Below are 72,089 nucleotides of genomic sequence, written 5' to 3'. Positions count from 1 at the left end.
GAAGATAGGAGGCACTTTTTTACACAGAGAATTGTGAGGGTCTAGAAACATCACCCCAGTAATGTTGTTGAAGCTGACACCCTGGTATCCTTCAAGAAGCTGCTTGATGGGATTCTGGGATCAATAAGCTACTAACAACCAAACAAGCAAGATGGGCTGAATGGCCTCCTCTCCTTTGTAAACTTTCTTATGTTCTTATGTTCTTATGTGTGTGGTGCCCTGCGATGGACTGGTGTCCCGTCTCGCCTTAAGCCCTGTGTATGCCGATTTAGGCTCTGTGTCACCGCGGCCCTGTAAAGGAGTAAGCGGTTAATGATAATGGATGGATGGATGGACAGATGGATAATGACACTGGAGTTTGAACAGAATGTTAAGGTTCTGTACATTCCAGATGTGCAAGGGTGTTACCACATGAATGTGTTGTGCAACTACATGGAAGACTATTGAATTAGCCAAAAACTGAGATACCTTCGGGCATTTCATTTCATTTCATGTGGATTAAAAGCTGAGAGGAGGGGTTGTATTAGAATCACCATTTGTATTTCAACTAAGGGTGGTAAAAATAGTGAACTAATGTGGAAAATATATATGTTATTGCAAAGTGTACTATAAATATACTGTATACTGTATAATATTGTTACTACAGCACTGCCTTCTGTTTCCAAAATAGCAAGCACCTTAATTATCGTTGTCACAAGCATGATGAATGGGAGTTCAAACCTGAGTACTCAAAGAGCATCAGTATGCTTGAAACAGGACTCAAATAGCCGGGTGTTTAAATGTTTTTTACTCTCAAGCTTCCATATCATAACTAAGACGCTACAACAGAAAATGATCTACAAAGTGAATCTAAACAAGAGATATACATTAGTCTAGTGATGTTTCATACCCATACCTACTGGCTCTGCTGTCTCTAAATACACAGTAATTAGAATACCAACCATGCATCCATTGTTAAAGCATAGCCAATTCTAATAAAGCACAGTCAGTAGTTAAGCATGGTTAAGCCCAGAGACATGATAAATCATTAAAAACATGGCAAACCATTGTAGCATGCTGTTTATCTGAAGGGGGTATACAGGTTATGCACTCATTAATTATCCAGTCAAAACAAATTACTTGAGACACTGCTGTACCCCATTTACTAATATCCATATCTAAAGCTGAAAAATCATTCAAATGCCTGTGCATCCCATAAAAATAAGTAATGAGTGAGAGCAGGCCCATCAGCCCATCTGTGCTGGACTGGATTCCCATAGCTGATTGATCCAAAACTACAATGCAGCAGCATGGCTTGGTAACCCATTCCACACACTCACCACTCAGTGTGAAAAAGGCTATGACTTTGAATATAGATCAACCCACCCTGGGAAGGTATGTTGACATTACTGGCTTGAGCTGTTGACTGTCATCAAACCAGCACTGATCTAGATTGCTTGCGTTATTTACAGGGGTAAACCTATAAGGTTTAGGTACATTAACCTACAGAATATTGAAACATGTCAGGCAGGATACCTGCTGTAGTGTTTATAGACGTGTGTATTGGCAGTGCGGCTGTAGCTAGTTCGTAAAGGGGTTTGGTTGGTATAGCAATACATCAAGCAGCCTGTAAGCGCACTGTTGCGTTAATAATTGGTGGTAAGTGTGGTATGCACGTGTGATAAGTGTTGGGGCGGCGGGCAGAGATTGTGTTGGAATTCTGTCAGTCAGTGAAGATTAGCAAGATTAGATAGAATCAATTATTAATACCAGCAGAGAGGCTTGGGAGGGCTCTGATGAAGAACAGACCTGTCCTAGCATCTCAAAAAGTTAGGGCTGTTCTTGCCTCACAATGTATTAGGGCTTCACTGTAAAAGCTACCTAATGGAAGCTTTATTACTCCCTGCCTGACAAAGCGGCAGACCCTAGCTCATTACAATATAATATTTGTTACTTCTTGAAACCTGACTCTGTTGGTCTTGACCCATATTACTGTTAAGTTCATGTTTGGGATTCCAAATAAAGAGGCACACTAATGTAAAGTACAACAAATATGTCTTTATTACCGTAAAAATACGAAAACGAAGCTGAGCAATGCACCTTTACATCTCAGAGTATACGAAATATTGGTATTCACAAAGCTTTTTCATAATAAAATAATGTTTCATATTCATGACGCTAGTTTAGAATGCTGATGGCTGGCTTCTTTAAAAACAGTTTCGATTGAATATCACACCTTATATTAATATAAAGCTTGCAAGGTTTTCAGGCAGGGAATCTATAGTATCATTAATACAAGTGCCTAGTACATTCATTGGTCAATCTACAAGCCAATTACCGGCAAGTTCCCATCAACCTATAAGGCATATAAAGCTACTTTCCAAACTCAGTCCTGCTGTGCTTTCGAATGACCACCTCCACCCCAACCACCTCCACCTCACTCCCAGCCTCGTCCGGAGGGGGGGAGTATACGATGCTCCTCTGCCTCATATTTTAACACGTCGCATAGAATTATTATTTTATTCTTTGTTTTTTAGCAGGCAGCACTGGGATGCTCTGAAGGATGAGGCTCTGCTCCAACTCTTTGTAGTCTACTTATTTTTATTCACCCATTGTTGGGGTCAATGTTTTGGGAAATGTGTAAGATTTTGTATTCTAATAAAGGTAGTTATGTAATGCAAGATTGTCCTGACTTTGTGAATAGGGCCAGTGGCATGGCTCCTGCTGTTCTAAGATTTCACATTCCTGCTCTGTACTCTATACAGATCCCAAAAGATTCCTGCTTTCAAATGTTTAAACTCAGCCTTTACCAAGAGTCACTGTAATACAAGTCTGAGCAGCGAGTGAAAGTACTCTTCAGAATCCTGGGCCAGTAATATTAATTAGACAGACTCAAACTCAGGTACAGCCATCAGGTCAATTAGACTGTGGTCAGTGAGCCCGTGCTGTGAACAGACTACAGACAGTGCAGTACATAACAGTTTATTTTTCAATACCCCTTTAACAAAAATATTTCCTGCCGGTAAAATGTCCTTTGGAACATACTCACTCTATACCCATTTACTATGACACCAATAAACATAAAACTGCCCTTGTGGTGATTATATACAGCACAGTGCTCTAGCATTGTGGAATGCTAATCTCTGAACCCATGCAATATGGCTAACAGCAAGTTACATTGAGTATGGAATGGTCTTATCCTGTATTATTTAGATAAACCTGATGTTCAGGGTCTATACTGAGTATTGAATAGTCTTATCCTGTATTATTTAGATAAACCTGATGTTCAGGGTATATACTGAGTATTGAATAGTCTTATCCTGTATTATTTAGATAAACCTGATGTTCAGGGTCTATATTGAGTATGGAATGGTCTTATCCTGTATTATTTAGATAAACCTGATGTTCAGGGTCTATACTGAGTATGGAATGGTCTTATCCTGTATTATTTAGATAAACCTGATGTTCAGGGTCTATACTGAGTATTGAATAGTCTTATCCTGTATTATTTAGATAAACCTGATGTTCAGGGTCTATATTGAGTATTGAATAGTCTTATCCTGTATTATTTAGATAAACCTGATGTTCAGGGTCTATATTGAGTATGGAATGGTCTTATCCTGTATTATTTAGATAAACCTGATGTTCAGGGTCTGTACTGAGTATTGAATAGTCTTATCCTGTATTATTTAGATAAACCTGATGTTCAGGGTCTATATTGAGTATGGAATGGTCTTATCCTGTATTATTTAGATAAACCTGATGTTCAGGGTCTGTACTGAGTATTGAATAGTCTTATCCTGTATTATTTAGATAAACCTGACGTTCAGGGTCTATACTGAGTATGGAATGGTCTTATCCTGTATTATTTAGATAAACCTGACGTTCAGGGTCTATACTGAGTATGGAATGGTCTTATCCTGTATTATTTAGATAAACCTATTATAAGCCAATAGCTGGAAAGTTTGCAACCCTATTGGCTAATAATCGGCCCTTAATCTCTCTGGTCACCACAATCAGACTGCACCACCAGTGCTTGTCAGAGTTATTTCATAAACAACCTTGAAAATGGTGAAAACTGTTCAACCCGTATCTTATGACTAAACACTGTACACATAACCATTAAAAAATGTGTTTATACATGATATGGATAACTTGCTTTATTTTCTGTTGCGCAAACATGAAGCTATGCCAAAAATACACTGGTTACCACTGTCAATTTTTTTTTTTTTTTTTTGGAATGACCTATAAGGTAATTCCTAAGTATGTATCCAGGCTGACCTATTGCAAACAGTTTCCTGTTGTAATGTGTAAATATGAGTCACAGAATGTATAGCAAGAGTAAATAACTCCCCCTCATTAATCCTTTAATGCTAGTAGCAGTGGCATTTCTAAACTGACTTTATTATTATAGGTAACGTGCCCACGCAATACTTGCAGCTGCATGCAGTTCTAATTCAATTATTTTACACTAGCTGCCACCAGAAAACCTCAGGAATGTTACATTACACAAATCCAGGAGATTTTCTTCCATTCATTCACATTGATTTGTATTTTTGCATGAGAAAACAACTGCTTTCTAGTAGCCTGCATGCTATTAAGATTTCATGTATACATTTGAAATGATAATACAAAACCGGTTAAAGGAATTAAAAAAATGAATTCCCATTGTGAAGCAGTATGTTTAAAATACAGAAAACAATCATTTGACAAAAAAATGTACAATGTGCTCTTAGGATCACTAGAATATCTTGCCCACCCAAGTGCTCAAGAGAAGGGCCAGCTGTACTTTTTAAACAATAACAAACAGATCACAACAAAGGTTATATTTTGAAAGTCTCTTTTTGATTCCTTCCTTGAGGGAGTAAGAAACCTCCCAAGCCCTGCTTTATTAAAGACACAATTGTAAATTACATGGCAGTGATACTAACATGTCTAGGCTCAGCGCCATTTCTGAATTACGGAGTACCCCAGCTCAACATGTATCCTCACAATTAGTGTTCCAAAATGGGTGCCCACCCCAAGACCTCAGTGCTGTTTTGGGACACTGCAGCCCACAACTAGCCCTTTTTGCCACTTATTACCCCCCATTAGATGAATTCTGGATTGGCTAATCTGCACCAGAAGCACACAGTATCCCCAATAGTTGGAAAATACCCAAATGCCATAAACAATAAAATGACTTTATTAACCTGATGAAGATGGTGAAAGGTGTAAAGTGATTGAACTGACTTGTACTTGTAGGATTGAAATATGGCAACATTTTGAAAATTGACCTTATAAGCTCTGCTTCTTTATTAAAATTATACAACTATCTGATTTAGGACTTTTGTGTTTGACAGCAGGTTTCTAACTGCAGCTAAGCCTCTTGGAAGTAAGATGTTGACGTCTATAAAACAGGACAGGCAGCACATCTGCAGCAGATGTTTAGTGATTGGGGGGCATGTCAACTGAAGGCCTCGCCTTTGCTCATTTTAGGCTTCATCAGTGGATGAGATTTGATTAGGAAGATATATACTTAATTATGTTCACGAAGGATCTTTGTAGCTCAGCTCACAAGTACAATTACCACCATGTCATGGTTCGACTGCTTAATATAACTGCAGTTCAAGATGGTGGCAGAGTTGTTTAATTATTGTGTTGTATGTGAGCAGTCAAAGACAAATGCTATAAAGGCATACTTAATGCCTGATTTAAAATGTAGTTTTGGAGCAATAGTACTCAGAATGATTTTAAACCTAGACTGCACTTAACCTACTTGTTAACTTTTCTGTGGAAAAGTTATTAGTTACACGGATATCCTTCCTAGAAACCAAGCCCAAACAGTATATAGTAAGTAAACAGGACTGTTCCCGTGTTTGTGACAGCCAATTATGATTGTATCATAGCTACCGCCCAAACCAAAAGTTTACACCTGCAAGACATGCTACAACCAGATGAAACCAGGTGATTTTTCAACAAGGGGGAATGAGGTGTTCCTGTTTTCAATAGGCAGGGTAATTGGATGGATGGAATCACCATGTTTTCAGGAGACCAATCACATGTCTGGTACTGATAATCTCCTGATTTTGGAGAACGCCTCTTTTGGTGTGAAATTTAATACTACCAAGAATAGTAAGCTTGATTTTTTTTTTTTTTAAAGCAATACAAGGGTACAAGCTTATTTTCTTTTAGCATTTAACCACAGCAAAATCAATGTATGCTAATTATATACCATAGTTTTTTTTATGTACCCTTTCCCCTCTTTTCTGTTCATATGTGCTTTAGCCTAGATTAAGTTGTGTGTCTATATATTAGCAAGCACCAGTAGAACCATCTAAAAGTACAGCAGTGTATTTCAAGCAAAACAGAAGGAAACTGAATCCAAAGTGGCAGATCACTAAATACCATTGGCTCTTGCTTTATAGAGACACATTGGCTGATCTACCTTATGTTACATATATCTTCAGCAGGCAACCAGAACTGAAAAGCACCTCAATACAGAATTATATAAAAAGAAACAGCAATAAGAACAAAAAGCAGTCATTCACTGAAGTTTTCTGTTTTTGTCAAGTCTAACTGCATAACTGAATTATGTTTTAATTATTTTCTTGTTTGTTTATGTTTTCTATATCTTGGTTTCAAATGTGTTATATATATATATATATATATATATATATATATATATATATATATATATATATATATATATATATATATATATATATATATATATATACAAGATAAGCTCCAACTAAGATTTACAGTAAACTAATGTGATCCACCTGCGTTTCCATCCATTTACGTTTCCTTCCATATGATGATGTAGATATCCTTCTGCCTGGTGTTGATGGCTGAAGTGTAATGCTGGCTCCAGGGATCATCTTATTTTGAATACCTGGCGCATCAGCACATATAACGGCTGTGATGCTGGCTCCAGGGATCAACCACAGTGCAGTCTCCCCAGCGCATCAGCATGACAACCGTCTGGATTGAGCTGAGTAGGGTACATCTCTGGGGTCTTCAAGTGGGCACCTTCCATCCTTGGTGTTTTTTGTCGACTAGCCCACGACACCTCAAGAGGGCTCAAGGGTGACTCTGGCATCCCAGAATCAACCCCCTCCGTCCCCCACTCAGCTCAGCCCAGCTGACTTACCTGTGCATTAACATTGCTTTCTTTCTATTGTGCTTGAAATCCCCAAACAGAATCTTTCCGTCTCAACCACAGCCAGTTGCTGCTCCTCTCTGCTGCTTCAGATAAGTTCTTCACTGTGCGGCACAACTCTTGACCACTGAATCCGATGTCTCTGAGAAACCAGGTTGTAGAGTGTGCCACAAATCCTCGACAACCCACCTCCACTGGGTAAACCCAGACTCTCCATCCACGCTGTTCCGCTTCAGCTTCTAGTTGAGCAAACCAAAGTTTCTCTCATATGCCACATCCACAGCATCCTCCCATGGCACTGTTAACTCTACCAGGTTTATGTGGTTATGTGGTGATGGGAGAACATCATATGTTGACCTGATGAGGAAACTGATCCTGCTCTGTTCCATTATCCATCGGTCTCGCCAGCTGATCTTGCGTTGTTCCACACTTTCCCACCTCATCCATTCTCCCTGCTTGGTCTGGGAAACTGCCTTTATGCACCTCATCCTCTCCTCATGCTTTTGCACCTCGTTGACTACCAGCTTCCTCCGTTGAGCTGGGGCTGCCTTGTGCCATGTTGGAGGATCTGAACTGAGACTAAGACCTCCTCTTCCATGCTGAACTTGCCCCATGATATCACCGATTCGAAGGGCAGCCATTTCCTAACGTATGAACTGATTAAAGCTTCCAGCTTCTCTACTGTTGTCCAGAAAACCTCGTACACAGTGGCCACAGCAGCCTTGGCAGCAGACCAATCTGAAAGCACCAGAGTTTATATATACAAAGGTAGGTGGTCGATGCATTTCAGGGTGATCTCCCCAGTACTGTAAAATGCCCTAAAAATCCAGCTGTGGTTTATCCCAACAGCGTATCGGTTGATCAAATCAACCCAAAGTCAAGTCCACAAATGTTTTGGGTAGTGCCTTCATCAGTGTGCTGTGGGATGCCTACAGCTGTGGGATGTGCACAAAAATGTAGTCCTTTAATGCAAGTTTATCAGTTCATGGTTGTTTCAACAGGAAATGCATGTGAAAAGATCAGTACACAAATAAATGACATGCCTGCGACAGAACCATGTCTGGACAGGTTAATAGAATAGGAAGGGATTTTCCACTGACACACATATAATCCCTTGTAGGCAATTATTTCTTTCTCTAACAAAAAGAGGGAAGATAAAAAGTAAATGTCACTGTAACCTGGCCTGTTTGACTTCAGTGTACAATTACAAACACTTCGCCTTTTCCACCTTCTTATTTGACATTTTAAAGACATGCTTTCAAATTAGTAAGACAGAATTGGCGTGTAAACCGGAAAGTTGAAGAATAAATATGCTAAAAACACACCCTTCTCTCAAGTAGCCTATTACAGTATTTAGCAGATCCTGATAATGTGATAAAAAAACCCTAATCATATGGAAAGCATGTGACATAAAGTTAGCTATACAGTTGAATTATGATATAAAGAGATAGTATAGGATGCTGTTTAAGCTGATTTGTCACAGCAGCCAGAAAGCCTACTCACGACAGACAATGAAACCGCTCTGCAGTTAATATGAGCTTGTAGAGTACAGCACCCTATGGACACTAACAAAAGTCAAGATCGACCACCAGATGGTAGTGTCTTCATCATGAGACAACTGTTGCTATGACAACATTTGGATACCTTTCCGCTGAGGAATGTAGAGATATTCAGTCAGCACTCGGATATCCGTTACCCAGATCAGTCATGTTTTACTGCTCTTGTATTAAGAATAAAATCAATCCTCATTATATATATGTAACAAATGAATGCACTGACCCGTCACACTCGATTTCTGACTTTTCTGTCACCAGTTATCTGATACAAAGCCCATCTCTTCAGTATTACAATGTACATTGTTTATCCGTCACATCCCACTTTAAAAAAAAAAAAAATTTATCACGTGCCAAATCTGTCTTTATTGTGCAGTTACACAACGCTTCCTCCAATTTCACATGACGAAAATGCAGCAAAAACAAAGCAAACAAGACAAGCTACAGTAATGTAAAAGTTAATCATTAAACAGTTTTAGATACTGTGATGCATTTAAAAAAAAATCTGTTATCTTTAGTTGTTTTTGTGCATTTTTGTTTGCAAGTGAACTGTGACATTAGGGCCTTAATCGAGAACTATATATAATACTGACTTTGGTTACTATTTTAATGTTTTATTAATTTTTTGCTAAATTGCAGTGCCTTTTACATTTTACACAGTTCTGTGCATCTGTAACATTTTGATTTCATTTTGCTGTTGGGTCATTAATGTGGAATTTTGCATACGGATTTAAAGGTATGCACTGTATTACAGTCCACCTGTCCACAGTGGTCTCTTTTGGCAAGTGATATTTTCAGAATCATATCGTTCTGAATTAAAATACTTTTTCTGTTGAAAATATAATACTGTACCAATAAAACCAACTACAGTACATCTACTACTTATTTTAAAACAACAGTACATCTACTACTTATTTTAAAACACAGTTGTTTACTGTTGTTTTTTGGAACAGGAAAGGCAAACAGGGCACATTCACAGCAGGAATGATGACATCACTAAATCGTGTTCCAATTACTATGAGTGTGTTGATGCTCAGCAGCCAGGTTAGCAACACTCACCAAAAAATCAGACAATAGGGAAGTATTCGACCCACACATCACACATAACAGAGTCTATTTCGATTCATTTCATTAGGCTGTATTTTTTATCGTACACATTATTATTATTATTATTATTATTATTATTATTATTATTATTATTATTATTATTATTATTTATTTCTTAGCAGACGCCCTTGTCCAGGGCGATTTACAGTCGTAAACAAAAATACATATCAAGAACATATATATACACACACACACACACACACACACACACACACACACACACACCATGGGTGGAAATTAGACTCCCATTGCATAGCGGTTTGATCCATTCCTGGTTTTACTATGGGTTTAATAACACACACCTGAGCTTGTTACCCATACACATAGTATTGTTAATAATTCAGTTAATACGTTCTAGGGTAAACTAGTAGGATTAATATAAATTTAAACAGCAGCAGTATTAAGATTCAATATTAAAATGTACTTTACTTTGTTTACCCAGATTAAGCAGATCACTACATCCTCTTTATAAGGACTTTATATTTTAACCATTGCCCTGATAACACTTTAGATCACAATATGTAAAACCAATGCTTTATTTGATGATTTTATTTTTCTTTTCTTAAACCAACGGTAAGTTGTTGTTTTTTTATTCCCCCCCCCCCCAGTTCTCACTTGAAGAAAACAATCCAGAGGCCTTCCAGCTGTGAAATAGACATTCGAATACCTGATTGCAATATTTCACACATTTATATAGAAGAATGTGATTGATGTGTACTGAAGACAAGTTAATGTGTGCATTCCGAAACAGCAGTGCTCTCCAGCAAGGTGGGTACAGACACGCAAGTTATGTTCTCACTTATAAACATTGAACTGAACAGGATAAGAATGTGCTGTTATAAAACATGTCCTGAATAAGAGGAGGCCCTAGGGCTGCCAAAAAAAATCTCAAAAAAGAGATGCTTAGGGCTTATAAAAGCACTTTAACTTAACACTTTATACATTTAAGTTAATTAACAATAGAATTGTGTAGAGTTATTCCACATTCCATCGTGGCATTGCTAGGATTTTGTTACTGTGTAGTAAATTCAGAAAAGGGGTGTAGTTCAGTTTCAGCCCTTTGATTCATCCATTACTTTAAACATGCACCACGAACTGTGAAGAGACTCTACAAAGCATTTATTTGTATTTATTTTATTATTATAAATAATCAAATCAAATCAAGTTGTGGCTTCTTCACGGTGATAACTATTTCCAGAGCACTGCACAATTATAGCAAACCCTGTAGTTCATGTCAAGTATTTCAATTGGTAACGTAGAAGGAAACATGTGAAAATCTCATTATCCACAAACGAAAAGCAAAAAACAAAAACCAGACCCCAAAAACCATGAGGTTCCTCTTCAAGCTCAGGTTCATTCACCTTCCATTATACTTGCAGTAGAACATTTGTAACCATTGGCAAGTTACCATGCCTACTTCTAGCCTCAGTCCGTACCAGCTACAGAATTAGGTACAGACAGCATGCCAATGGGTAGAGATTAAAATTCCTAAAAGCATGTTTTTAACATCTACCAGATCTGGTAACACCTGGAAATTGTTTTTAAAAATCAGGGTTTGAATCTTAGTTCCCCGTCTCGCGGTCTTCAGTATAGCCAAGAAGAAGAAGACAGACCCCAGTAGGGTTATATTATCAAATCAAATAATATCAAATCTTAAAGCATTATCTCTCATTAGCTCTCAGCCAGCATTATGACAAAATACCTTTTTTCCCCAATTAATTAACTAGTAAAAAGAAAAACACATTTTTCTTAGGGCTAGAAGGAAAACAATGGGTGAATTCAGTAGCAGTTTATAAGGCCTGTCAACTGTGATAAATGAAAATTGCTTAATTTGCGCTTGGGTAAGTATTGCAAAACATGTTAAGTATCCTTGTGCATCAAGCTGTTTTTTTTTTTTTTTTTATATCACTGGAGAACAGCAAGCGATTTAAAAAAGAAGCTTCAACTACGATACTGTACATGTCTGTTATTACACTCTTAGAGCTGCCGAAGGTACAAAGTATTCAAAGTCATATGCTGTAGATGAATCTTGTTGTAACAGCTCTCTTTTTGAAATTGGATACCAGCCTTGATAAAAAATCAACCACAGAGCCCTCCTTTGAAGCATGTTTCTAAAAGGCATAAAACAATGTATACATTATAAAACTAGCAATAAAGAAACAACTGTCAGAACGACAGGTGAACTGCTCCTGTCTGTAACAAAGATTTTTATTGCTATTTTTATTATATTGAAACAGTTTTAATTCCTAACAGAATAAAGGGGGCATTATTCCTGATTGTTGCGATGTATGAGTGTGTTACTGTTGCCTCTGGAACCAAGTAAAAAAAACAAAAACAAATGAGAACCTTCAACTGTTGAAACCATGACTAGACTTGTAAATCAGCTCTGCCACCTTGTGGCTTCTGCATATACTGCAACTACAATAAGCACATTTTGTCAATGGAAAAAGTTGTGTTCATTTATCTCTTTGTATAAACATTGACTTTGGCTGTCCTGATTTTTAAATGGCAATAAATGAGATTTTCACTTTGAATTGATGTATCTTATAGATAGTGAAACATGACTATATTTATTTTATTTCAATTATAATGAACCAAAATGATTGCTCCGTACAAGCACCTTGGGCAGTGGTTTTCAAGCTGGGGTACGCAGGCTCACGTCAGGGTTTACGTGAGCTCTTGTCAGGGGGTACGTGAGAAAAATCCTGTCAGGCAGTGCATTTTTTTTTCCACGTTGTAGTACTTTGTGACTTAGCAATCGAATCAACAATGTTGAATCTCCTTTCAAATAGAAGCACAGCTGTACTGGTGTACGTTTCGTTTTAATATCGAAGATGACCAACAACTGACCATTTATGTCAGAGCTGCCGATAGACCCCTCCGGGGAGTGACGTCCTCAGTCCTGCCTACCGAGGGATTAACCCCTTCTCTGCTGAGGTCCATGTAACGCCCTGTGCTACTGGCATTTTTTAAATTTGGGACTCTCCTGGCTTACATCAAAATTACTCTATGTTCTTTTTCAGGTACCCCTGGCAAACTATATATATATGTTTTTTGTCAGACTCTGAAGTTTCTATTGGTGCCAAGTTTTTGTGATTTATTTGGACATGTGACCAAAAAATACAGCTATTATTGTAAACAAAATGCAACTTTCATAAAATGTATTATACCTGCACCACATTTAGTCCCTAAAATGCTAATGTTTGGTGTAAGAATGTAGAAACATTTAAGATGTGCCTGTGCCTATGTGGAAATCTTTTCATTGGTTTTGGGGGGTTTAGATACTCTAGACAGATAGCAGGCCACTTTTAATTTGCCACTTTGAAAAACGCAGCCCATGGTCTATTGTACCCACCCTGATTTCAAATGGCCACTACTCCATCAAAGAATAAGATAAGTATATATAATTATGTCAGGCGTTTATAGGTCCTAGTCTGAGACTAGGTCACTTTGAACTTTCTAATGTTGCTACATGACAACAAGTGACTTTTATTACCTTTTGTTACATTTGTTACCGGTCATGGTGGTTTGTTCTGGGGTTTAGTCGTTCTAGTACTCATGTACTGTGTGGTACTTTTCAAAACACTCCTCCAGAGGCCTGGCTGAGAGGGACAGTGCGGACAGCAGTACCGTGTATCCCTCCACATGCCCTTGTGGGAACATACACTGCACTGATTTGTGGCCTTGCTTTACTCCCAGATGGTGGCAGCATTCAAATAAAATGATGTTCAGTAAGTCTAGCCACTGTCTCTAATCTTACTGTTTCTGGCATTTCTTGGCTGGCACATATGAGGCTGGAGATGACAGAAGTCTGAAAGGCTAGAAAAGTAAGCTGTTTTCTGGAGCCGTACAGTACACAACATGGCTGTTGTATAACTAAATCTGGACATGGCAAGGTTTTTTTATACCATGCCATGGTCTTCCTTGCAGCATTGTACGGTTCCTTCAAACTTATTTTCTCAAGTATTTTCATGACAATCCCCTGGGGGGACATGTGGGACAACTTAAGACACTTCTCCATATGCTTGAGGTTGCCTGGTGGCCATCCATCCGGAAGGATACCTGGAAGCACGTCAAAGAGTGTGAAGTGTGCCAAAAGTTTAAACCAGGGAATCAAAAACCTGCTGGTTCCCTTCAATCCACCACTGTAACTGAGCCCGGGGACATGTTGGGAATCGATCTCATGGGTCCCTTCCCGTGCAGCAAAAAAGGTAACACTTTTTTATTAGTCATTGTTGATTACTACTCTAAATGTGTCGAGTCATTTTCCCTCAGAGATAGTAAAACCCCAAGAATTCTGCAAATCCTGAGGAGATATTCACCCGATTGGGAACCCAACGTTATCTAGTATCCGATTGAGGGCCTCAATTTACTAGCCAGCTCCTGGTAGAGATGTGCAAAACCTGGGGGGTGTTCAGGAATCTTACAACCATCTACCATCCTCAGACAAACCTGATGGAGCGAGTGACTTGGACACTCAAGACATGATGGCCTCCTATGTCGGAAACGATCACCAAAAATGGGATCAGTGGCTACCTGAAATGAGGTTTGCCATCAATACCACTAAGCAGAAAACCACAGGTTTTACTCCAGCTGAGCTGGCAGGGGGCGCATTCTAAAGGGCCTGCTCGACTGTTTGATTTCTGTAGCACCCTGTTGTTAGTTACCGGGAGTTTTAAGAACTGGAAGGGTTAGGCAGTGGAGAAGACTTACTTTTCCAGCCATATTGGAGATGTTGCATTGGTAGTCAAGAGCCAGCAGTTTGTTGGTCTGTATGTCGTATGTGTAACTTTTTGTTTGTCAGTCGCATTTTCTTTTTGTTCCACTTGCATTGGATAGACGTGTTGACAACAGTTGCTCAGCAATATGCAGCAATACTAACATTGCGTGTTCACCTATTCTACTGTTGTTCAAACTTTTTTTCGGTTCTATTTTTTTTTGTGTTGCTACTTTGGACATTTTTTCAAACTGTTTCTGGATCAAGGAAAGATTCAACCACATGGCCTTATCGGTAGGTTACGGACAGAAGGAATCAGCACTGTGGATGTCACTGCAGATAACTGGGTGAAATCTAACCTTTTTCTTCATTTAACAGCTGCAGTGGATTACAAATGTTTGAATGGCCATTTTCTTTGGAATACTTTTGAACTGAATCAAACCCTCTTTTGGACTTGTTTTGGTTTGTTGTCTGAATGGGATTGGGACATTGCTTTGCTAGAGATATCTTTATTGTGTGGTCACCTGTTTGTTTTCTGAGCTGTGCTGCTCCCTTGCTTGTAAATTCTGGCTTTAATTATCTTTCTGTCCTGTGCTGTCAGCCAGTCCTTGGAATGTTTAATCCCACAAAATACCATACTTACTCTAGAATTAATTTACAGTAAACCCTGCATGGTAAATTATACTCTTTGTACCCTTTAAATGTTATTATTATGCTAGAACTATTTACTTGCCGACTCCTATATGTTTAATGGTTCATCTTGGGTCAGTTTAACTAAGAACGTTGTTACAAAATGACAGCACTCTGTTTTAGTAAGGAAGCAAGTACCACTATTTTTAGGCTTTTATAGTGCTCCGAAATCCTAATTTTATTCCATAACCTACCTGCGAAAAATACATAAATGTATCACGACTCAAGTACACCCCTACCGATAACAGAAGTAAACAGAGTTTCAATTACTAGATTTAAATTAATTTATAACTGAGACATTCTCACCTGAGAGATTTGTCACTATCCTACAGACACAGAGTGAAGATGTTTGGGGTTTAGATTTAAAATGGGACTGTTCAAGTAAAAAAATGAATTCACCGGTAACCATTTTTGCTTTCCAGAAAAGGGTCCTTAAGTAGGGGTCCATTGAGACAAGCGGTATGCTTTCACACATTGCAATTTAAAAAATAAATAAACTGCTTAAATAACACACATACAGTGGACTACACTGCCCACGGGCCGGGTAAGATCATGAGGACACCTTCAGGGCTGGCTTTGTCCACCAGAGGCCGGAAGCTTGCAGACATCTTCTCGCGTGTTCCTGGGGTAAGTAGCCAATTGGCTTGGTCGTGAGACTGGATGATGCCCACGATGTGGTGTTGTAGGTAATTGCTGTGGTGAGGGAAAATAATTGGATATTCTAAATTGGGGAGAAAATCGTGGGTAAAATAACTGGGCACTATAAATTAAACTGAGCCAGTAAATAAAATGATCATTTCTGCTGGAAAATGTTTAATCAGCATAAAACAGAAATCCAATTTAAAAAAAAAACAAAAAAAAGAAAGTGGACACACTTCAACAGTCTCCCAAAAGCTAAAGAATTATCTATAGCCCCCGTCACACTGGTGCTCCTACCCTAACAAACCCTGTCACACTGGCGCTGCTACCCTAACAAACAAATGATTGATCTTGAACACACGCATTGTGTACTTGCTTCTGTCACCCGGGTCAACCCTGCTTCTTCAAAAAGCATTGTGAAATCATGTAGCCAACCTGCATGACACCGCATTGTGATCTGGGTAGAGCATTCCAGTGTGAAAGGGGCTTTAGTCTTTGGATATGTGTTTATATTGGTCATTCATTGTTACATTTCTTAGATTATTTAAAATCCAACTTCACAGTAATATACATTTGTGGCGGAGTGTCCCGCCCCCATTTATTATTATTTGTATTTGTTTGCGGCGCGGATAAAAGCGCAGCGTCTTTTGTTATTGTTTTTTATATTTATATTTAAAAACCCAGTGAGGATGCATGACTGATCAGCTACTGATTATTTAACTAGCTGACAGTCATGCATCCTTACCAAATGCGTGCAGACTCTGGCCGAGGGATAATAAGATAATTAACAGCTAGTTAACCCCGCGGCCAGAGTATAAGAACCTGCAGCTGTCCGTGCTGCAGGGTTGGGGTGTACAGAGAGGAGGTACGGGGAGACAGCGAGGAGACAGAAATAACAATTGCTAAAACGTGCTGGATTAGCCAGCACAACACTTACTTGTTTGTCTGTCTGATTCGTTTGGCCCTCGTGCCCTTTTGTTTCTGTTTTGTTGTTTGTTTAAATCTTTCATTTTGTTTTGTTTATTAATAAATCAGCTGAACGCCGTTGCATTCAGCTTCACCCATCCATTGTTTTGATTCAGTTACTTCCTGGTCCGTGACGTCACCACACCTCACCACTGTGAGCCACCACATTACAAAACATATACATTTAATTACAGGCTCTCAAAACTCTCTGGTAAATTATTCAAGAGGAAATTGATTCCTAACATGCCTGTTTATAACAAGCCACAGGACAACTGCACTGACTATTATTATTATTATTATTTATTTCTTAGCAGACGGCCTTATCCAGGGCGTCTGCTTATCCTTATCCTATTGCATTCCAATCACAGCAGCATGGGGCTGTGAATCAAGCACCTCGCACTGAAGTGGATCAGCACACCAATTTATTATTTGCTTTCTCTTCCTAAACACTAGTAAGTGGAAATGAGGTTCAGAACAAGCCATGAAGCAACTATCCAAAGTTTTATTTTATTTTTCAACTTTGTCAAATTTTTGCCACCTTTATAAGTTGATTTTTATACTATAATAACCAGTATAGTATACAGAACATATTAATGGGAAAAACAAGATTAACTGTTACATAAAAAGCTACATCACTGGCTTTATTGAACAGTATAGGCATTTCCAAACAGACTGTCAGAGATCATTACACACAGGGGTAGATGTACTGAGATAGGCCAGTCGCAGTGCAAACATACCACAATTTGCATTTTCATTGCAACAATTCACAAAGTATACATTTTGTCGTATGTACTAAGAGAAAATATGTTAATAAAGAGAGCCACAATATAATAATTTTTAATATTTAGCATTGCAAGAGTCGTGCGGCATTTTTTTTGAAAAAATAATGAAAGGCAGTTTAAAAAAAACAAAAGTGTTTCTATCAAAAAGCTTTTCATAATCATACAGTAGCCCCTCACTAAACTGGACATGTTTGTCTGACATAAGGAGGTGTTGGGTTTAAAAAAAATACAATAAAATCGCACACGCGTACGTTTATAGTGCTCAGTGTATTTTAAATGTGTAAATCATTGTGTTGAAATAACACTAATGTGTTTTGGGTAGGCTACACATCTCATTATAAAATATAAATCTGTACATTAGGCCTATACAGTAGTAAAATCAAATTAATACCTAGCACACTTTTTTTTACTTTAGCCTGTAAGCTACCAGTAACACAAAATAAATCATGCTGCTGCATTGTACACATTGGTGTACAATGTGAATAAGATTATTTTAAATTAAGACAATTATTTTTGTTTTTTTATTTTATTATTGTTTTTAACTTGTCTTACTTAGTAGCCTAGGTATGGTGCCGCATTGACAAGTTAATACGAATTTCAAGGGACCAGCAAGACATTTTGCATTATACCACTAATTTGTATTATCATTAGTAGCCTATAAGCCAAATGTATACTGTCTGTTTTTATTTAAGTTAGTCAGGGGTGCATTGCTAAATTGTGCACTATTGCAAACCACCTGCACATTAATAGAATAGGTGTGTTTCCTATTCCTATACAGATGCTCAGAGTGAGCTGGAGGGGTTAGCGGCACATGTGGATTCTATTGCTCCCAACAAGTTGGGGAAACCAGGAATGTCATAGAAATTTGTTAACAAGGCTTGTAAATACACCCTGCTTTTAAAGAAAAATAGGTATTTGGGTGTTCGTCTAAAAAAACCCTGATTTGCGCTATCTCCACCCCATTTTTGCGAATTTATGCATAATTACACATTCATCTAAAGCTGAACCACAAAGAAAAACTGCTACCGCAAAGCATTCCCTAAAAAGTTGCTCACAGCATTGCGCATCTTTAGTATACCTCACCCATGACTTTTGACTTGTTTGCAACGTCTTTGCGACAGCCGCAACACTTTAGTACCTAACCCACAGTGTTCTGCAAAGTTCTAAAAGAGAGTTATTAAACTGTTTGTTTTTATTACAGTAAAAATAAATGAAAACCTGATAATCAGAGCCCCTATTTACATTCTATGTGCAACACATAGTTACTTCATTACTTCCAATTGACGCAATCACAGGAATGAGGGATGGGGTCATTGATACACCGCTCAACCTCAGACCTGTGGAGGACAAAGGACAACCCAGGTTAGTTGTATTTCTATACTATCTACAATTTGAGAATACATTAAAGAAATAAAAAGTTAAAAAAACCACTTACTTGTCAATGTCCTTACAATCAAAATGTAAAGAGGCATTCTTCAAAATTTTGCCCAAGTCTTCTAATGACATGCTGTTACATGACACCCTTAAGAAAACAATATGATACTCATTATTAAACTGTGTTTTACATCAAGTCTTGTTAAATAGATATGTGCATTTAAATGAAATAAAGAACACATTCTACTTGAGATGAAGTTGTTAATTTTTAAATATGTTGAGCACGGTTATGTTCTGTATGTGTGTGCACTGGCTTCCCTAAACCAATGTAGAAGTATTATTTCTATGTAGTTTGTTGCAATGAAAAATAAGTTATGTTTTTGAAATTAATATAAAACATCTTTCTTTTTTTCTCAATGTCATTAGTGGGTTTTATTTTCCTGGAGAGGGTGAAAGCACGATGTTGTTTATTTTAAAATGAGAATGTGCTTTCTAGAAGCTTCATAGTGTTTTGTTTTTTGGCACTACCCAGTAATGAGCCATTGTTTCTGTCAAAAACAAGAAGAACATTTGGTTTCTTTAGAGCCCTGCTGATCCAGCTTAGATGATGTTTCAACACTGAACAGAATAGCCTATCAGTGCACAAATGTCAAAATCACAAATAATGTTGCTTTTATTTCCAAAAAAAGAAATAGAAAGATAGGTGATACGTGCATTGAAGTCTCCTTGTCCCCAATAGTTGTATATTTGTACTATGATTCTTTAAATGTCACTTGCTTACCAATTTCTTACTTTACTTTCATCCTAACATTTATTTTTCTGAAGAAATGGAGAAAAAAATGCATCTATTCTCCAGATTTACAGTTTGGTAAGTATATCTATGTACACAATATTAGCAATATTATAATCCCTCACATACAGTACATACCGGTTTTGCAGGCTGTCAATCACCCTTATGCTGATGTAATTGATCTTCTCTGAATCAAACCGCTTGATCTCAACACTTCCAAAAATGCTTTAGGATTAAACAATAAACATCACATTTACAACCGTGTTTCACACATGTATCTAAAAGCTATAAGCAAACCATGTATGTTGCTCTGAAATGTGTAATACATTTGTGATTTTCATCTTTGAGGACTGGTTTATATCTTTGAGTTATAAAAAAACCTTTAAAATTAAAACTCACAGCTTTTTATTCTAGGGCAGCAGTGTGGAGTAGTGGTTAGGGCTCTGGACTCTTGACTGGAGGGTCATGGGTTCAATCCCTGGTAGGGGACACTGCTGCTGTACCCTTGAGCAAGGTACTTTACCTATTATTTATTTATTATTATTTATTTCTTAGCAGACGCCCTTATCCAGGGCGACTTACAATTGTAAGCAAATACATTTCAAGTGTTACAATACAAGTAACCTAGATTGCTCCAGTAAAAACCCAACTGTATAAATGGGTAATTGTATGTAAAAATAATGTGATATCTTGTAACAATTGTAAGTCACCCTGGATAAGGGCATCTGCTAAGAAAAATAATAATAATAATAACAGATCACTCCAAGCAGACAAGACAAACACTGCATACAAACGTATATGGAATAAGGTGTTGGTGTATTATTAAAATTGTGAGGACAGTGTACTGTATATTCTGTACTAGATCCCTCAAATTACAAATTCTTCTACAATATTAAAATAAGTAGATTTAATAAGTTAGTTGTTTACCTTTGTTTACTGAAAGGTGTATCAATTGATCCATTTAACATCACCATGACATTACCACAAGCTAATTCAGCAAACTGCAAATGAGCAAAAGTAATGTCACAATCAGCCCTAAAATTGCATAACACATTTAAAAAATCTACTTTTCTGCTTTCAATCTTAACAATACAAGTTTACTGTACTCCAAAAAGTTATTTGGTCAAAGTTGTCTTGAAAGTAAAAAATAGGAAGCCTTAAGTATTAATAAGAAATGTATTCATACCTTTAAGATAAATGCTATGTCAGTTTCTACTGTTGTAATCTGCTTTTCAATCTCTCAACCCCTAAAAAAATTTTTTTCCTTTTTTTACTCCACATATTTTTTTTATATTATTATTACTACAAATATAAATAATAGTTTTAGTGTTGTATTTGGCCTTTATTGGTGTCAGGAAATAACTAAATAGGAGGAAGAACTCAGTGGTTGAGTACATGTTTCTAACCTTCCTGTTATTTACTAAGGACTAGTGTGTGGCTAAAATTAACAGACGCATGGAGACTCACTGTGCAATGAGAGTGCAGTTATAGCAAAGTTGCAGATACAATGCCGTTTCAATCATATCCATATTTAAACTGTTGTCATGTTTACTTACATGTGCTGATGCCCTTCTCCAAAATGACCTGACTGGATTCAATTCACACTCAACCCACCCTGGACAGGAAGTATAATTCAATTCTAAAGGAATAAAAAAGGGGATTATTTCTAGAGAAAGTATCGGCGCTGGGGGATCCCATACTCGATACTGGCGCATTCGTAAGGACCACTTTCAAACTGTCTGAAAAACTGATCTCCAGACCACGCCTATAGGTAATTTGATTTCCATAGGTCTCAGATGCATTTCACTGGTGTTATGCACTTAATAAAGTTCATTTATCAGTTAAGAGTGCTCACTTATGTTACTCAAATGTGATTATTGTTATTAATTGTGATTTGAAAAAAATATATATATTTTTGAAAAGTTCCATGTGTATTCCAGTGTGGGGTGGTAATGATGGAATGCACAGGTTCCATGCGTTCCATGTGTATTCCAGTGTGGGGTGGTAATGATGGAATGCACAGGTTCCATGCGTTCCATGTGTATTCCAGTGTGGGGTGGTAATGATGGAATGCACAGGTTCCATGCGTTCCATGTGTATTCCAGTGTGGGGTGGTAATGATGGAATGCACAGGTTCCATGCGTTCCATGTGTATTCCAGTGTGGGGTGGTAATGATGGAATGCACAGGTTCCATGCGTTCCATGTGTATTCCAGTGTGGGGTGGTAATGATGGAATGCACAGGTTCCATGCGTTCCATGTGTATTCCAGTGTGGGGTGGTAATGCTGGAATGCACAGGTTCCATGCGTTCCATGTGTATTCCAGTGTGGGGTGGTAATGATGGAATGCACAGGTTCCATGCGTTCCATGTGTATTCCGGTGTGGGGTGGTAATGATGGAATGCACAGGTGCCATTTTAGTTTCCCTGCTGACACATGTTACTTGAGTGTAGAATTCTCCATTGAAGTTGAAGGATTTAGGCACAAGACAAGTTCTGGCAAGTTTTAATATTGTATTGGTTAAGGATTATTTTAGTATGTTTGTTTTAGAAATATCAGGCATTTAAGCCATCATTGTTCTTTATAGAAGCTCTTAATATCCACTTTGAAATACAGATTCTCACAGACAAAAACTATCCAGTGTTTGTAAAGCAGGGATATAATCTTAAACATAAGTAGTTGGTTCAGTAACTAGTTTGCAGAATGTACCACTGCTATGAGAAACATGCTACAACAAGGACTATCTACATAGGCGGGACGGACTGCACTTAAACAAAAAGGGAACCAATCTTCTTGGAGAAAGGATCCTTGAGAAGGTTCAGAAGCATTTAAAACTAGAAAGGAAGGGGGGTGAATACAAAAAAACAAAAGGTAGACCACATCAAAACAAAGGCAACAAATCAGGTAAGACAGCCATTAAATGTATTTATCTAAATGCTAGAAGTCTCAGAAACAAAATGTTAGAACTTGAAGCTATTGCACTAACAAGTAACTACAATGTGATAGGTGTTATAGAAACTTGGTTGTCTAAGAGTGATGGAGACAAATATAATATTAGTGGGTATACACTGTATAGGAAAGACAGGCAGGACAGAAGAGGCGGAGGGGTAGCGTTATACATAAGAATTAGTCTTGAAGTCCAGGTGTTAAATCTGGATGAAGAAAACAACACTGAATCAATATGGGTCAGAATAATGGACAAAAATTCAAAGGGCATAATAATAGGAGCATGCTATAGATTGTCAAATTCAGACGCCGAGCAAAATAATCTGTTATACAATGACATTAGAAATGCGTGTAGCAAAGGAGAAGCGATACAAGTGGGGAGCACGATGGACGAAATTGAAATGGTGGAAATAACAAATGACTGCTTCCTAATGCAATTTGTCAAGGCACCGACTAGAGGGGAGGCATGCCTTGATTCAGTCTTTTCAAATAACGAAAACAAAATAACTAAAACAGAGGTCAGAGAACCATTGGCAAACTCAGACCACAACATGGTCTCATTTGAAGTGATTTTTAAAACCCAAAAAGTAATGACTAAAGCTAAGGTTTACAATTTTAGAAAAGCAAACTATGAAGGTATGAAACAGAGACTAACAGAAGTAGATTGGAGTAAAATAGAGAAAACATCCTCAGAAAAAGGATGGCTGTTTTTTAAAAATGTAGTACTAGAGGCGCAAAACAATTACTTCCCAAAAGTAGACAAATCTAAAACAAAATGGTTTAATAGATCAATTAAAGAAATATTCAGCGAAAAAAGGCACTTTACAGAGCGTTTAAAAGGGACCAAAAACAAAGTATAGAGAAAGAGTACTTGGAACTGCACACACAAATCAAAAAGGAAGTTAGAAAGGCCAAGACAGAGATAGAAATTAACATTGCGGCTAAAACCAATTCCAAAATGTTTTTCCAATATTATAACAGCAAGAGAACATTCAAAGAGGAGGTTAAATGTCTAAGAGATACAAATGGCAAAATCATAGACGAAGAAAAAAAAAAATAGCAAATATATTAAATGATTACTTTTCACAAGTTTTTACAAAGGAGGATGCGGACAACATGCCCCACATGTCGACCTGTTCCTATCCAGTTTTGAATAACTTTAGCATAAGAGGAAGAAGTATTAAAGGGACTAGAAGCTCTTAAAATAAACAAAATCACCTAGGCCGGACTATATCCTCCCAATAGTACTCAAAGAAATGAAAGAAGTTATTTACAAACCACTAACCAAGATCATGCAAGTCTCTTGACACAGGGGTTGTACTGACAGACTGGAAAATTGCAAACGTAATACCGATCCACAAAAAGGGAGACAAAACCGAACCGGGTAACTACAGACCAATAAGCCTGACTTCTATTACATGTAAACTTATGGAAACTATAATAAGATCCAAAATGGAAAATTACCTATATAGTAACAGTATCCTGGGAGACAGTCAGCATGGTTTTAGGAAAGGGAGATCGTGTCTAACTAACCTGCTTGATTGTTTTGAGGATGCAACATCGACAATGGATAATTGCAAAGCATACGACATGGTTTATTTAGATTTCCAGAAAGCTTTGGATTAGGGAGTGGTTAACATGTAGAAAACAGAAAGTACCGATTAGAGGAGAAACCTCAAAATGGAGCAAGGTAACCAGTGGTGTACCACAGGGATCAGTACTAGGTGCTCTGCTATTCCTAATCTACATTAATGATTTAGATTCTGGTATAGTAAGCAAACTTTGCAGACGACACAAAAATAGGGCAAACACTGTTGCAGCAGCAAAGGTCACTCAAAATGATCTAGACAACATTCAGAACTGGGCAGACACATGGCAAATGACATTTAATAGAGAAAAGTGTATGGTACTGCACGCAGGCAATAAAAATGTGCATTATAAATATCATATGGGAAATACTGAAATTGAAGAAGGGAACTATGAAAAAGACCTAGGAGTTTATGTTGACTCAGAAATGTCTTCATCTAGACAATGTAGGGAAGCTATACAAAAGGCCAACAAGCTGCTTGGATATATTGTGAAAAGTGTTGAATTTAAATCAAGGGAAGTAATGTTAAAACTTTACAATGCATTAGTAAGACCTAATCTAGAATATTGTGTTCAGTTCTGGTCACCCGTTACAAAAAGGATATTGCTGCTCTAGAAAGAGTGCAAAGAAGAGCGACCAGAATTATCCTGGGTTTAGAAGGCACGTCGTATGCAGACAGGCTCAAATAATTGAATCTGTTCAGTCTTGAACAAAGAAGACTACGCGGTGATCTGATTCAAGCATTCAAAATTCTAAAAGGTATTGACAATGTCGACCCAGGGGACTTTTTCGACCTGAAAAAAGAAACAAGGACCAGGGGTCACAAATGGAGATTAGATAAAGGGGCATTCAGAACAGAAAATAGGAGGCACTTTTTTACACAGAGAATTGTGGGGGTCTGGAACCAACTCCCCAGTAATGTTGTTGAAGTCGACACGCTGGGATCCTTCAAGAAGCTGCTTGATGAGATTCTGGGATCAATAAGCTACTAACAACCAAACGAGCAAGAGCACCTTGGAATCTCTTGGGATGAATATTCTGCAGGAACGAAAACACACTCCGACGCCATGATTCATAAAATTAAAAATTAAACTCTATTGTATTGAATCCACTTGAAATCTCATTATGTCAACCGTACCTTTACTGTGTTGTTGGCCACACCACTTCAGTCCATCCATCATGTACCCAAGAAGAGTGTCTTCCAAAGTCATGAGGCACTTTGTAGCTTTAGCAAAGTCGTGAGCTATCTGACTCGTCTTGCTCCAGAACAGGGACTTGAAAACACAAACAAAAAAAACAAAAACACAATCGATATAAATTGGTGTGTGCTCTTATAACATCCCTGATGATGTCTCGCAATCAATATGCTGACACACACACTAACAAAAACTGCAGATGACACATTCACGTAAATAGCGTCCCATATCACAAGTCAAGCTGCAAAGCAGAATGGGTGCCAAAGCTTGCAAATGACACTTTGCAGCCCTCACTGTAGATCAAATTGTTTACAACCACTCTGTATTTTAAAAGCCTGCTACCAATAACCCAATGAACTAAGTTTCTTGTAAAGCAATGTACTTGAACTTCACTCAAAACAACAATACGCAAAAGGTTTAGAGAATTCCAGCCAGTTCAAATGAGGGGCAACCAACTTCATTAACAGCTGTTTCTTGAAGACTGGATGTATCTTTATAACATATTTCTTTATCTTTCTCCCATTGTAATGATAAATGTACGAGTTAGAGCAGCTTTATATGAAGAATGAGGAATATATGTTTTTAATGTTCAAAATGTAACCCAAAAGCAACGTAATGCATCAGAGTAAGGGAAAACTTGCACGCAGTGATGGGAAACTTTTGTTGTTAAACTATCAGACCTATAAATATTCCCTTTAAGCAAGCCATGTAAATTAATGAATGGAAGCACACACCTTATTACAGGGTATATCCTGCTGCACTGTTGTGATAAACAGGTCATAGTCTTCCACCTTGACATTGCATGGGTCCTTTCCAAGGAATGAATTCTGGAATGCCTCCCAGATTGCGTCACAATTGTTGCTATTAAAGTAAAAACAGAATACTTTATGGTACCTAAACCTATAAATGGGTAGATTCACATGGGTTTGCTCATGCTAATGGAGACAGTTTGGGGATCTAGTATCTTTTTTCTTAACAAATTGCACCTATAATATATATATATATATATATATATATATATATATATATATATATATAGTGGCAGAGCAGGGCTCTGCCCATAGAAATACTGGCAGGGAAGGAGTTAAATTCTCCTCCCTGCCCAGGTTGATTGCTTCAGGTGGGAGCAATCAACTAATTAATTATTCAATTAAGGACTGAGCCACCTGGCATAAAAGGAGGCTTCAGCCTCCCATTAGAAGAGAGTTCTGGAAGGAGAAGGAGCCAGTGGTTCTTTTTTTTCCCCAAAAAAACCTCACAAAATTCAAAAACAACCAAAAAAAAAAAAAAAAAAAAAAATACTGCCATGAGCCTCCAGGTGGCGTTATCCCACTTCTGAGCACCAAATGTGACAAGGATGACAGAGGTTGCGGCTCAGAGACAGTTTGAAAGTTCAAAAATAAAGTTTTTAATTCACAAAAATCCAAAATAAACAGGCACAAGGGCCAAACAAAAAGGTTTTAAACATAAAATAAACACAAAACAAAAAGCTAAACTTACAAAAATAAAGGTTTCCAGGCTGGGCGTTGCCTTCACTGGATTCAAACACAAACAAACAGAAAAACAGCACACACAAACCACTGGCTCCTTCTCCTTCCAGAACTCTCTTCTAATGGGAGGCTGAAGCCTCCTTTTATGCCAGGTGGCTCAGTCCTTAATTGAATAATTAATTAGTTGATTGCTCCCACCTGAAGCAATTAACCTGGGCAGGGAGGAGAATTTAACTCCTTCCCTGCCAGTATTTCTAAGGGCAGAGCCCTGCTCTGCCACTATATATATATATATATATATATATATATATATATATATATATATATATATATATATATATATATATATATATATATAAAATCTTGCAGACAAAAGTATTTGGGCAGTTAAAAACAATGAGAAAAACCACAAAGAAAGTGATTTCTATAATTTCTAATTGTTCTATTGAAAGATATAAATTAGAGAGATATAAAGTAGAGATTCAGCTTGATAATAAAACAACATATTACATAACATGCATAAAATGAAAAATAACATGCAAAAACTAATTTCATACCTTGACAAAAGTATTTGGGCAATAAATATATTTTGTATGAAACGCATTGGTTGCTAATTATTGACAATTATCATGATTGAAAACCAAAACCTGATGATAATTATAGAATAAATAAATACATAATCAAGTGCTGAAAAATAAACTGGAAATTTGTGATTAAAAAAAGCAACAAATATGGTTAATGGATCTCAAAATGGCAGTGACTCAACAAAACAAAAAAGGAGAAACTACCAGAAAAATAGCAGAAAGACTTGGTTTACTGAAAAGCACTGTGTGGGCTATTATTGACAAAACACAGGAGAACATGAACTTCTGCAACTAGCTCCAGGTGTGGAAGACCAAGAAACATTTCTGCAAAATCTGGAAGAAGCTTTCGAGCAGCTTGGCAAAATCCTTGGATTACTGCAAAAGATTTGACATAAGAATAGAGAGAAGACGGTAAAGAAATTCACGAGCGAACAATTCAACGATACCTTAACAAGATAAATGTCCACGGGTGAAAACCAAGAAGCAAACCTTTGTGAAAAACAATACACAAAAGAAAGCGATTTGGAGTTTTCCATTGATTACTTGATGATTTCTTCAACCAAATTTTATGGTCAGACGAATCCAAAACTGTTTTCACAAAGAAAGCAACAATATGTTTGGAGGAAAAGAGGAGAATAATTAAGAAAGGTTCCTCATGCCCAGTGTTAAACATGGTGGAGGTTGTGTGATTGTATGGGCCTGTTTTTCTTCCTCTGGCAGTGGCGACCTTTGTATTGTAGAAGGATCAATGAATGCTGCAAAATATCAAGACATTTTGCACTCTCATTTGTTACCCAGTGGTAGAAGGCTTACTGGACGGAAGTTTGTATTCCAGCAGGATAATGCCCTAAGCATTCGGCAAAGTCTACAAAGGAATTTCTGAAAAGAAGGAAGATTACAGTTATGGATTGTCCATCTCAGTCCCCAGACTTGAATCCCTTCAAGATGTTGTGGATTGACTTGAAGGCTGCTGTTGCAAAAAGGAAACTAAAGTCGATTGCAGAACTCAAAGCTGTATGTGTTGAAGAATGGGCAAAAATATCTCCGAAAAGATGCCAGGAATTGGTTTCAAAAAACAAAAAAAGACTGCAAGCTGTAAAGGAAGCAAAGGGTGGACACACAAAATACTAAAGTAAGGGTGCCCAGATACATATGAAATTAGTTTTTGCAAGTTATTTTTCATTTAATGCATGTTATGTAATAATTTTGTTGTTTTATTATAAAGCTGAATATCTTATTTAATTTATATAACTTAATAGAACAATTAGAAATTATAGAAATCACTTTCTTTGATTTCTCTCTCTTTTTTTTTTAACTGCAAATACTTTTGTCCGAGATATATATTAGTTAATTACTTTACACACACACACAATATAAATGCATGCTTACACACCGGAAATGGTTATATTAGTTCTAAAATAACACTGATGTGGTCGATTTGCATGGGAGTAAAAAGACACAAAACCCCAAAGGTGAGTCTGTTCTTTAATATGGCCCCCCATATCTGAAATTTAGTGAGCACATGTTTGTTTGAAATATAATGCCTGTAAACTGTAAATATACAGGTATGTCTGGGCTCGCTTTTGTGTTCCAACTTCATTTACTGTGAAATACTGTAAAAACAGGACGCTGGGTTAAAGGAGGTGGGGCCAAAAGGGAAGGACATATACAGAACACTTTCAAACAACAGATGGAGAATAAGGAAGGGCCTTATGATAAAGTAACACTGTTATTAGATAGCATGAATAAAGAAACACAGTTATTAGATGGCATCAAGGTTTTGATATCACAAGTGAGTCAAGAAAAACAGATTGAAACAGGAACAAAGAATAAGTGTTTTTGTTTGTTTATTATTATTATTATTTATTTATTTGCAGACGCCCTTATCCAGGGCGACTTACAATTGTTACAACATATCACATTATACATTATTTCACATTATACAGATATCACATTATTTTTACATACAATTACCCATTTATACAGTTGGGTTTTTACTGGAGCAATCTAGGTTGTTTGTTTGACAAAGCCATTATCTGTATACTGCTAGCGTGCAATAAAACTCAGAAGGTTAGCAGCAGACAATGATAGCATTGAGAAAACAAATTGGGATTTCAAAAATGAACTCACAGAAATTATGAATTGGCAAATTACAAGATACTGTGGGAAGGGAAGGATTGTAACAATTGTTTAAATTCGTTTTATACTCATTTGAAGTATTTAAACAAACGAAAAAAGCTGCATAACTTGAATCCACACTCAGGTGCCCAGCAAGAGTGCACAGGGCAGATGAGCTGGCCATCTGAAGAAACTACCACAGTTCCAGTGGGTGCAGCAAAAATACAGGTCAGACAAGCCCTACAAAATGGGACTGACCTACACTAAGCTTATTGGTATGACCAGAGCAGCCTAAACGAGTATGATAGCATACTGTTCCACACATACCCGACAGTTAAAATTGTTAAATGCTAAAAAAATGCTTATGTGGTACCACTCAGATCAATATAAGTTATATCAAGCTGTCCACGGCCCAACGTCAGGCGACAAAGTAACAGATACTAACAGAGAAGTAAATACTACACTTGTATCTTCACTGGGCAACTCGCTAGGCGCCTCTGGTGCTCTAAACTGCCAACGTACTCCAACTACAAGAGAGGGAACCCCTAGAAATGCGACGGAATACAGCCACAAAACACCCTCGAGATGTCAACTTACCAGCTCTGGAACCAAAAGAACTGTCCAACTAGACGGACTGGACCGGACAAAGGACTGGTGTTAACCAACACAAAACAAACATACAAAATGTTATATGTGCACCAGAGACTTTGAATTTTTGAAATGGTTAAATATTCTGGGAACTCAATGTAAACACGTGACAACAGAGTAACATAAAAATTAAACCACGTGTATTTGAAATCAGAGGGAATCGCATAGATGATGGAGGCAGTCGTGGACTGCTCCATAGATTTGTACAGGAGTTAAATATGACAGGACTAACCTGTTTGCTGTTATAGAATGCAGATAGTTTTGCTGCCTGCCATGCCTTGCCACTCCCTCTGGAAGAAATAATTCCTACAGAATTGCCACCAAGGAAAGGTCACTTGGATTATGTGCTGTTTGTTAATAATGTCTGTTTATGCACCACAGGATGTAATTTCACACATGGATAACGTTAGATCATATGCGATTTTTGTTATGAACATGGATCCATTCTGAGGTGTACATGTGAGGTCTAGTAGAAGCGTTACAACCCCATACTGAGACATGGCCACTCTGAATTGAGCAGGCTAGCTGTAATTGCACGTACAAGGTGAGGGAATACAGTTGCAGACAGATGGTGCAGACATTGAATTAAATATGGTTCTTCTTATTGGGATATAATGTTCAAATACGTGCACATACGTGTCCTATGTTTCTCACTCTCACCCGGTATCTGAAACATTTGATTAAGATGCAGAAACAAGATTTGATATTGATAAAGGGAATTGCGTACAACAGAACTCAAGTTTAAGCTAAGAAGGTTGTAGAAAAGTCATTACAAGCGTCTGAAATGTTTGCAATTAATTAATAACTTTCAATATCATTTGATTGATTTAATCCAATGCTGTAGTGATAAAACAGTGCTGTGGTCAAGATATTAAAGAGTGTCATTTATGCTATGATTGGCAGATAAAATAAAAATATTGCACATGATTTTAAAGATCCTGATTCAACAAACTGCAGGTGGAAAGCATCACACCCCAACACGAGAAGGTGGGGAAGGAATCCCACCCCCCAAGCCAAGAACAAAAGAGATCCAGAGAGGCTTGCGGTCAATAAAAGGATCGGCAGAACTCTGATTGCAAAAAAGCATGTAGTGAGTCGTATCCTGTTGGAGTGGTAGCCCACTTTCAAGGAAAGGATTAATGGAGCTCAGATTGCATAGCAAGTGAGAATCCTAATCCTGATTTTCAAGGGTGACCAATGGTGAGAGGCTGCAACAGGGGAACAAAATCCTGCGCGCAATATGTTATTAAGAATGCAATAGCAACCTCATTAATTCTTGGGTAAAACAGTTTCTGACTCATTATATAAAGCGTAATTTTGTTTAAATTGCTGTATTTAGCTCAGCCGTTACTCTCTCTCAAAGCAATTTCCAGTGATAGTTTGTCTACCTTATGTATGCTATGGATGTTACATTCAGTATAAAGTGGTTTGGCATTATAACTAGATTATGTGTGTGTGTGTGTTTATATATATATATATATATATATATATATATATATATATATATATATATATATAAAAAATGTATAATTATATACAGTGCCATGAAAAAGTATTTGCCCCATGTCTGATTTTCTGCATTTTTGCATATTTTTAACACTGAATGTTATCAGATCTTCAACCAAAACCTAATAATAGATAAAAGGGACCCTGAGTGAACAAATAACACAAACATTTGATACATATTTCATTTATTTATTAAAGAGAGTTATGCAACACCCAATGCCTCTGTGTGAAAAAGTAAATCGCCCCCTTAGACTCAATAACTGGTTATGCCACCTTTAGCAGCAATAACTGCAACCAAATGCTTCCTGTAGTTATTGATTAGTCTCTCACAGCGCCGTGGAGGAATTTTGGCCCACTCCTCCATGCAGAACTGCTTCAACTCAGTAACTCAATGTGTTGGTTTTTGAGCATGAACTGCTCGTTTCAGGTCCTGCCACAACATCTCAATGGGGTTTAGGTCTGGACTTTGACTAGGCCATTCCAAAACTTTAAATTTCTTGTTCTTCAACATTCTGATGTAGACTTGCTTGTGTGTTTCAGATCATTGTCTTGCTGCATGACCCAGCTGTGCTTCAGCTTCAGCTCACGGACGGATGGCCTGACATTCTCCTGTAGAATTCTCTGATACAGAGCAGAATTCATGGTTCCTTCAATGATGGCAAGGCGTCCAGGTCCGGATGCAGCAAAGCATCCCCAAACCATGACACTACCACCACCATGCTTGACTGTTGGTATGAGGTTCTTCCTGTGGAATGCAGTGTTTGGTTTTCGCCAGACATAACTTTTGACTCATCTGTCCATAGAACATTGTTCCAGAACTCTATCCAGGTGCTTTTTGGCAAACTTGAGACGAGCATTCATGTTCTTCTTAGTGAGCAATGGTTTCCGCCTTGCTACTCTGCCATGAATCCCATTTTTGCCCAGTGTCTTTCTGATGGTGGAGTCATGAACAGTGACCTTAGCCGAGGCGAGAGAGGCCTGCAGATCCCTGGATGTTGTTCTAGGGTTCTTTGTGACTTCCTGGATGATATTATGCAATATGGACAATATGGCTCTCACTGTGGTTCGGTGGAGACCCAGAGCCTTAGAAATGGCTTTGTAACCCTTTCCAGACTGACTGGCATCAACAACTTTTTTCCGGAGGTCTTCAGGAGTTTTGTTTGTTCGTGGCATGATGTGCCTCTAGAACAGGAGTGGGCAATTCTGGTCCTGGAGGGCCTGTGTCCCTCCTGTGCTCTAAATTACTTAATTGGACCAATTATTACTAATTATTGGTCTAATTAAGTAATTTAGAGCACAGTTGGAACAAAAACCAGGAGGGACACCGGCCCTCCAGGACCGGAATTGCCCACCCCTGCTCTAGAACCTGTGTGCTGACAACTTCACTCTGATGGTAAGGGCCAAAGTTAGTCAGATTTATATTGGGCAGGGCTGGCCCAAATCAGGCCTGGTTGTTAACCAAAGTACTCAAACAGCTAACCCTAATTATCCCTTTAATTGGGTTGAGTTAACTAGGGGGGGCAATAACTTTTTCACACCTGAAGATTGCATGTTTGATTACCTTGCACACCAAACAAATGAAAGAAGCACCAAACTTTGGTGTCATTTTTTCTCTCGGACTGCCTTTATATTCTACTACAACCCATAAAAAAATCTGACCAAATACAATGTGAAAAATGTGAAAAAATGCAGAACATCAGACAGGCGGCAAATACTTTTTCACGGCACTATATATATAAAACCACACTTTTATATAACTAGGTTTGATTTGGTGTGCTGTAACAGGGGCTTGATATATCTCAAATGGAGGCGGCCACATGGCCTTGTAAAGCAGTAGTGGACAGCCCAGTCCGAGACAAAGGGTCTTTGCCTGAGTAGTCTACTTGGGACCCGAGTGGCCTGTGACCTGCTCCAAACAGTCTCGCTGATTGGTCGAATTAAAATGGAACTGCTCTGTTGATTGGGCAAAGGGTCAATCCATCTACCCACCAAGGGGCGGGACTTCAGTTATATAAACTCATTCACAGCAAGTATAAAGTTTGTACTGTACTGATTTGATGCTTGTAACTGAAGACTATACCCAAAAGCAGGCTTGAATGCTTTCTTGATGAAAATGTATTACCATGCGTGTTTATACTTGTGAATAAAAATACAAAAAGGAACACTTTTCCATTGGACATGTGAGCAGTACCAAAGGATCGCGACAAACTAAACCACACAGAATTCCAAGACTTACACAAGCTGCACCATTTCTTACATCACCAGTTCAAATCCCACCTCTGTCATTGACTGACTCACTGTGTGACCCTGAGCAAGTCACTTAACCTCCTGGTGCTCCATCCTGCATTGGAGCAGGCCCGCCCCAGTATTAGTGCAGGCCCGCCCCGGTTGCCGGTGCATTTAATAATTATGCCATTATCCATTAAGAGGAGGGCTATAAAAAGGCAGCTCCAGCAGCCAGCCACCAACAGCAGAGACCAGAGAGCAGAGAGCACGAAACCAACAGTCAGAGCAAGAGCCAGGAAGAAACAAACAGCGAGAGTGAGAGAGAGAGATTAGGAAGAAGCAAGCAGCCAGAGCCAGAGCCAGAGCTAGGGTGAGGAAGACAGAAGCAGGCAGCACCTGCACCTGCAGCCAGCAGGGAGAGCGAGAGCAAGGAACCAGCAAGCAGCCAGAGCCAGGATGCAGAAATTGAGGAGAGGAGGAGCGGGTGATGCCGCAGTAGATCTAGTAATCACCCAAGGGAAGTATTGTCATTGCTTTTAAATATAATACCCAGGCTGGGAATTTTACAATTAAAAACAAATACCGTACTTATGGGTGTATATGATTTAAAGAACAGTGGATAAGCCTGAATATATGCAGCTCCTCATTGTGTGTGCTGCTGAAGTCCAGGGGAGGAGACAGGCCCTGTGCAGATCTGCAGGTGTGTCGCACCTCAAAGCTGGGGTATAGGCCCCATAAAGTTAAGTAATAGTGTTTCGCTGGAAAAGCAAATGCATGATTAACCGGGGCTATAGCCAAACTGAGGTGTAAACAATAATAGACCATCTTTTATGAAGAGCCTGCATTAAGGGCGGTGGGTTTTCCTCTCTGTCCCAGAATAGGCGGCACCGCGAGAAGGAGTTGAAGCAGCCTGGTTGGGCTGCAGCATTGGGAACGGGAGCCAGTTGGACTGGGAGTACAAGAGTGAAGACAAGCCAGTCAAGAGAAAGGCTGTGAAAGGGAGAGTACAGGACGTGGTTGTGGAGCTTGCTGCTGCAAAGAAGGAGAAAGAAGAGGCACTGACCAGCAGAGACAGAGCTCAAGCTACCAATTAACAGACTAAGTAGTGTGACTGTTGGGACAGTTGGGGGTTTATTAAGGGGAAAGTGTATTGTAATTATTACTGCATTTGTATTTTAGTGTTTTTGATAGAGTTTTAGGAATATCAATGCACTGGGTAGAAACACAATTGTATTGTTTTATTGGTGTTTTAGTGTAGTTATTGGGGAACGTGTTTTAAGGTTACACTTCAATTGTGGTGCTACTGCCAAGAGGGAGGTGTTTTTCTTGTTTTAATTGATTACTATTTCGTGATTAGTTTTAAGATATACGGTGATATTTCTTGCACAGCAACACTGAATTCTGTACACAATAAAATATTTGACGTTGTGCGTGGTGTGTGGCATACTGTACCTCCTGCTTAAGTTACTTTGGAATCCAAATGGCAGTGGAGTAAAAGCTAACCAGAGAGTGTTAAAAGAACCTGTTACACCTGTTTGCCTCATCTGTTTTGCATGAGAGCAGTGGAAAAAACGTAATTTCGTCTAGATACAAAATGCACCATTCAGAATCCTTTCTATAAATCATGAGAATGAACTGAACACCTCCTGACTAGGTGAACACATTCGACTAAGATTAGGAGTCATAACTGAAATTGCGACAATGAGAATCGCACGTGGGAATTCAAAAAGGGGGGTATTGGTATGTAAATTGATCATTCAAGATGTCTATTGGAGTGTATTCTCCAAGTGGAATTTTAAAACAGAAACAGAAACAGGAGAATCTTTGTTAGAATAACCGTGAATACCCAAATTCCCCTTCTTGAGAATCGCTAAAAGGAGAACACATTCGACAATCACATAAATTCTCCTTGAACGTCCCTCTCGAACTTTTGGGAATAGAGCCCTAGAACTAAATCTCGATTTTTTCATGCTTTGGTCGCAATTGAGCTTTTGTGTTTAGGTGGGAACAGTAAAAATAGCACCGAGGAAGCTTCACCCCCCCAGTGGTAAATATCTTCCGCCCCCACTGCCCAGTTCCACTGCCTTCCAAAGACTGGACTGTAGTGTAGAAACTGTTGCCAGAAACAATGAGAAATTTGGCGACTGCCTTTTCAGATAAACCCTGAAGTCAGCGGTAGATCTACCCTGTGTGTGCAGAATGTGTGATGAAAGCACTGACCAAAGTGACACGAGTCGACTTATTATTTACCATCGTTTTGTAAATGTTGAAGCAGGTTCGCTTTTTGAACCTAACAGAAATATCTGGATGCTGTAATGCCTATTCAGTTGTTTGGAAAATTAACAAAATTAGTATCCAGTACAGAAAATTATGGGGTTTAAATCGGAGGCGCGTCTGTAATGTTATTACAGCATTATCAAGTATGTTTATTTTATATTATAATTAAATCTACATAATAAGTTAATGTCCAATAGGAGGAGTGGCAAACACTGTTGCAGCAGCAAAAGTCATTCAAAATGATCTAGACAGCATTCAGAACTGGGCAGACACATGGCAAATGACATTTAATAGAGAAAAGTGTAAAGTACTGCACGCAGGCAATAAAAATGTGCATTATAAATATCATATGGGAGATACTGAAATTGAAGAAGGAATCTATGAAAAAGACCTAGGAGTTTATGTTGACTCAGAAATGTCTTCATCTAGACAATGTGGGGAAGCTATAAAAAAGGACAACAAGATGCTTGGATATATTGTGAGAAGTGTTGAATTTAAATCAAGGGAAGTAATGTTAAAACTTTACAATGCATTAGTAAGACCTCACCTAGAATATTGTGTTCAGTTCTGGTCACCTTATTATAAAAAGGATATTGCTGCTCTAGAAAGAGTGCAAAGAAGAGCAACCAGAATTATCCCGGGTTTAAAAGGCATTTTGTATGCAGACAGGCTAAAAGAATTTAATCTATTCAGTCTTGAACAAAGAAGACTATGAGGCGATCTGATTCAATAATTCAAAATCCTAAAAGGTATAGACAATGTTGACCCAGGGAACTTTTTTAACCTGAAAAAAGAAACAAGGACCAGGGGTCACAAATGGAGATTAGATAAAGGGGCATTCAGAACAGAAAATAGGAGGCACTTTTTTACACAGAGAAATGTGAGGGTATGGAATCAACACCCCAGTAATGTTGTTGAAGTTGACACCCTGGGATTCTTCAAGAAGCTGCTTGATGAGATGCTGGGATCAATAAGCTACTAACAACCAAACAAGCAAGACGGGCTGAATGGCCTCCTCTCATTTGTAACCTTTCTTATGTTCTAATGTAATATGACTGTGCTGACTCCTGCGATGTGTTACTGAAATTTAATTAGTGTAACTGCTCTGTCCGGTGCTCCCCAAGCAAGTTTTTTTGATATTGCTACAGAAAAATGTTTTGTAGCACCCTACAGAATGAACCAGTTTCGGTTTCTGAAGTCCAATGAAACCTGCTGAATAATGCCACGTTAACATATTGAATTGCATACCGCTTTGTAGTTTCCCATATACTTAATGAAAAACTATAAAAAATTGAAAAATGTGACATTTTGAAATCTAACATGAGATACTGCACTATTATTATGGCTTACAGTAGACTTTTGCTATATAATTGTGTAGTTTCTTTGATTAAATGGTGTTAAAAGATCTGAATTATTTTTTTAATGCTGTCTTAATCCTAAATCTAAAAACTAATTAGTACTATAGTACAGTACCATAATACTGTAGTACCACTCTAGTAGTCTCATTTACTATAGTACAGTGCTATAGTACTTATCTGTTAAATTTTATATATATATATATACACTACCAGTCAAAAGTTTTAGAACACCCCCATTTTTCCAGTTTTTATTGAAATTTAAGCAGTTCAAGTCCAGTGAATAACCTGAAATGGTACAAAGGTAAGTGGTAAACTGCCAAAGGTTTAAAAAAAAAAGTTTAGGTTACCAAAAACTGAAAAATAATGTACATTTCAGAGTTATACAAAAAGGCCTTTTTCAGGGAACAAGTAATGGGTTAACAACTTACAGCTGTTCTGCAGCAATGGAAGTAAATTAAGCCTTGAAAGTTGATGCTAACAATTCCTACAGGTGTCCCAACTTTTGTTGATTACTTACAAACCCTGTCTGTATAAATGCAGTGTTGGAACAGACTCTGTTACTACACCCTCTTAAGCATTATTTGGACAGTATTGTACTGCAGGAAGTAGTATATTGCTCTCATAATGGCAAGAAAAAGGCAATTAACAAAGGAAGACAGACAGACCATTATAACCCTTAAAAGTGTAGGTCTTTCCTTTAGAGAAATTGCAAAGAAAGCCAAGGTGTCAGTGAGTACAGTTTCCTACACCATCAAAAGGCACTTGGAAACTGGAGGAAACTCTGACAGGAAGAGGTCTGGCAGACCCAAAGCCACAACAGAATCAGAAGACAAGTTTCTAAGAGTCAACAGCTTGCGTGATAGGCAGCTCACAGGACAACAGCTTCAAGCACAGTTTAACACTGGTCGAAGTAAGCAAGTCTCAGTTTCAACTGTGAAGAGAAGACTTCGAGCTGCAGGTTTGACAGGTCGAGTGGCAGTAAGAAAGCCATTGCTAAGATGGCAAAATAAGAAAAAGAGGCTTGCCTGGGCCATGAAGCACCGCCAGTGGACTACTGAAGACTGGAAGAAGGTCTTATGGACCGATGAATCAAAATTTGAAATCTTCGGTTCATCACGCAGGGTTTTTGTACACCGTTGAGTAGGCGAAAGGATGGTTCCTCAGTGTGTGACACCAACTGTCAAACATGGAGGAGGAAGCGTGATGGTCTGGGGCTCTTTTGCTGGATCCAGAGTCGGCGACTTGCACAGAGTGAGTGGCACCCTGAACCAAAACTGCTACCACAGCATTTTGCAGCGCCATGCAATACTCTCTAGTATACGCCTAGTTGGTCAGGGGTTCATCCTACAGCAAGATAATGACCCAAAACATACCTCCAGGCTATTTCAGAACTACCTTAGAAGAATTGAACAAGACGGTAGGCTTCAAATCATGGAATGGCCAGCACAGTCTCCAGACTTAAACCCCATCGAGCTGGTTTGGGATGAACTGGACAGAAGGGTGAAAGCAAAGCAACCTACAAGTGCAACACATTTGTGGGAACTTCTGCAACAGTGTTGGGAAGAACTTTCCGAACAATATTTGATTTCCATTGTAGAAAGAATGCCACGAGTGTGTTCGGCTGTTATATCTGCAAAAGGTGGCTACTTTGAGTAAAAAATTTAGATTAAATTTTGTTAAACAAAACGATTCCATGATTTCTTTTTTAATCTCCAATTGTTTATTTGTTCTATGCTTTAATTTCAGAGTACATTGAGACATTAAACTGCGTAAATTTCAATAAAAACTTGAAAAATGGAGGTGTTCTAAAACTTTTGACCGGTAGTGTATGTATGTATGTATATATATATATATATATATATATATATATATATATATATATATATATATATATATATATATATATATATATATAATGATAAACCTTGATGTATATCTAGTTTATATACAGTGCCAGTTTTTTTTTATTTTTCTTAAAAATATTTCCCAACATAAAACCAATGTCACCTTACAATAATTGATTTTGAGTTTCAGTGTTTTAAAATAAAATATCAAACAGAACGAAATTTCAATGTACCATTTGTAATTCAGTAATATGAGAGAATTGGTCAGGGGTCTGAATACTTTTGCAAGGCTCTGTATGTTTTTTTCAAATCTTTCGGTTTATTGAAGAACAAACAAAATAATACAAATATTTGTATCTGAACCCCACTCACCTTGACATTTGAGGAAATGTCCTAATATAATCCCGACATCTTTCAATAACAACGGTTTTCAAGTTCGTTGTGGTTCCTTTGGTAGTTGTCTGTGTGTTGTCGCCGAGTTGCACAGACATTGAAACGATCACTATTAGTATGACAAGAATAAAAATACTGCCGAATATACTTAATAATCTGCAGCGACGGACACAGAACTTTCGGCATGTCATAATGTCTAAATCGCTTGTCAGCTCAGGTTAATGCAAGCAAGCAGGCAAGCGTCCTCTCCTGTTAAAGACTGCTTCTGAGTTTTTATCTAAGGACCGGTGGTTCCAGCAAGAAAATGTGTCGATGCCGTTTGCGTTGCTTTGTATCGAGTTACGTCATTTACGCCGCCCCCTCAAAAAATAATTAAAAATAAATATAAATAAAACCGCATGTGAATGGAGTACACAACCCATGTAAACCCAGCTGCTAACTGATCTTTTATTTATATTTAAATTAGAAATACAAACGAGTCAACCATGTAATACGCCACAATTGCGTGCACATGTATTTAAGAGTAACAGCCGTTCTAAAATAACACACTGCTGAACTATTCCTGCAGGCATGCACACAGCCTCTTTTCCAACCCCCACCCATTTAAACAACAAACAACCCCACATTAATTCACTGGATTCATTTTTAACATTTGAGTTTCAACACAATAACTGTGCATCCTTATAAAACTGTCCACGTAATTTTTTCAGTTTAATTATTTTCCATATGGCAATACACATTTCTCGGATTTTTATTGTGATTTTAAACAGAACTCTTGTTTGGTTGTTTTTTTAGTACAAAGCACTTATGTGCTATTGTAATGATCTGCTGGTAATTCTTTATTATGTGCAATAAAACATTAGTTTAATTGACAACAACTGTGTCCTGGTTGCTTTCTTTCCTGATTTGAACGGGATTATATTCCTTGTTAATAATGACCATTCAAAAAGTTCATTACTATCAGGTTGGGCCACAAATTGTGTTTCTATGTTTTGGTAAATTTTCAGCATCTTTAATACAACCTTTTACCCGTGTATTCTTTTTAGATAAGGTATTGTGCAATTTACTAAAAGAAGAAAAAATAGTTCAACACAAAGCCAAAGGCTGTCAAACTGTATCCAGTGCAGTAAGATAAAAAAAACAACATGTTGCTATAGAGACGAGTCTGCAATTGCTTACACACCATCCAAGAAACTTTATTTAGCACTTGCCAGTATATTCACTGTGACAACTATTTTTTCTAGAATCACTTTCTTTTGATTTTTAATGAAATCTAACAGTCATTGCTTTATATCATCTCTACTCCTCATCCAGTAATAATCGTGAGATTTGAAATGGCCATCTCTTAGAAAAAATTGGATCATCATGAGTTGTGGTCTCAGATTTGAAAAGATAATGTAATCTTCAGAACCCCCAGCCTGAATTGGATTATGATGTGTATGGATTGTTTTATATGGCACCCAGATACTGTGTGAAGGCAATAAGCTACCACAGGGAGAATATAACTCATGCCCACAAACTGGAAAATTCAGCACCTCACAGAGACTGATGGAAAGGCACTACCTCAAGTTTTTAGAGGGTCAACACATGACGTTCAGCCCCTTAGTTCTTATGGAGACAATGGTATACTTGCATATTCCAAAATGACGCAACTGGCTGATTTTCATGTGTTGACCAATCAGGGCAGGAATTATAATCAAGTTCTAAACAAACAACTCATTTAGCATTTAAAATGAATTTGTTATCTTGCTGACAAATTGCCCACTGCATACTGTAGTAAATGTTTGACATGGAAAATTGGAAAACCAGGTCTGTTATGTATATAAGGCCTTGTTTTAAGCAAACACAAAAGCTGTAAGACTATAATTGCATAAGGTGAAAAAAAATACTGTATGTGTATGAAAATTCTTGATACAGTACACCCAAAACTGACATGCTGATACAGTCAAGCAAGTATGCTTGTGTGTTACACAGTAAGGCATGAACACTAGAGACCACTCCAGTCAGTTGCAACAATTAAATATATATATATATATATATATATATATATATATATATATATATATATATATATATATATATATATATATATATATATATAATATGACTTATAAATTAATTATTTCAAAATAATAAAAACTGACAGATACATGTGTATTGTAGTTGACATTTCACTTATTTGTTATTCAAAATAGTTACCTTTTTATCTGTTCTTCTCTGTTTCTATGATGTGAATCGTCTGTGACTGAATCAAGAATTCAAATAATTTGATTTAGTGAATAGCCAAAGATACTGCGGATGATACAGTATTTGTTTATTTCACTCTTACTGTATCTTTTCGGGGGGAATCACAGTCACATCTCTATAATTAGCATCCAACCAGCAATCAGACAGTAAGTAGCGGGGTTCTGAAAAATATAACGTTACATGTCCCCACGTGCTGCCACAACTGTTTAAATAACATACCTGTAACTTTTCTTTTCATTGTTAACATCCTGACAACTTTATACACTTATAACTTTAAAATCTGTTTCAAAGCTCTTTTCAAAATGTCAGCTCTAGTGCACTGGGGTTTAAGGTCTGTCCTGTAAATCACATAACAAGTGCCCTGGTCTTTCTGTTCCGTACCACATCATGGATCTTTACTGCTGTGTTACCTGTTTGACAACATGGACACTGATCCTTACACTATCATCAGTGCACTAGAGCGGACATTTTGAAAAGAGCTTTGAAACAGACTTTAAAGTTATAAGTGTAAAAAGTTGTCAGATGTTAACAATGAAAAGAAAAATTACAGGTATGTTATTTAAACAGTTGTAGCAGAACGTGGGGACGTGTAACGCTATATTTGTCGGAGCCCTGCTACTTACTCTTTAACCTATTAAATACCCTTATAGCCTTAGGAATGCCTCCTGTTTTCCCAATTTCTCAAATGCATTTGCATCCTACATTACCAGCACATATACATTTTAAAAGCACAGTACTTTAATAACTGGATTTCAATGACATATTTGTTCTCTTTAAAATGTAATTATCCCAAAATGCACAAAGTCCTTATGTAAAGAGTGTGCTGTACTGTGAGCTGCAAATGTGGATGACTAAGCACTATCAAATCCAACAATACCCTGTAACTTTTTGCTAAAAGAGTTTCTATTATGAATGAATATCAAAGCTGTGTGTGTTGGCTGCACTTGTGAGAACAATTCTCAAAGCTGGATGTAACAAGAGGATTTCTTTGAGACCATGATGTATTCTCACTGGATTGTCCAGCCGTATGACTGCAGAACCAACATGGCCTAACTGAGGCGCAGCATCTCGTTCCCAGTGGGTCTTGGTTTTAATCCTGGCAACAGGTCAAGTAGAATACCCTGCATCACAGTTTAACAAAGTTAAAAACCCTGACTCAAATGCTGTAAACCCCCAAAGTGTCTGTAATACAAGACCTGCATTATTTCCATTTTCTATGACAATATTCAATTAAATGTTGGTGTAGTATAAAGTGTATATGTATCTCCTAGAGGAAATGTAAATCAAGATAATTTTTGCTGTCTTTGATGCATCAACACAATTTGTTCCCGAAAGGTGATGTCAGGAAATTAAACATGTACAGCCTTTGAATGTTAATGAATGATTGTAATACTGTAGCTTACACTATTACCATTATATGATATAGTATCATGTTATATATAGTATTACAAATAATATTTTTTTTTTTTTTCTGGGGAGGTTATGAATATAACTGGTTAAATCCATCTACCCGATAAGTCTTTATATAGTTATAACATCTTCCAATAACAATTTCTTGTACGTTCTTGTGTCAGCCTAGAATCCATCAACCATCAGCACTGACAGTGTTATAACACCCAGCCCTCAAAATAGATGCAGCAATGTATATTTATTGACAGTGACATAAACAGGTCTCCAGTGCAGATCTAATGGAAACCAGTCTTTTAAACTACAAAACAGCCTGCAACACCCAGTATGCAGTTAATAAATACATAAAACAGGCACACAAGGAGAATGCCTTTCAGCTTTGCAGTTTCTGGAACACTTGCACGTGGGTGGTGCTCTCCATCACGTAACTTCATTCAATCTGGTTATGCAACTGGCTTCACTGTCATTTATTCAGTGTTTTATAAAAGCTGCATGCCCTTACGACTCAGTTTCACAGTGCTGTGTCACTTTTTCAGAGGAAACAAACGTTTTCTTTGTTGCTACTTTGGCGTGTGTGTCTTGGCCAGCAGTAATGAGACAGGACGTGAATGTATTTCATGGAGGGGTAGATACTAGAATGTTTTTCGCAATCTCTTCCAAATTGAAGTCATAAAGTCTCGTATTTACCCCAGTCGCCGTCTAAAATGTGCATAGTTTTTGCCTGAGGAAAATAACAACTATAAATGATGAGAAATAGCACTGATAGAAGTTCATTGATAGTTATTTATTGATAGTTTTGCAACATTATTGAGAAAATACTCCCAAAAATAGTGTGTTCCATACGGTTACGATACACTTAACTCACACACTCAAAAATAGAAAATGTTGCCAAATTTTTGGTCATTAAGCTTTAATATGTCATTTTAACAACAATAAAGTCAGTGAAATTCAGATATGTTTAATTTATTTATGAAATATAAGTGAAAACATTACTGCGTATTACCTTTCAGTTCAAAGCTGTGAGCGTCGGATGTTGCAGCCGCTAGAGGGTGCAAAACAAATGGTTATTGAAATAACAGTATCTAATAAGATAGTTTTATGGGTAAGAGTAGAGGTTAGGTTTAGGGGTAGGGGTGGAGGTTAGGTTTAGGGGTGGAGGTTAGTTAAGGGTTTGTGGTAGAGGTTAGGGTTAAGGGGTAAGGTTTAAGTGTTTTAGGGATTATGTTTAGGGGTTAGGCTTAAACTGCATATTATGTGGCGCGGACTGAAGTTGCGTGTGGACATATGCATGGTGTTTGTAATTGTAAATGAGGTAAGGTGAATGAAGGAGTAACATGGCGTTTAGTTCTGATGAATACATTTTGCGGGTTTTGGATAAAGATCAAAGTAGTTTTGTGTATTATAATGACACTATTATTATTATTATTATTATTATTATTATTATTATTATTATTATTATTATTATTATTATTATTATTATTTTGTTTTACTGAATGTTTGTAAGTAATTGCTATTTTAATTTTACGGATTTTTTTCTTTAAATTAATATTATATTAAGGTCACGGATGAGAAATTTGGTAAAATGTTGTGTTTTTGAATGTGTGTTAAGTGTCAAGTTATTTTTGCACCCTGTAGCGGCCTCTAGTGGCTACTCCGACGCACTGCTCTGAACTAAAAGGGTAATACACAGTACTGTTTTCACCTATATTTGAGAAATAGATTCATAATCTGTATTGTCTTCACTTTATTGTTATTAAAATGACCTATTAAAGCTTAACAAGAAAATCTGGCAGAATTTTTTATTTTTGAGTGTGTGAGTTAAGTGTACGATAGCCATATTTACTACTGTGCTGTTATCATAAGACATGACTTGTTATAATCACTTCAATCAGCCTGTATTTATAAGGAATTAAGGTGATATTACCTTGAATCATAGAAATGGTTTTGATGATGATTGTATGTAGAAGGTTTTGGATTTATATTGAACCCAATGTTAGTTATTTATAGAACCTGAATATACTGTAACAGGAGGCTCTATGAAATCCCTTAGAAACCCCAGAGGCTCATAAGAATGTTTTATCATTCATAAGTGAATAAGAAACAGTTTTACTAATGGTTTGGTTAAAATGTAAATCTTTGTTTGTAAATAAAAACATATTGCGCTATTTCAAATATTCAGTTTGTCATACTGCAAAACCATTATGGTCAGAAACATACATCCCCAGCCGCAAACCATTAATTTTTTTCAACCTGAAAAAAGAAACAAGGACCAGGGGTCACAAATGGAGATTAGATAAAGGAGCATTCAGAACAGAAAATAGGAGGCAGTTTTTTACACAAGGAATTGTGGGAGTCTGGAACCAATTCCCCAGTAATGTTGTTGAAGGTGACACCCTGGGATCCTTAAAGAAGCTGATTGATGAGATTCTGGGATCAATAAGCTACTAACAACCAAACGAGCAAGATGGGCCGAATCGCCTCTTGTTTGTAAACTTTCTTATGTTCTTATGTAAATTCAAAATCACTTACCAACTGACATCTGGAGAACAGCAATGCTGAATATATATATATATATATATATATATATATATATATATATATATATATATATATATATATACACACACAAATTCTACTTGGAGCATAACCTATTATTATTATTATTATTATTATTATTATTATTATTATTATTATTATTATTATTATTATTATTTATTTCTTAGCAGACGCCCTTGTCCAGGGCGACTTACAATCGTAAGCAAATACATTTCAAGTATCACAGTACAAGTAATAATACAATTAAGAGCAAGATAAATACAATGACTTTGGTTCAACCTACTTATAGTTAGCTAGTTAGCAGGGCAGGTGTACTTAAATCCATCTTGCGGTAAGGTGATTTCCAGGACCTTTATTGTTTTTGATCCACAGGATGCGTCTGTCCACCTAGATAATGGAGCCTGGTATTTGATAGGACAATTGAGCTGAAGTCAAGGTGTTGCATTTGAAATAACCCCATTGATTTGTCAGGTGTCATTTCTCTTTGTGCTCTCATCGCACCGCATAAACCCCAGGCCCCAGTTTGGGAACCACTGCCACGAATAATAATAATAACATGTCTAACATTATTAAGAGAATAATACTAATAAAAACCAAGGCTGTTTATGCCATCTATTTTTATCTGTCACTCTTATAATGGACTCCAATCCATTTTTTTTGTTTTTTTTTGTTTAACTTTTTAACACTATAGCATCACCTGGATTACACAATGATGGTCAGGATCACATGTTTCCAGGTAAGAACACTTTTAACTTTATTTATTAAAGCCCTATTCACAGCACTGGCTGCCAACTCTAGATCTGTTTGCAGCAACAAGCCTAACTAACTCTTCACAAGGCACACCTAAGTAATCCTACCCCCCTCCCATCCATGCTTAACCCTTTCCCACTATTAGGGTTTCCCCAAACGCAACCCCCAACATCAGCATTTCTGCTACATTATACCATCCAGGGGGATCCCCTGGGGAGGTGGGACACTACAATACAATTTGGAAGAAATGTCAATCTCCATCCTAGATCTAGGACTGAGATCTACTGTGCATGTACTGTATGCAGTTTCAAAAGAATTATAATAAAAACATAATGATGTCATCACAGTAATACATTGTATGTTCTATATGAAATCTGCTGATTGTAACAGTATGTATTTGCTTACAGCATTAGTGGCAGTAAAGCTTTCTGAGATGAAGAAGCAAAGGAACCTTGCACACACCAGCAAATGATAACATTATTGCTTTCAAGCCCTCCTGTAAAGAAACCTGAGTACATATTATGCAGAATGGTCTTATTGTGCTGTAGTTGATAACATGTGGGAGGTTGCTTGCCTGACTGGGTTAATGTTTTATCATTATTGACTCAGTGATTAACTATTTGGGTATATAGTGTCCTTGATATGGGATATGAAATCAAAAAGAATGTCATTTATTGGTATTGTCATTTTTATTTTTAAAAGATTATCATGAAGTATAAGTAAAGCTACTGACAATGTCATATTAACATCTTGGTACAATACTAGCTGCATTACATACAGGCCCCAGCTATTAAAACTGGTGGGCTAACTCACCAGCCAGCCAAGTCACTTATACAAGATCAAAGGGGGGAGAGATCAAAAAAACATATATCATCTCAGTTTTAATGATTTGTAATCCTGGGGAAACCTGGAGGGGTCATCTTAGTAATTGCTCTGTATTTTAGTATTTATTATAAGATAATTGAAATAATTGTAGTTTATATATATATTAGTTCTTTGAGCTTTTCATTTGTGAACTCTACAAAACCCTCAAGGCAGCAATACAGGTACTTTGTAATGGTTTTGGGGGCCTCTAGTGGATAAGGACAGAAGTACGACAAAGCCCAGCTGAAACAGCCGTTTAGCATCACATGAATAGCATTGTATTTACTGTAAAAAAAAGGTATGCATAGAGAGTATTATCTGTTACACATTTTTGTTACATATTTTTTGGTTTAGCAAGTAGTACTAGTGTTCTTATTGTAGATATACTGAGGGGTAGATTCTGTTAAGAAATGCAGTACAGCTACACTTTCCGATTGGCAAACATCATTACCCAGGGCTCCAGCAAGCATGCCACCGCATTAGCAAAAATGACAAAAAAAAAAACACACACAACACTTTCTCAGTGTTTAATGTAAAGGCACATTTTGATGTTGCAACAGAAAGGGGAAGTATTACATTGGCATTGAATCCATTCCTTACTAAGGGATGTAATGAACCTGCTCGTTCACGGCTACTGGATTAAATATGCAATAGCGTGGCGCTGCCACCACCTTTGTTTAACCGGAGGGTCCGGTAGTTAGATATATTTATAGAATAAGGGAGAGTATATGAAGTCACGTCACAAAGACATCAGGAACGGCAACTCAGAGCAAACCATTTATTAGTATAGTTAATTAAAACAGGGCAGTTAGCGATTTTAGACCATAAATTAGACCAATTGAGCTAGATTAATTATTCTCTGCGGAATAGGAAATGCAAGGGAGCAGACACACCCACTGCAAATCCCGTGAAGTAAGAAAATAACTCAAAAACAATAATTCATTCGTGAACATAAATCACACTACAATAACAAATAATGATAAAATACAATACATTAACTACAACAAGGTAGCTCAAAGAAAACTATAAACAGATCAATCTAACCATTAATAGTAACCCAATATAGACAATAACCATATAACACAATAAACTCAAAATAATACACAAAATAAACCTCCACCAAGGATTGGAGTGAGCGTGTCTGTCCCCTGCAGATCCACACAGTGTTTAAATACAGTGTAATAGTTTGGAATTTAAATATGGTTAAGATCAGTAAAACACCCAGATTACAAAGTAGAAATACAACAATAGTATAGCAATTTAAAAGAGTACCCCCCTGGTTTCTCAAAGTCAGTCCCCTTACTAACTAGTCATCCCAGTGCTCGCACGGAGCACAATATCGCGTTAAGGCGCCCGGTGTTGCGCGCTAGTCTCCTTTTTAAAGTTCAGGCAATAAAATCGTGATCACCGGCACCTGTCAACCAACTGCTTTACCTTAGCAAAACTCCATTACAGCAATTTTATTTATTGACCGGCGAGCTGGTAAATCTACACATATACCCGTTATTTTGACGATTGACCGGTGGGCTGGTTAACCTACACGTTTACCGGTTAATCTATAGATTTGCCGATTTTACACATTAACTTTAACAGAAATACAGTGCTCCCCATTGACCACAGTTAAGAGACCGTGCTATTTGTGTTCCGCCTTATAACGAGACTACTAGTGTTAGTGTACTGGCTCCCGATCACCGCTCGCATCCAGTTCAAGACTCTTGTACTAGCCTACAGATGCCTTGACCAGACTGCACCCAGCTACCTCCAGACCCTCATCTCTCCCTACACCCCCACTCGACCTCTCCGCTCCGCCTGCACTAGAAGACTAGCTCTACCTCCGCTATGCTCCCCTGCCTCCAGAGCCCGCTCCTTCTCCACCCTTGCTCCGCAGTGGTGGAATGACCTTCCTACAGATGTCAGGACTGCCCAGTCCCTGACCACATTCCAGCGCCTCCTCATGACTCACCTCTTCAAAGAGCACCTGTAGAACTCCTCTGTTTGTATCCTGGGACACTATCACCCTTAATGTAAATGTGCTTTATTTTGCTCTTATCTGCCCCCTATTTTACTGCATTTAATCCTGTACTTCAGAATACTGTAATCTGCCAAGTGTTTAACCTGTAGTACTTTGTATTTAATCACATCCTGATGTAACTATCACTATTTAATCATATCCTGATGTAACTATCACTATTATCTGCTGTATTATTGAATTGTGGTTTGTCACACTTGTACTTTGCTTGAACAAAAGTTATTGTATTTCTTGCTCTTATTGTATTACTTGTATTGTAACACTTGAAATGTATTTGCTTACGATTGTAAGTCGCCCTGGATAAGGGCGTCTGCTAAGAAATAAATAATAATAATAATAATAATTATGGGGCAAATGGGAGCCATGACTGTACTGCTTTATAACCTGTTCCGCAGTAAAAGGGACACCTTATAAAGGGAGAGCACTATACAACCCTTTTATAACCAGCAAGTTAGTTTTTTTTAAATGAAATATTTACCCGATTGAAAAAGAACATTTCTGACAGTACAACTGAACAATCATTTCTCTAAATAGCCCCAAGTAGGGACCACTGCCCAGTACACAGGACAGTGAATGGCAAATGCTGGAGTGGCCCCGAGCCCTTTATTAGATGCAAATACTTGCATTAATTATATTACTGTACGTTAGGTATGAGACTGCAGCAATTAGCCTAAAGGAAAATAAATAATAAAACTGTGAAATGATAATATAGCGTAACAGCGGCATACGAGTGGTCCCGGGGATCACTGCGCAACAGGACATTGAATGGGAACTGCTTGAGTTGTCTGAAGCCCATTATCATTAGATATATACACTGGCATGCATTAGATCACTGTAAAGTAAATGTAGCGTGTACATCCATAAAGGGCACAGTGCTAAATAATAGCTGACTACTCCACCCAAAAAAGGGACCTAGAATGACTTACTTTTCCCACGCGCACGCCTTTTCAGTTAAATGAAATCAGAGACAAAGAGTACAATTATCGCTCTTTTCCTAGCAGGCTTCTTTTATTAATAACACACAAGAATACAATGATGACTGCAGGAGTTGGAAAGCGAAAACCCATTAAAACAAATAAGTGTTGGAAACCTCAAGAAAGTTCACCTATAGGAAACACAAGCGGAAACAAAACAGGACCAAAGCACATCGCACATCTGCATAAAACAATGGCTAGGCTTAGGCCTACCCAATAAATGCACACTTATCCAAATGTTAAAGTAACTTTTTGTAAATTGTCCAAATTAGATTCCAACTCACGTTCCCTACGAATTTAAAAAGGGAGAGAAAACGAAAGCACTCCAACAATACATAATAATAAAAAAACACATGTGCTGTAAAACTAGTGATGGGAAAAGTGAAGCCTCCTCAACCACTGATCCCTCTGAATCATTTGGTTTGCAAAAAGATTCACTGAGCCGAAGCACATGAAGCGCTTCATTCTCTAGATAGATGGAAAATGATGGGTTTGAATCCTTGCTGTTTCCATTTTTAAAGAAATTGTGTACTCCGTATCCTTTACACACTTATAATAGATCAGAGGATTTCCAATGAACCACATGAACGTTTGCTTCGTAGCGTTTGCTTTAATTGGTTCACGTGGGGTTGAATCAGCTGAGGCTTCAGTCCTATCACTATGTAAACATCACGATCTTGTTATAGTTAAAAATCACAAACTATAAACAAGTACCCAGGATGATAATACTAAAACCAAGCGTCTGTGTCACTGCCCGTGCTACACAGTTTTTTATACCTGATCATTTACTTAATTAACACTCATGAGTCACAGCTGGTCCAATCACCCCACCTGTTACATCAGTATGAGAAAACGAAACAATAATTAGCCATAAAGAAAATGAATAATACAACTGTAAAATCTGAATATAACAGCGGTAGCGAGTGGTCCCAGTGGCCGGCGCCACTGTGACGTCACCGTGCTGAGTGGTCCCATAGTGGCCCAAGTGGTCAGCGCCACTGTGACGTCACCGCACTGAGTGGTCAGGACCACAGCCACAGAATGTTACTTTTTTTTGCTGCCAACACCGACTTCTTGTTTCCAGCAGATTGATACATTTTTAAAGATAGTTGCAATACCGACTTGAGTTCCAATGTTCCAATGTACATTTTAAAGAGCTGACTCAGTATACATGTTGAAATGTTTCAGTCTTGAGTTGGGTGATGTTCTTGAACATAAGAACATAAGAACGTTTACAAATGAGAGGAGGCCATTCGGCCCATCTTGCTCATTTGGTTGTTAGTAGCTTATTGATCCCAGAATCTCATCAAGCAGCTTCTTGAAGAATCCCAGGGTGTCAGCTTCAACAACATTACTGGGGAGTTGGTTCCAGATTTCCACGATTCTCTGTGTCTAGTGCCTCCTATTTTCTGTTCTGAATGCCCCTTTATCTAATCTCCATTTGTGACCCCTGGTCCTTGTTTCTTTTTTTCAGGCTGAATAGATTCATTTCTTTGAGCCTGTCTGCATACCACATGCCGTTTAAACCCGGGAATAATTCTGGTCGCTCTTCTTTGCACTCTTGAGCAGCAATATCCTTTTTGTAGCCAGGTGACCAGAACTGAACACAGTATTCTAGATGAGGTCTTCAATGATACATTTTAGGCAACTCATCAGTAGAATATAATGTAAATAGAAAATGTGTTTTCAGGTGAGTTTTTTTTTTTTGTTTTAATAAAATGGCGGTTTCGTGACACACCGTGATTTTTTTTTTTTGTCGTTCGTGAATTTCTCTCTTTTTTCTTTTTAAATACCTTGAATTTTCCAGGACAATACTTACATTGCATCCACATGCAGAATAGCAAGTTTGACACATACGGGTTCAACCCCAATATTCTGATAATCTCAATAGTTTATGCTAAAGTATGTGACCAAAGTGTCATCACAATTGAGTAAGTGTCTCTGATATGCGCAGTGTAACATGCAGTACGGACAGACACCGGTATATTAAACAATCTGTGAAGGTCCTTATCACATTTTTCTTCATAATTGGAAAATGAGTTATCCAGATAAGTACGCACGAACTGACTTTCGTATGCACAGCGTCAGATTGCACAACCAATTAAATTACACTGTAAAAAGTATTTTTAATTTGGCAAACAAATACATAAATGCACCTTTCGAAAACGCTGTCAGCTAAACTGCTAAAGAGGTCCGAGGGTGTACCTACATTTTATTAACACTGTATTTATCAACAGCGTGCAAAATGGCTTATCCTTACATTAAACAATGAGCTGAGACTAATGAGGTATTATTATTTTTCTTTCTTTCTAAGTCTACTTTATAAATTCATCTCGTGGAGTAGTGGTTAGGACTCTGGACTCTGACCGGAGGGTCGTGGGTTCAATCCCTGGTAGGGGACACTGCTGCTCTACCCTTGAGCAAAGTACTTCACCTAGATTGCTCCAGTAAAAACCCAACTGTATAAATGGGTAATTGTATGTAAAAATAATGTGATATATTGTAACAATTGTAAGTTCCCTGGATAAGGACGTCTGTTAAGAATTAAATAATAATAATAATAATAATAATAATCTTGTTACTAGTGGGCTAATATTCACAATGCGTATGCGCAATGTGTCACGTAGCCTTGTTTACCAGCCAATCACATGACAGTGGAGAGAGTATGGCTCCTTCCTATCGAGCTTCACCGATCGCGGAAATCCGAAAGCAGCTCGGTGTAGCAGAGTAGCGCTGTCTCCATGGATGAGTGAAAATGTCTCCTTTTCCCGAAGAAGTTGACGTGTTCACAGGCCCACACTGGCGGATGAAACAGCTGGTCGGTCTTTACTGTGAGAAGGTGAGCTCTCATTGTTGACTAATTTATTTAACTAGGTTAAAAAAAAAACCAAAAAACACTAAAAACGAAATCCACTAGACAAATGTTTGTTTACGTCTGGTCATACTACGTATTTGAATATTTGTTTATTTAGAGCTATAGCTCGCTAGAATACAGTGTGAAGTAGAATACTGTTTTGTTATATGTGGGAATTAGTGTTTTTTTGCCTGTTATAAAGCCAAACCCACAACCCATACCTTCAGTGATAATTATTAATACATAATGGGAATAGTGTGATAACAAATATAGCAGCGTTTTTTTAAAAGTCACGGTAGCAGGTGACCGAGCCTCTCCAGTTGTAATGTAGGATTAGATGCTTCCAGTTGGGCATTTCTCTCCTTTCCAGTGTTTAAGGTTGCTTTATTTTAGTATCGAGGAACTAAAGCCTTAGAATAGCGCTGTAATTCCAAATAAATTGCTCATCGTATATAGCGCATTGAAGTTAGAATCGGCGATTTAAGAAAAAGGGGGAAGAAAACATCTGTAGCATCCGTGAGTTCTGATTTTACTCTGTCATGATTATAAATGTACGTAAAGTAAGAGTTGTTTGTTTTCTGCTTTTCTTTTCTTTCCTCGGAGGGCTAAGCTGACTGCGCAGTGCATTCAAGTGTACCGTAATGAGTATAAGAGCAGCGCATATAAAATTGTTAACACAGTGAAGAAAGCACCTTTACTATGCTGTATATCCCATTGTTTTTTTTTACAGTTTCCATATTTTTAATTGAACAGCAACTGTGTCAGCTGGGAAATGTAGGTATTTAAATAGTGACACAGCAAATGTGTCAATGAGTACAGGTGCTTATATGGTGACACAGCCCCTGTGTCAATGAGAACAGGTGTTTATATACTGACACAGCCCCTGTGTCAATGAGTACAGGTGATTATATGGTGACACAGCCCCTGTGTCAATGAGAACAGGTGTTTATATACTGACACAGCCCCTGTGTCAATGAGTACAGGTGATTATATGGTGACACAGCCCCTGTGTCAATGAGAACAGGTGTTTATATATTGACACAGCCCCTGTGTCAATGAGTACAGGTGCTTATATGGTGACACAGCGCCAGTGTCAATGACAATAGGCGTTTATATACTGACATAGCATAGATGTGAAAACATGAACATGTGTATAGTTTAGGTTGTGCAGTTTTTCTTATTGTAGTATGTGCATTGTTAGTTATACTCAGCAGTGTATGGGGCTTGACATTTGCCGTTTAACCACAACTCCTGTACTCCTGTTTTCCTGTACTGTACTGCAGCTGTCGAAGACCAACTTTTCGAACAACAATGACTTCCGATCATTTCTGCGGTCTCTGTGTGCCACATTCAAGGAGTTCAAGATGCATGAGCAAATTGAAAACGAATATATTATTGGGTTGCTGCAGCAACGCAGCAGAACTATTTATAACGTGCATTCGGACAACAAGCTCTCCGAAATGCTCAGTCTCTTTGAAAAGGGACTCAAGAATGTTAAGGTGAGATTAAACAATTGTCTTATTATGATCAATTTTTCTAACACATTCCTCCTCCCATATATATATATATATATATATATATATATATATATATATATATATATATATATATATATATATACTGATCCAATAAACATAAAGGCTAATTGACTGTTTTTTAGATTACAGATTTGTTAGTTTATGATTAACTCCCTCAGGGACATGTGCGGGTGCAGGGGGGTATGGAGGTCCTCCCCCAGCGCGGGTGCAGGGGCGTGTGGGGGTCCTCCCCCAGCGCAGGTGCAGAGGGGTATGGGGGTCATCCCCCAGCGCGGGTGCAGGGGGGTCCTCCCCCAGTGCGGGTGCAGGGGGGTGTGGGCGTCCTCCTCCAGCGCGGATGCAGGGGGGTGTGGGCGTCCTCCCCCAGCGTGGGTGCAGGGGTGTGTGGGCGTCCTCCCCCAGCGCGGGTGCAGGGGTGTATGGGCGTCTTCCCCCAGCGCGGGTGCAGGGGTTTATCGGGCGTCCTCCCCCAGCGCGGGTGCAGGGGTGTATGGGCGTCCTCCCCCAGCGCGGGTGCAGGGGTGTATGGGCGTCCTCCTCCAGCGCGGGTGCAGGGGTGTATGGGCGTCCTCCTCCCGCACGGGTGCAGGGGTGTATGGGCGTCCTCCCCCAGCGCGGGTGCAGGGGTGTATGGGCGTCCTCCCCCAGCGCGGATGCAGGGGGGTGTGGGCGTCCTCCCCCAGCGCGGATGCAGGGGGGTGTGGGCGTCCTCCCCCAGCGCGGATGCAGGGGGGTGTGGGCGTCCTCCTCCAGCGCGGATGCAGGGGGGTGTGGGCGTCCTCCCCCAGCGCGGATGCAGGGGGGTGTGGGCGTCCTCCCCCAGCGAGGATGCAGGGGGGTGTGGGCGTCCTCCCCCTGCGCGGGTGCAGGGGGGTGTGGGCGTCCTCCTCCAGCGCGGATGCAGGGGGGTATGGGGGTCCTCCCCCAGCGCGGGTGCAGGGGGGTATGGGCGTCCTCCCCCTGCGCGGGTGCAGGGGTGTATGGGCGTCCTCCTCCAGCGCGGGTGCAGGGGTGTATGGGCGTCCTCCTCCAGCGTGGGTGCAGGGGTGTATGGGCATCCTCCCCCAGCGCGGGTGCAGGGGGGTGTGGGCGTCCTCCTCCAGCGCGGATGCAGGGGGGTGTGGGCGTCCTCCCCCAGCGCGGATGCAGGGGGGTATGGGGGTCCTCCCCCAGCGCGGGTGCAGGGGGGTATGGGCGTCCTCCCCCAGCGCGGGTGCAGGGGTGTATGGGCGTCCTCCTCCAGCGCGGGTGCAGGGGTGTATGGGCGTCCTCCTCCAGCGCGGGTGCAGGGGTGTATGGGCGTCCTCCTCCAGCGTGGGTGCAGGGGTGTATGGGCATCCTCCCCCAGCGCGGGTGCAGGGGGGTGTGGGCGTCCTCCCCCAGCGCGGGTGCAGGGGGGTATGGGGGTCCTCCCCCAGCGCGGGTGCAGGGGGTGTGGGGGTCCTCCCCCAGTGCGGGTGCAGGGGGATAGGGTGTATGGGGGTCCTCCCCCAACGTGGGTGCAGGGGGGTGTGGGGGTCCTCCCCCAGTGCGGGTGCAGGGGGATAGGGTGTATGGGGGTCCTCCCCCAACGTGGGTGCAGGGGGGTGTGGGGGTCCTCCCCCAGCGCGGGTGCAGGGGGGTATGGGGGTCCTCCCCCAGCGCGGGTGCAGGGGGGTATGGGGGGGTATGGGGGTATGGGGGTCCTCCTCCAGCGCGGATGCAGGGGGGTGTGGGCGTCCTCCCCCAGCGCGGATGCAGGGGGGTGTGGGCGTCCTCCCCCAGCGCGGATGCAGGGGGGTGTGGGCATCCTCCCCCAGCGCGGATGCAGGGGGGTGTGGGCGTCCTCCCCCAGCGCGGATGCAGGGGGGTGTGGGCGTCCTCCCCCAGCGCGGATGCAGGGGGGTGTGGGCGTCCTCCTCCAGCGCGGATGCAGGGGGGTGTGGGCGTCCTCCCCCAGCGCGGATGCAGGGGGGTGTGGGCGTCCTCCCCCAGCGTGGATGCAGGGGGGTGTGGGCATCCTCCCCCAGCGCGGGTGCAGGGGGGTGTGGGCGTCCTCCCCCAGCGCGGATGCAGGGGGGTGTGGGCGTCCTCCCCCAGCGCGGATGCAGGGGGGTGTGGGCGTCCTCCTCCAGCGCGGATGCAGGGGGGTGTGGGCGTCCTCCCCCAGCGCGGATGCAGGGGGGTGTGGGCGTCCTCCTCCAGCGCGGATGCAGGGGAGTGTGGGCGTCCACCCCCAGCGCGGATGCAGGGGGGTGTGGGCATCCTCCCCCAGCGCGGATGCAGGGGGGTGTGGGCATCCTCCCCCAGCGCGGGTGCAGGGGGGTGTGGGCGTCCTCCTCCAGCGCGGATGCAGGGGGGTATGGGGGTCCTCCCCCAGCGCGGGTGCAGGGGGGTATGGGCGTCCTCCCCCAGCGCTATTAGATAGGATAATATAGGAAATCTGGAGAAGCTTCCCTTTTTGGCTGGTGCTTGCAGTCTGCCACAAAACACTGCAGTACACGGTTAAATAGCTTTAATTTGTATTAAATTAAAGTAGGACTACTTGCTGTAGAAATTACACTAATGTGTATGTAGTGCCCTCGACAAGTGTAAAAGTTATTAACATAGATTGTATATACTCCATGTAAGACTTTTAAAGTAATACTGTTGTAGCTCAATTTTGCCAGAACGTGTCACCACGAGAGGCATTTAGATCGATTAGCCAACTATACAGCTGGGGAGTGCGTAGGAGTAAAAATGCCAAAGTGAAAGCAAATGCAGAGTTAACCTATTCATTAATGCTTACATTTTTATACTGTGTATCTTTGCTTGCACCATGCCTTTTGCACCCTAAAGGGCCTGAACACACCAGCACTTCGCTTTTTTTTTTTTTTTTTTTTTTTTGACGTGCTGTAGACTGGAGAAAGAGGAAGAAGTGATTTGTACTGTACATAAGCTTGAACATAAATTTCCTTTTGACTTGAACGTCTTAAAAAGGGAATTTAGAAAGTCTTCTAAAATAGAGCTTTTGTCTTTAATCCTCTTTAGTACCGTGCCTATTTAAACATAGGTAGATAATCACAGTATGTGTTTGTGCGTATTTGTACATGCGTGTTTGTGTGCGTGTGTGTACTTTTTCTCTGTATATGTACTTTGTGATTATGCAGCAAAAGGTGTGACTGGTACATTAAATAATTCAGAATGATCTTCTAAGTCAATGCATAAGACATTTTACAATGCTATAACGTATACTCACTGTATTTCGTAGACTTTGAGTAAAAAAGACGATCTTACATAGAAAACGTAGGTTGTTTGTTTAAAATGCGGTCCATCGCATAACTCTGGAAACGAAATGCCCTCGAGAAGGAATGTTTTACTCAACTTACATATGTTATAAATTGTGGAAATTGGCGCTGTTTTACTGGAAGAAAATAAGCATTTTGAATAATATTCACTAGAACATACGAGCACTGTAACACTTTTTTTTTTCTTTTTGAAATCATTTCAGGCGGCTCATCTGTGTGTGTATGTGTGTGTGTGTGTATATATATATATAATCGATCCAGAATCTAGCATTTCACATCTACAATATAAATCGGATTAGGCGATAATTAGGTGGAAGTTTTCAATAGGTTAAACGGTTTTGCTAAACACATTAACCAAATCGACTAAGCAGAGTAAAATGGTGTTGTTGGTGTTGTTGCTGCTGTACATTAAATTATTCAGCAGATATAGTAGGCTATTTGTAGAATGAACACATAACAGTGAAACATTTGCAATGAAACTTGCCAAGGGCATTGTTTAGCACAAGTTATTCAATACAGAAGTCCAAGTGGATGTTATGGTAATTCTCTTTTTCGTGTTACTGATAAATGTAATTTGTTATTTACAGCCATGGCATTAATGTTAGTTTTTGTTTTGGGGAGTATCAATATCTGGTGGTGAATATGACTAACTGTACATACATATATAAAAACATATACAAATATAAATGTGTAGTTTAACTTGGTAAGGAATAATATTTGTATACACAAATAAAGTGAAGCAGTTGTTTAACTTTTTATATCTACTTTTCAGATTTGACAACTGGTCAAAAGGGTATTCAGTAATAGATCAATGCCATGTCAGACAAGGCATGCCTTAACTTTTTGTTTTTATTCCCAACTAAAGAATCGAATGCATTCAAGGATCTGTATTCCCTTCAAATGAATCACTAGATGCTGTTTATTTTTATTTTTTAGAATGAGTATGAACAGCTGAATTATGCACAGCAATTGAAGGAGAGGCTGGAAGCGTTTACTCAGGACTTTCTGCCTCATATGAGAGAGGAGGAGGAGGTTTGTGTGTAATATCGGAATTGCCAGAGTTTCATCATGTGTTCTTGTCATTAAATTATTTCACCAGGATTGATGTGCCAAGATACATTTTACAACTGCCTGATTTGTGTGTGCATAGGAGTGACGCATAATACACAATTTCAAGTCTTAGAATAGTTGGTTCAAATACTAGTTGCTGAGACGCACTTTGTTACAGAAATGTTTGGGGAGCATTAAAAAGGTAGTGCTTGGTTTATAGAATATTTTATTTCATTGAAAAAAGAGAGCGACTGTTTGAAAAAAAAAAAATCACACGCTCACAAGCACTGTATTTTTGTTTGTAAATTGCACTCCAATTTTAAGGGAAAAAAACTGGTGTAATTTAAGAAATAAAAAAGATTTAAACGTGATTCTATCTATCTGTCTGTCTGTCTATCTATCTATCTATCTATCTATCTATCAATCATCTGAAACAAAATTCCTATTGAATCCACTTATTTGTAATGCAAGGTGTTCCAGCCTATGATGATGGAGTATTTTACCTATGAAGAGCTGAAGGATATCAAGAAGAAGGTGATTGCTCAGCATAGCTCACAGAGGCGCAAGGACACAGTTGAGCTGTTAAAGGGGCTAGGTCTGTGGAATCAAGCTGAGGAGCTTCACAAAGCCTTCAAGTACTCTGCGGATGAGAAAGTGGATGAAGGTAAGCAGTTTGGTGGTGATACCTGCCAGGATATATTGATGAGTTGTGTTTAAAGCAGACTGAAAGTCTCCATTTTTTTTTTATAAATGTTTCTCTAGTGCACACTGTCACTTCCCATCATTTTAGAATTATGTTCTCCCAAGAGGAGGGAATTTCATGCTAGAACTAATTGTGTGCTTTGTGGTTTTGCAAAGTTGCAAAACAAGGGTGGGTCTTGCTTTTAAATATGTAAGAAACAGTTTTGAATTCACACTCCATCAATCAGATGTTATCTGCAAGAAACCTGAGGTAGGTCTATGTGGGTTATGTGCATGTAAACATTTGTTAATGTTTCTGTCCCTTACATGGCCTAGCTATGGAACAAGAAAATAGTGTTGTCAAGTTTAATTATTTACAATTCATGACATATGGGGCCTGATTATTCAAGGTATTTACACCACAATGCAGTTTACAAAGTAAAATAAAACTTACAAAACTAGTAACAAAAAACACAAAAGATACATTTCGAGACCCAAAAGTATTCCACAGTGGATTGTTATTTATATTATATCTTGGTGCTAATTGCATTTTGGTGTTAAAAAAATAAATAAAACTGACCCATGGTGTCTCATTCTGATTACAAACTACTGGGTGGTGTTTACTTGAAAAAGGGGTCCTTCATTCTATGTAGCGCATTGTTGTGTACTGTATCATCTTTCAGTGGGATTTCTGTTTTGCAGGCTTTGAGAAGGACACAAAATCTGTTTATATTTCCCACCTTCCTCCTGAGGTGATTCTGAAGGTGTTCAGATATCTCAGCCCAGTGGAGCTGTGTCGCTGTAGCCAGGTCTGTACAGATTGGTCAGTACTCGCTAAAACTGGATCTCTCTGGAAGCATCTCCATCCTGTCCGTTGGGCCAGAGGTAAAGATCAACTGGGTGTTTGTTTATGGCTTTTTGGAAGATGCAGTTGCTCTAATGACATATTTTCTATGGACTTCATAGTATAGTCTTTTAAATCTAAACACAATTAATTTTTCAATTTTAAGGCCACCAGCAACACACTAAAGGGGGTGTATCTCAGCAAATCTTCATCATTGAGCTGGTTTCATACCTGGATTTTGGTTGATTTGACACGGAATGACCCAGCTGGTTGCATCACGTACATCCTGGTTTTTAGTGTTTTTATGCAAATTACATTTGTGTATAACAAACAGTTCATAAAATACCCAATAAATGTTTTCATTCAACAACATTGATATAAAAAGACCCTCTGTATTCTGGAGCTGCTTATTTCAGTCACAAGATGAAATAAATATATTTGTAAATATAAAGTTGCCGGCTTAGTCCACAGCGGATGCCTTTCAGGCAGAAACTAAATTACATTATTGAAAGTAATAAACCTTATCAGTTATAGCTTGGAACGTCATCTTACCTCTTAATCCAGGACACATGCATGAGAAATACTACCAATCTGTTTTTAAATGTTGAGGTTAAAATATTCAAAGTGTGCAGGATTTGGATCTGGGAATGAAGGTGGCCAGGGTCCACCACAAGTGGACCGCACTACCTCAGAAGTGGGCAGAGACAAAAACATGTGCTATTGGTCAGAAAATCATTTTTACACAAGCTGTAACTTTGCTTGTGATGTGTGTGTTTGTTTGTTTTTTTTGCCAGGTGATTATTATAGTCGTCCACCTGGAGAGCTGGACCTGGAGCCTGAAGACTGGGTGAAAAATCGAGAAGATGAGAGCAAAGCCCATCAGGAATGGGATGAAGATGCAGATATTGATGACTCTGGTGAGTCTAGGCTCGGAGTCAGTAGCAGTTTATCTGTTGGTTGTTCATATAGGAAAAAGTAATGGGTGAATTAATAAAGGTGTTTTAGGAGCAGGGTAAAATATTTTGATGACTTTGTTAAACATGACAAATATCCAGAGTGCAGAAACACTGTTACTGGAAGATGATTGTTAAGAACGCCTATAGTGGTATAATAAACAAATTATAAAAATGTAATATTATGCAGTAAATATATATTTAAAAGTCCTTTAATTTTCATTTATTTGCTTTTGTTTTAAAAGTTGAGTGCAGTAAGTTGGTGAATAATGACTGTTTGTTTTTCAGAGGAGGCTGCAGAAGATTCCCCATCTATTAACACTGCACAGAGAGAAAAGCACCTACTTAATGGGATGATTAAAAATCTGCTTCCAGTGGTCGGACCATCTGTGAAATCTCTCATCCTAGCATACAGCTCTGCTGTCTCCAGCAAAATGGTATGGACTACAAAATCTATAACTATTTAAAAAGAAAAAAGAAAAAAAAATTGAATTGCACTGGTAAAATACTAAGAGGTTTATTTGTTTTGTATTTCAGATACGACAAATGCTTAAACTTTGTCCAAACTTAATACACTTAGATCTCACCCAGACAGACATTACTGACTCCGCCTTTGACAGGTAAATCATTTTTTCTGTTTCCAGTAACTGGTATAAAGCTGCGTAATTATGTTTTATTGGCTGCATTTCAGTGCCAGTCGTGATCTTATAAACATACACAGCTGTACATGAATGAAATAATTGTGTTCATATAATGAAACTGTTGAAGTTAAGATTCAGCATTTGAAAGGTAAATCATTACCCTATTACTTCCTTGTATGTGCAACTATGTGTGAAGCAGTTGGTGTGTAGAAGTTTTAATAATTAGAAAAATAACTTCTGATAAGCCCACACATATGTTGTCTTTTGGATTTTCTCATAGCTGGTCGACAGTTGGGAGCTGCCAGGCGCTGGAACACCTGGACCTGTCTGGCTGTGAGAAGATCACAGATGTGGCGTTGCAGAAACTGTCCAAGGCTCTTGGAGATCTCACAACGACAGACGGCAAAGAAGAAATTCCAAAGAACTGTCGAAACAAGTGTGCAAAAATCTTAAAGGAACACCAACAGATCAGCCTGCAACCCAGCAATGAGTGTGGTCTCCGTGTGCGTGGGCATCAGACACTGATCTTCAAAGGCCAGTCTGGAAGTGCAGTGAGCGTGTCCTCACGGGTCTGGATGATAAACCCAGCAGACTTGGTCGACATTGAGGATGCAGCCGAGTGGAGGCAGAAAAGCAATGAGGGTCTTCGTTTTGTAGAGACTCCACCAGCAAGCAACACTTCCAGCTTAACCTCTTGTTGTTGCAGAAAGAACAATCATGGCTTAAGGACTAGTGCCTGTAGGCAGCAGTTTACCTCTCTTGCTTCCTCTGCACTTTGTGGCCATTCATTCTGTTGTTCCGAAACTGCACTAAGGACTATTGGAACACTCCCAGAACCCTCTGCACTGTGCAATAAAGTGTTAAGGACTAGACGGACAGAGGAGAAGGACATGGCTTGTTCTGGGAGTGAAAAAAGGCCAGAGCAGCCTGGAGCCAGACGAGCTCTGACGTTTCTGAGTTTGTCTGGATGTTATCAGATCACAGATCTTGGGCTAAGGTAAAGACCCAGCTCCTAGAATACACTGCTATAAAGTCCTTAAGCCCAGTATACACAAGGAAACTTGCTTTCCCAAAGTGACTTCTGCTTTGTGAAATGTTTCCAGAGATGTTTTGCCTTTGGACAGTCAACTTCAATAGAATATGGCATAGTTGGGCAGCTGCTAAAATAATTAACTGTATTGCTATGTTAGCTGACGGTCCAATGTCATGTCATAACCTTTCCTCCATTTTCAGCGATTGCAGTGGGAATGATAACATGTCATCCTGCCCCCCAGCACTTACCCCTAGACCCCTTTCTCCATCACTAGTGGTTTATGAATTTGATTCATTTGGCCTTGAGCATTGTTAACTTCTTAAGTATTTGACATAGAGGTGAACACCAGTTATTCAATTTAACGTATTTTCTTTAATATCTTCTGTGGGGTTGATACATGAAACACAAGTGATTGAGAACGGTTTCCTGAATAAGAAAGTGTGCATGCAGGGAGATCAGTGTACCATGCCTCATGTGGTGATGACCTAGAAAAACAAAAGTTTAAAGTTCATTGCAATGTTTTCCAACAAATATTCATTTACAAGGGGGATTTAACCATGCCTTCAACTGTCCATAGTCAATGTTGTCAATTCTACAGCACATATTATCCATCTTGAATTTTTCCCCAAAGTGACTGAGACACAGACGAAAACACCAGCTATTGTTAAAGGCTGACTGTTCTTTTGTTAACTTGGTGCAAAGTGAGAGCCTGTTGGTTTGTGTTTTAATTGCTCTTTCTTCTTCGGTTTCATCCAGGGCCCTCTCCTTGTATGGCAATCTCCCTCGTTTGGAACACCTCAATCTTTCTGGCTGCCTGTTCATTACTGAAGTTGGACTACAGGAGTTGGTCTCTGCTTGTCCTGCTCTAAATGATGAGCACTTCTATTATTGTGACAACATTAACGGTAACAAAGCATTATTTACACTATTAAAAAACAACAAATTGAACTGGAGCAAATCATAAAACTATATCTATTTACGCAGCACTCTTGGCATTTGTCTGCATGCATGCCAGTAGTTTCAGTCCACTTTAAGCAGACTAACTTCAGGACTAGAAAATGTGTCTCAGTTGCAGCGCTGATGTTATACAGGCATAAGGGATATAAAGAACATGTGTGTAACTCATATTAAACAGATTTGCGAAAAAGGGGATAAATCAGAGCAACCAGACTAGCATAGTCTCTAACTTCACAGGACTAACTTAAACCACTTAATGTGCATCTCTTTTTTTGCTGCAACCTGTACTAAACTTGATGTAGTTTAACTGATGATCTCAGTTAGCTAATCAACTCTTGGTACGTTGTAATTGTAATTATCAATGCTATTAGTCCAAGCAAGTGGATAAGACTCACTTAATCCCTCTGTTGGGTGCATCAAGTGGACTAAATTTGGGACAGCGTTTTTTAGGTTATGTTTGGTTTATTAAAACAATTTAATTGCACCTCAATTTGGTAAAAATGCATTCATGTATATACAAAAGAGAAGGCACAATAGGGTTCAAAATTAACTGTAAACTTGGATATATGTATAAATTGAACAAACGCATGTTTGACATATCGAGCAGGTTACATTTTAAAACATTTCATACTGCATATGCTGCACCCACTTCTCTTTACCTTCCTAGAAAGTAGTAGAAACACAGTAGCCCTACAAATATGTGTTTAGTGTGCATGGGGAATTATTAAAATGCTTTTTTTAGAACTGTTGTGGTAATTATGCAACTCTTTGCTGCTGAAGAATGGTTATTCGGAATATACAACTCAAGTGTTTAATTGGTTCAGCAATTGTTTATTCCTTACTGTTTTGTTTGGAAGAAGTGACATGTTTTCAATTCTGAGTTTAGCCTTTTTTTATTGGCTAGATTTATTATGCAGTAATACATAATATTTCTAAATATAAATGCAAACTGACTCTGGTCTTCATAGAGCTGCACAACCCCGGGATGATTTATTGATCACCTTATTACCATCACAAAACATAATAACATACTGTACATTAAAATTAAAATAGACCCACTGTGTTAACTTTACATTATTACAAAGTGTATCTGCTCCCTTTTAGTGTAATCTGTCAGCATCAGTAAACCAATTGCTGACAGAGCACATGTCTTAAATACGGTCCCAAGTAGCAGTGCAATTGATAAAACATGTTCTATTTTGAGACAGATTCTGCTATCAGAAAGGTAAATACTATGAAATGAAATGCTCTTCCATGCATAGAGTGCAGCATTGTTTTTAGAAAGTCTTTTTAATGGCATTTCAGATAAAAAAAATAAATAAAAAAAAATGGCACACGGGTATATTTGCATGTAGTGCCAATAGTGTTATCAAATGTTCACAGTGAATGCCATGTTCCTGATTACACACATTGCTGTGTAACTTTCTTTGTAAAGTACATGTGCATGCCTAACCTTTTAAAGATCAGTGATTCATTTAACAGCAAATACTTGGAAACAGAACGGCAAATACAGGTAAGAAATACACAGTGCATTTTGCTATTTCAGTTGTCCATAAAATGAAAAGTAGACATTTAATTGTAGGTGGTTCATCTGAGGGTAAAAGTACACAATAGATGGCTTACCTTTTTATGGAACTGTAGGTGTATGGTAGCTATTTCTGTAAACAGGTTTTCTACCAGATTTTATAGACAGACACTTTAATCCTGCAAACACTGGTGTGTGTGTACTACCTGCTCTAATGCAGCATACTTATTATTCAGTTCAGTTTTAAACAAAACAACTGGTTGAGGTGCACAGGTTTTACAGGTAATTCAGTTAATTGCAGTGCTCTCCCTTTATAACACTGAAGTCGGGAGCCACAGGTAAGAGACAGCAATACCCGCCTTATAACCTGCTCTGCGGTATAAAGGGCCACCAGAAAACGAGAGAGCGCTGTATATAGTCATTAACAAGCAGACACAAATACAGTGATTCACTGCATTAACCCAAGATGAAACCCAATATCGATACTATGACTAAATTGTAACTGCCCATATTAATGGCTGGTTCCAGACCATTAGCACGAATCTGGAGTACTTGATATAAAAGTTAGATTGATATGCTTAAAAGGTAAATTCAGCTATAAGTAAACATCTGTTTACAGTATATGTTGTAATTCACTGTAATGTGGAGTAGAATAAGTTTCACTGTTGTATTAACTGCTGTTACCTTGTATAGGGGTTCAGTAATACTGTATGCATTTATTTTATCTGTTTGTTTTTGTGCTTTTTCTGTATATAACCCTTTTAATCTTTGAATTGCCACACAAATAGAACATTTGTGTACAAAGGGCACCTTTATACAGTTCGATTAGAATCTTTGTTAGAGCTTTACAGAGACAAAGCATCAAATTGTAATATAATCTAAAGGAAAACCATGTGTGACTGCATGTGTTGTAAGTTTCATTTCTAAACTTACTGTTTAGGAATTTGATTAGTAGATTGATGTAGGGGTGAGCCTTTCCAGTTATTCTGTGCGTCTGTATTTTAAACACACCTTCATTAAATCTGGTTGTCTATGTCAACTCAACTTCCCAACAAGGTCAAATGGGCACAACACAAGGCCAGACAGTTTTCAAGGGGATTACACTATTACAATGCCAAGATCTCTCATACACTGTTAATGGACACTTTTTTTGTAAAAGCACCTTTTCTTTTGAGCTTCTGTTTTTTAAAGAAAGTTTGTACAATCGGCCAAAAATGGAATGTGGCAGCTAACCACCTACCTATGTTACTTTGACTAACTGACTGAAACCCATCTGTACACATATTTTTTATTGCAAATGCTGTTTTATATAATACTGGAAGATCTATTGGTGTGATTAGGAAATTAATCATTTAATCTGATGTTCCCCTCCCCTCCTATTGTATTTTTTAATACAATTTAGCATTTGCAGTTCTGGTGTAAACATCCCTAATGATGTGCAAAAAAAAAGTAACATGGTTAAAAACAACAGCAGAGAGGTCCCCCTAGTGGCTCACCTGGTAGCAGCACAGCTGCGTGGTGTGCAGGGTGAGTCATCCTGGCTGTGCGAAGTAGGTCGGTCTTCGCTAGGGACTCCGAAGGGAGAGTTGCATTGGCTCTGGTGCTCCCTTGGGTTAGGGAGGCAAAACCAGCAGGGACTGTTACTCCTCATCGTGCTACAGCAAACCCTGCTGGTCAGGCGCCCAGTGAGCTTAAAGGCAGACACCTGCAGGGCTGGCCTATGTTTTCCAGAGGTTGATAGCTTGCTGACATCCGCCCTCGAGTGCCAGGGTGAAAAAGGAAGCTGGCTTGGTCGTGGGATTGGAGAATGCCCACTGAGCCTTTGGGTCTCCAGAGCCATGTGGGGCAATTCTGCAGTGAGGGGAAAAGCGATTGGGCATTCCGAATTGGGAGAAAGTAGAGGGTATAAAAAGTAAAGTGAGGTCTGAATACACCCCTTTCAATTTTAGAAACCATTTTCTCTTTTTTTTTTTTTATGACTGATGCAGAGGAATATTCTGAAATGAATTCATTTACAGTTCATTGTACGGAAATATATCCAGACAACAACAAATTAAGAATAGCTTAAGTGCCCATAATTAGATTCTAACAGCATTCTCCTTGTATGTCTTCCTACACAGGTCCCCATGCTGATACTGCCAGTGGATGTCAGAACCTGCAGTGTGGTTTTAGAGCCTGCTGCCGTTCCGGGGAATGAGCTCCCCCACCCTTTCTGTATGCTTCTGTAGCTGTGCAGGCTTTACTACATGCACTTTACACTAGGATTAACATTCTATGTCTTTCATTCCTTCAAATGTATCATATTGGGATTGGGATAGCTTTTGTTCTCAAAATACCATTTTGTTAAAGAAGTGTTGTCTCTCCATCTCAATCTGCTTTAATTAGATAAGGAAAATGATATGTAAGTAAAGGTTGCTGTGTATTTTGAACATGGTTGTTACTGTAGTTGAAAAATAAGGGACCTTTTGTTATATAATTGCAATTTCTACTGACCCACAACTACAGAATTTGTTGACTCAATTTTTTTTTTTTTTTCTGTTTTTTTATTTGCAACTATAGGTTCCAATGGGATGGTATTTTCAATGTTTGTTAACATGCATGTATGTTGAGAAATTGAGAAAAATCAAAGCAGATTAATAACTATAATTAACTATGAATGTTTTTCCCATCTTTTTAAAAAAACCCTTTTTAATGTAAGTTTTTTTACAATAGCAATTCCCCTTAAATCAAATGCATTTACCCATCTTTGAGGTAAAACTCATGATTTTCAGTGTTTTTGGTAACGTGAAAAGGATGAACCCCAAATAATGTCAAAACCTACATGCAAATGTATAGTTCAGGTGCTTTATAATTTGGCTTTAAATACATGCCCTACAAGTCTTTTTCATACTTATACTGCTGGCCAGCACAGGCAAGTAGTGATTTTAAATTATGAATGTTATATAAAATATGTATCAACAATTGTTTGAAGGTAAATATATATTGTTTGAAGGTAAGTATATACATCTATACGGCAGGCCAGAATAAAAAAGGATTCTAGAATATTTAAAGTTTCTGTTTCTCATTTTCCTGGTATAAGCCAAAGTTATGTGCATTTATTTATATATATACACTACCGGTCAAAAGTTTTAGAACACCCCCATTTTTCCAGTTTTTATTGAAATTTAAGCAGTTCAGGTCCAGTGAATAACCTGAAATGGTACAAAGGTAAGCGGTAAACTGCCAGAGGTTAAAAAAAAAAAAAGTTTAGGTTACCAAAAACTGAAAAATAATGTACATTTCAGAGTTATACAAAAAGGCCTTTTTCAGTGAACAAATAATGGGTTAACAACTTATAGCTGTTCTGCAGCAATGGAAGTAAATTAAGCCTTGAAAGTTGATGCTAACAATTCCTACAGGTGTCCCAACTTTTGTTGATTATTTAAAAAACCCTCTGTCTGTATAAAAGCAGTGTTGGAACAGACTGTGTTACTATACCCTCTTAAGCATTATTTGGACAGTATTGTACTGCAGGAAGTAGTATATTGCTCTCATAATGGCGAGAAAAAGGCAATTAACAAAGGAAGACAGACAATATTTGATTTCCATTGTAGAAAGAATGCCACGAGTGTGTTCGGCTGTTATATCTGCAAAAGGTGGCTACTTTGATGAGTCAAAAATTTAGATTAAATTTTGTTAAACAAAACGATTCCATGATTTCTTTTTTATCTCCAATTGTTTATTTGTTCTGTGCTTTAATTTCTGAGTACATTGAGACATTAAACTGTGTAAATTTGAATAAAAACTGGAAAAATGGAGGTGTTCTAAAACTTTTGACCGGTAGAGTGTGTGTGTGTGTGTGTGTGTGTGTGTGTGTGTATATATATATATATATATATATATATATATATATATATATATATATATATATATATATTTATATTTTTTTTTATATAAATACATGAACACTTTAATTTCAAATTCTGCATGGTTTAGTTTTTTTTTTTAACTAAATTTAAAATTAGACAATGTATTAAAGCCACTTGCTTAGTAATACATTGTGCAGAACAATGTACATTGGCATATACATGATGGGGACGGGGGGAATGCAGTTAATTTAAGTGGATTGGTTTTCCTTGATCTGTAGAAAGGAAATACAATGAATGTATTGAAAAAAACTATAAATGTTGGTGTGGGGTATTCTTTAAAAATATATACATATCAGGGCATATATTGTCATTTTAAATCTTACTTTAAATATCAGCTGTACTTAACACATTTCTGTGACCTCACCTTTTGATCTTTTGATTGATTGATGAATGGTAATATATTTCTACATCATTTTAATTATAAAAATATTACATTTTACAAAATCGAACGTTCAGGTTGTTTGTCACATAATATATGAGCTGCAGTGCATAATTATGCTTAATATGTCACAATTACATTTTCTTCCTGTTATTTAGTAACTAAGCGATACATATAAAAAATGCAGGATTGTGGATCTCAATGATCAATAATGGTGCTGTCGACTTGGCATATTCAGCTACCATTGTTTATTTTGAACGCAATGATATACATAGCTACAGAAGTGTGCAACTTTACATTAAAATGCCGATCGTTTCTTTCGCGTGCTTTAACACACACATAAAATACTGTTCTCATCAACAAATATTAATATCGTTGATGCAGCATGTGAGGTAAAGAACCTCATAGTAATATTTCAATGCCTGTGTGACAGGGTGGCTGGGTGGTGACGTCAGGACAGAAGCAGGAACATAAACAAACACTGACATCAGTACTGCAGATTAGTGTTCTGTGGTATTTCGGTATATCGAAATATCATGATACAAAAATTATATGATACCTAATATCGGGGTAAAAAAAGAAAATCGATATCGTTTTTTATAGATCCCGTCTATTTTTTGGGGATATATCGTGTTTTTCAGTCTGTCTATTTTTTTTTTGAGACTTCAAAACAAAACTTTAATTGTGTGCTTTAAAAACAATATGAACTTTTTTGCATATACCGGAAGAAACTAACTTTCCTGCGCTGCGCGTTCTCAGAAAACTTAATACTGCCCAAGTAACACCATGGCGGACGCGGGAGAACAGCTGGTTTCTAAAGCCAATTCCACAAGTGTAGTGTGGAACTATTTTGGTTATCCATTAAATGAAAGCGGCAATCCAGTTGAAGGTGGACATCCAAAATATAGGAGGTGTTTGAAAGAAGTAAAAAACAAGGGAGGAAACACCACCAATTTATTTAAGCATTTATCAGATCTCTTTGTTGAAGTGAAGCGACAGCATGTAAGTTACAGTGAAAATAGTTCTACTTTTACTGTGGTTCTTTTGTTTTACATATTATTGAGATTCTGTGAATTACATCTCGCCTTAAAAATGTAAATAATGCACCCAATTAGTATTTATATATATATATATATATATATATATATATATATATATATATATATATACACACACAGACGTGCTCAAATTTGTTGGTACCCCTCCACAAAAAACAAAGAATGCACAATTTTCTCTGAAATAACTTGAAACTGACAAAAGTAATTGGCATCCACCATTGTTTATTCCATATTTAATAGAAATCAGACTTTGCTTTTGATTTTTTATTCAACATAATATTGTAAATAAGAAAACAAATGAAAATGGCATGGACAAAAATGATGGGACCGCTAACCTAATATTTTGTTGCACAACCTTTAGAGGCAATCACTGCAATCAAACGTTTTCTGTAGCTCTCAATGAGACTTCTGCACCTGTTAACAGGTAGTTTGGCCCACTCTTCCTGAGCAAACTGCTCCAGCTGTCTCAGGTTTGATGGGTGCCTTCTCCAGACTGCAAGTTTCAGCTCTTTCCATAGATGTTCGATAGGATTCAGATCAGGACTCATAGAAGGCCACTTCAGAATAGTCCAATGTTTTGTTCTTATCCATTCTTGGGTGCTTTTAGCTGTGTGTTTTGGGTCATTATCCTGCTGGAGGACCCATGACCTGCGACTGAGAC

The 72,089-nt window shown here is 38.5% G+C and overlaps 2 protein-coding genes across 2 annotated transcripts; one reads left to right on the top strand and one right to left on the bottom strand.

Annotated features, from left to right (window-relative positions):
* Window positions 1-17,283: 17,283 nt before the first annotated feature.
* On the bottom strand, window positions 17,284-40,429 carry LOC117408506 (ADP-ribosyl cyclase/cyclic ADP-ribose hydrolase 1-like). Its single transcript, XM_034013541.3, has 8 exons — window positions 39,894-40,429; window positions 26,205-26,331; window positions 25,413-25,548; window positions 21,298-21,380; window positions 20,669-20,742; window positions 19,880-19,966; window positions 19,013-19,099; window positions 17,284-18,914 (listed from the first exon to the last, which is right to left on the bottom strand). The coding sequence occupies exons 1-8, from the start codon at window positions 40,103-40,105 to the stop codon at window positions 18,848-18,850; spliced, it is 873 nt and encodes a 290-aa protein (XP_033869432.1). The 5' UTR covers window positions 40,106-40,429; the 3' UTR covers window positions 17,284-18,847.
* A 12,978-nt stretch (window positions 40,430-53,407) lies between these two features.
* LOC117408505 (F-box/LRR-repeat protein 5-like) lies at window positions 53,408-69,127 on the top strand. The gene is made up of 11 exons (XM_034013540.3): window positions 53,408-53,580; window positions 54,879-55,094; window positions 59,336-59,431; window positions 59,921-60,113; window positions 60,833-61,015; window positions 61,769-61,891; window positions 62,216-62,364; window positions 62,465-62,547; window positions 62,849-63,565; window positions 64,358-64,506; window positions 68,204-69,127. The coding sequence occupies exons 1-11, from the start codon at window positions 53,497-53,499 to the stop codon at window positions 68,278-68,280; spliced, it is 2,070 nt and encodes a 689-aa protein (XP_033869431.2). The 5' UTR covers window positions 53,408-53,496; the 3' UTR covers window positions 68,281-69,127.
* The last annotated feature ends 2,962 nt before the right edge of the window (window positions 69,128-72,089 follow it).

Source organism: Acipenser ruthenus, chromosome 2 (genome assembly GCF_902713425.1).
Source record: "Acipenser ruthenus chromosome 2, fAciRut3.2 maternal haplotype, whole genome shotgun sequence".
Taxonomy (NCBI): Eukaryota; Metazoa; Chordata; class Actinopteri; order Acipenseriformes; family Acipenseridae; genus Acipenser; species Acipenser ruthenus.
Note: the sequence above shows the minus strand (reverse complement) of the source record. Positions and strands in the feature narration are given on the sequence as shown.

What these genes read in the sequence shown, in the direction of transcription:
- LOC117408506 (XM_034013541.3), bottom strand. Translation starts at nt 40,105, where the DNA reads ATGACATGCCGAAAGTTCTGTGTCCGTCGCTGCAGATTATTAAGTATA. An exon ending in AGGATATACCCTGTAATAAG is followed by an intron (nt 25,549 to 26,204) that starts GTGTGTGCTTCC and finishes TGTGTTTTCAAG; the next exon opens with TCCCTGTTCTGGAGCAAGAC. An exon ending in ATTGACAGCCTGCAAAACCG is followed by an intron (nt 19,100 to 19,879) that starts GTATGTACTGTA and finishes TGTTTTCTTAAG; the next exon opens with GGTGTCATGTAACAGCATGT.
- LOC117408505 (XM_034013540.3), top strand. Translation starts at nt 53,497, where the DNA reads ATGTCTCCTTTTCCCGAAGAAGTTGACGTGTTCACAGGCCCACACTGG. An exon ending in ATATGAGAGAGGAGGAGGAG is followed by an intron (nt 59,432 to 59,920) that starts GTTTGTGTGTAA and finishes TTGTAATGCAAG; the next exon opens with GTGTTCCAGCCTATGATGAT. An exon ending in TTATTGTGACAACATTAACG is followed by an intron (nt 64,507 to 68,203) that starts GTAACAAAGCAT and finishes CTTCCTACACAG; the next exon opens with GTCCCCATGCTGATACTGCC.